The sequence below is a fragment of the Vicugna pacos genome, chromosome 22, assembly GCF_048564905.1.
Source record: "Vicugna pacos chromosome 22, VicPac4, whole genome shotgun sequence".
Classification (NCBI taxonomy): domain Eukaryota; kingdom Metazoa; phylum Chordata; class Mammalia; order Artiodactyla; family Camelidae; genus Vicugna; species Vicugna pacos.
The window spans coordinates 26,932,716-27,003,293 of NC_133008.1; the positions used below are offsets into that span (position 1 = coordinate 26,932,716).

A 70,578-nucleotide genomic window follows, 5' to 3' on the forward strand; every position below is an offset into this window, starting at 1 on the left:
TAGCATAACCTCAGGAGTGATCAGAGGGGCTCTTTATGAATGACAAAAGATACTCCAGGTTGCTCAGGAAATTCCAAGGTTTTAGGAGCTTTGTGCCAGGAACTCAGGGAGAGGGTGTGTGTGTGGGGGGGTGCACAAAGACCAATATTACACCACGAGCGTGCCTCAGGCCCCACTTCCAGCCTTCCAAGACTCCTCACCACCCTAGGAAAAAGGCCCCTTTCACTACCCCAGACTCCTCCAGTCCTCCCCACAGCCCCCAGGAAGCCAAGAGCTGTTCCCTCAGCCTGGACCCTGCACTCATGAGGAAGTGAGACCCCCAGGCTATGAAGCCAGGCCTCCTGGGTTCAAGAACAGTCTAGGGTAGAAGGTGGCCCTTGAGCCTTACCCCCTTCAGGCTGACCACCCCACCCCCACACCATTAGACCCGTTTCCCTGGTTTCACCCCCAATGCCTGCAGAGCGGACCAAACATTGGACAGTTGGAAGGACTGACCAAACTCCACTTCTACCAGCCTGCTAGGCCACCTTGGAATGCCTGAGCCTCCCCCTTTTCCTCATTGAGCCCCTGGGGCTGACCCAGAGCCTAGGAAATCAGAAAGCCAAGAGTTTTGCATTGGCTGCTTTATTTAAGGGCTTGTGACTGACAGCTGTCTCCAACCCAGCCCCCCCTCCACTACAACAGCAACCAAACATGAAATCGGGCCACCCTGCCAGGGGGCCCCTGGGACTGTGGCTGGAACCGCAGGCCCAAGGCCTTGGAGGGCAAGGAAGGAGGGTGGGCAGTCCAGTTCACATGGACAAGTGCTGGTGACATGGGTGAGGAGGCTGGAGAGTCCTGAGGCAGCCTCAGCCGAGCCTGCCCTCGCCTGGGATGTCCTGACCAGGGCCCCAGAGGAGCCAGGCGCCAGAAGAGGGAGCCAGTCAAAGGCTTTGAGAGCTGAGAGAGGCAGTTCAGGCCCTTGGGGCCCAGCAACCCTTCAACTCCACCCCGTGCCCGCGAGGACACCCCCACAGCCACACCTGCAGCCATACACACTCACATTCACACCCATTCCACACACACAAAGGGCTGCAAAGGCCCTGGACCCACACCCCAACCCTGGAATGTCTCTGGATTGGTACCCAGCAGGCGGGGCTGCCAAGGGGGGTGGGTCTTCTGCGTTGCTACTGATTGGCTGCCTCACAGGCATCTATCCAATCGCTGTATACATCCACTGGTTCTGATAGATCTGAGCCGCTTAGGTCAAGGGCAACTGGTAGCGCTGGACCCCTTTCTTATACATACTCTGTTGTTCACACAAGTGTTTGTCAGCCCCTTGCCCTGCACCCTGTCACCCCACGTAAGTCAGCAGGTGGCTCTGATTCCTCTCTGTGGCCACAGCCCTGCACCAGGGCACCTAGGAGGGCTGGGTGTCCTTGAGCAGCCCACTCTGGGCAGGGCAGCCCTGACCGCCCCACCCTCACCCCCTGGAAAAAGCCTGGTTTCCCAAGGATACAAGTGATGGGCGTCTGGAATTCCTCTAGGCACACGGTACAGGAGATGACACCAGTGTTGCGGGCCCGATCCCTGGAGTGGGAGGAGACAGAAGGACTAGTGAATGAGAAGGCCTGTGTTGGTGGGTGATGACCCCACCCCCCAATCAGGAAGGCTGGAGGAGATGGAGGATGGTGGGAATGGGGAAGCTGCCTCCTGACTGAGGAAGAAGAGGGGAGGCCCCTGTCCCCACTCACATTTTCACATCACAAGACTTCTCGTGGTTGCAGAAGGGGCAGGTGAACTGGGTCTCTAGGGTGCCTGTCATCTTCTTCTTGGGGGGTGGCTTCCGTTTTGACTTTCTACGCCCCATGTCTGCAGGAGGGCAAACCTGTGGAAGGAAGGTGGCAGAATTCAGTGACTCATGGGACCCACGCAGCCCTCTAGATCGACTCTCTAGGAATCAGGCTGGCAAGCACGCCTGGCTGGCCTGTGGTGAAGGGAGGACTGGCACAGGGCCCTGAGGATCCCAGGGGCTTTCCCTCCCATTTCCCATTCTCTCCACACAGATCCCCCCGCCATGCTGTCCACCCCAAGGGGCAGTCCCCACTCCTAGGGGCACTGGACACCCTAGTTCCTCCTCCCACCCTTCTCACAAGGCTCTCAGGGCCCTGCACTCTCCCACCCCCTCCTCAATGGCAGCTCCTCAGTCTTTGCTGCTGTGATCCCACCCCCACCCCCACATCACGAGAGGCCACAAACTCAATCTTTGGGTCCCTCGCTGCTCCATCTCCATTCATCTCCACAGAGAGCTCACCCAGTGTCAGGGCTTCACAAGCCTCCTCTACACTTTTGTCACCTCTGAACCGCAGACTCCCCTGACTACCTGCCTCAGCCACACTTCTTCCGATGCTAACAAGCGTTTAAAGGTAACCTGTCCAGAACCAAGCTCCAAACACCCCAACCTGCTCTCCCGCAGTCTTCCTCAGCTCAGCAGAGAGAAAGTTCCAAAAACCTTGGACTCATCCTCGATTCCTCTGGCCCTCTCCCACGCCCCTTACCCCACCCCAATCCTACTGTTCGATCTCTAAAATACATCCAGCATCTGACCACTTCTCCACTAGAATGTCAGTGCTGCGGGCTGGGGTGCGAGCATGATTTGCCCACTGCTGAATCCCCAGCACGCACAGTGCCTGGTATGCACTAAGTGCTCAGTAACTATCTGTTGAATACACAAAGAAGTCTCCGGGATCAGAAGCTACAGATGAGCCCCAGAACCTCTCGTTTTTTCCAGTGACCACAGCACCCACAACTACATTCCAGAAAACGGGTCTGGCCTGCACATAAAGCTCCGGGGACTTCGGGATGCACTTTTGTGGAGATCTAAGTCCAAGTGCGCCAAGGGGGGCTGGAAGAGGGCTCAGCCACCGACCCTGCCGTGACTCAAGAGGCGGCGGGTGAGCTGGTCGCTCCAGACTCACTGAGGCTTCGGCGTCGCCTCTCGCTGGCCGCCCGTAGGAGCCAGGCCTCCGAGCAGCCGCGCTTAGCGGGCTGGGACCTCCCGGAGGCAAGCTCCCCGACGGGCCGCCCCCCAAGCCCTGGTCCCTCGGCGCCTCCCCCAGGACCCCGTGAGCACCCGTCCTGGAGTCGTAGAGCGATCGACCCCTCTCAGCCCCAACGCTTGCCCGCGCGAACCCTCACCTGCACTTGCCGATCCTCGTAGCGACTGCCTCGTTCACCCGGGAGACAGTGACTTCCGATTCTTGGCGGAGGCGGAAATCCCTCCCCTCTCCTTCCGTCTCGCCAACCGGCAGCCGGGACCGCCCAGGGAGTAGGGACCGCCCCCTCCAGCATCTTCTCTGCGCACATGCGTACTCGCTTCCCAGGCGCTTCCGGCGAGCTCCGGTGGTGGCTTTCCCGCCTTTCGGGGGTGGTGGACCGGGGCTTAGCAGCACTGGAAAGGCAGCCCCTCCCTTGGCTGCAGCATATTCGCTTCTCTTCTGTCTCTGTTCAAATCCCAGCCCCTGGCAGCTCACCTGGGTCACCCCGACGGGGAACACACATATCTCAGTGCGGAGGAATTGCAAATACAGGTGTGGCGGAATCCGAGTGAGGGGGAAGCTTCTAAGACGCTCTTCTCAAATTTTAACAAGAACCTGCAGATATTATTACAATTTAGGTTCTGGTTTATTAGGACAGGAGTGGGGCCTGGAAGTCTGCCTTTCTGATTGGCTCCCCAGTGACGTCCATGCTTTGGTCCCTGGACCACACTTTGAGGGCTCGAAGTTACCATACACGTAGATTGAAAAAAAAAGCACAACCTCAAAGTTGAGAATTATATTTTATTAGGCAGACTTTCTGAGGACTTAAAGGCTGGGTGGCAGCCTCTCAGAATAGCTCTGAGTGCTCCGAAGAGGTAAGAGAGGAGCCAGGATATACAGATTTTGCAACAGAGACCAGATAGTCAGAATATCAAAAGATTACTGTTAGTTAAAGAACCCCTCCCCCAAAAGAAAACCAGACATCTCAAGTTAAGGAATTTTGCATATTTCTATGGAGGGGAGGTGCAAGGGTCTAGGGTCACTGAAATCATTCCTTTGATAAGCACCTTAGCTCTCTAGGGTCAGTATCCTGTTCTTTGTCCCATCCTGAGTCCCTTCTGGGTGAACCGTTGGGGGTGGCTGCTGTGGCTGAGGGCTGAGGGCAGCTCGTTTGTCTCCACCCTGAGTTGTCTCAGTGCTCACCGCCAGGCGCCGGCTGTAGTGGCTTGATGGCTGCAACATACTTTGTTTAGATGGCGGGCAACATTTTTCATTCACACGAGGTTGGATAGGCAGGTAGGGGCTAGGTGAGGGCTCCAACAAGGCTCGGCAATTCCCACGAAGTAGTGAAGAGGCCTTAAACATAAAGGATCAGTTGCTACATTGTTCAGTGCAACAGAGGAATGCATTTGGATCTCAGAGCAGATTATGGTGGAGGGGGTTGCCAAACCAGTCTGAGAAGTTAGGGAAGGCTCCTCTGGGAGCCTGATGCTCAGGACGAAGCCCAAAGCCTGAGTAGGAATTACACAGACAGAAGTAGCACCTATAGAATTTATGAGGGAGTGAAGGAGAGAGGAGAGGCAGGGGTGACTCTTAAAAGTCTGGAGACCCTGGGTGCTGCTTCTTACTTAGATGAGGAAATCTTAAGGGAGGTGATTTGGAGGAGCGGTCAAGGGTTGTGTTTGGCTGTGATAGGTTTGAGACAAGCATATGGAACAATTGGAACTAGAGTCAGGATCTCAGAAGGATCTGGAGTGATTTTGAGCGTCATTTTATACGGGGGGTATCCAGAGGAGTTCACATGGTTTTGGGGGTGAGGGGCAAAACAGCAAAAGAAGGGGGCTAAGAAGGAGACCAAGGGCTCCCCAACCTTAGAGGTGAGGAGGAAGAGGAGCCAGCAGGAGAGTGGGCCCACCCAGTGAGGTAGGACAAGAAAGAAGTGAGTTGTCCTCTCCTAGAAGCCTCCAGAAGATGTTTCAAGATGGCCAGAGTGATCAGCTGTGTCACCTGTTGCTGAGTTTGAGTCAGATGAGAAAAGAGAATTGACTTGTTGACTTTGGCAAGTGTTTGGTCCCTGGAGATCTTGATAAGAGCTGTTTCATTAGAGTGTTTAGGAAAACGACTTGTAATGAGATTATTTGCAATAAATCTGTCTCCAACAAGTCCTCTAGAGGGCAGTGTTAGTCTTGAAACGGCCAAGTGTAACCTTTGGAAGTGCCTCTCTGGAGGACCCTCTCTCCCCTGCTTGTGCAAACCTGGATACACTCAGGTTGGGAGCATGCTACACATGTTACTTTGTAACTTGCTGTTTCCACTTAGCAGTCAACACACATACAGGGAACTGTTGTGTGACTCTGCCACAGTGTATATGGACAATTCTATATTCACTCATGATTGCCAGTTTTGCTGTTTTTTTCTTTCTTTTCTTTCCCTTTTCCTTTCTTCTCTCTCTCTCTCCCTCCTTCCCTTTCTTCCTCCTTTCCCTGACATCTTTATTGTGATATCATTGTTAGACAGTAAACTGCATGTTTTGCTATTTACATACACCCGTGAAATCATCACCACAATCAAGATAGTGAATGTTTCCATCCCCTCCCCAAGAAGTTTCTTATATCTCTTTGTAGTCAGTTCCTACCCAACCCCCAGCCCTTGACAGCAGCTGATCTGTTTTCAGTTCCTAACGCTTTGCAGTTTTTGAGGAAGTCACAAAAACAATCACGGTATGGAGGCTTTTGAGTTTGTCTTCTTTTACTCAGTTTAGTACGTCTGAGGCACACCCATGTCGTACTTATCAGCAGTTGTTCCTTTTCATCACTGAGTTGTACTCGGTTGTATAGCTAGATCACAATTTATCTTTTCGCCCATTGATGGACATTTGGGTTGTTTCCAGTTTGGGCCAATTATGAATAAAGCTCCTATGAACTATCTCATTCAGATCTTTGTGTTCGTTTTCATCTTTTGTATTTTATTTTTATGCTGAAATATGTGATTCCCCTGGAATTCATTGTTTTGGAAGGGGTAATTAGGTTTATTTATATAATTCTTTTTATAACAGAGGTACTGGGGATTGAACCCAGGACCTCATGCACACTAAGCATGCGCTTTACCACTTGAGCTATGCCCTCCCCCCCGGAATTCGTTTTTGTATACAGTCTGAAGTAAGGTTCAGACTGTCTTGTTCTAGGTAAATCCACGAGGCAGATAGCATCTGTCCATGACGCTGCGGTGCCACCTTAACCTACATCATGTGCTCATGTGTTCTTGAGTTTGTTTCTGGACTACTTCTGGATGTTTTCCCAGAGCCAGTGTCATGCTGTTTTGATGACAGTGCATTTTGCTCTTTGGTAAAGCAGGTTTCTGACCTCGCTATTCATGATTCCTGGCCTCCCAGGCTGTTGAGGGGTGGGTGTGGCCTGACACTCCAGCGACAACCTGCTGGCGGGATGAGGGTGCCCTGGTCAGCCCAGCACCTGGGCTGAGTGGAGGGGGGAGATGATTTTATCCATGATGATTGAGTCAGATGCAGTTGCCCGGGAAAAGTGAGAACAGACGAGACTCTGCGACTAGTCTTAAGGAATTCTGCCATCTTACTCCCTGTACTTTACAAGGCATTTCTAACAACGGCCGTGTGCGGGTGGACGTCCCTGAGCTGGATGGAAGCCCTCTCTGGGGGCCTGTGTGTCCACCCTGCCTTATTCCTTTTGGTGCTCCTGGGTTGGCACAGGACTTGGTCCTTGGTGCTTGGTAAAAGTCCTTGGTCATTGCAGAGGAGGGGCCCAGTCCCCTCCCTGCCACTTGCTCCTGTGTTAGCTTGGATGTGTCACTTCTCCTTTCCACTCTCTGGGCCCTGTGAACAGGAATGTTGGGCTAATTCCACGCTTGGCAAACAGGGACACTGGGCTGAACTCTGATTCAGCCCCCTGCCTACCTGGAGCCTCTGAGTCAGTGGGAAGTGGCAGGGCGACTGTGAGCTGCCTTGACTATTGTGGTTATGGGTGACTGAGGGTCTGCCACCTCCTGGGCATGCCTTTGGGCACCTGACTTGATCTGTGGAGCTTCTGTGATGTCCTCTGAGAAGCCAGGATGATGCTGGCCTTTTCTTGATAGGCCAGGTTTAGAAGTGACGGTTTTTTTCTTTGTTTTTGTTTTTTTTTTTGGCACAGAGCTTGGCTGGTAGTGATGTCAGCTGGAAGGAACTCAAGGTAAATTTTGGTAAGTTAACTTTGTTTAATTTTAACAGTAACACATGTACCTTGTAAAGAGTTTAGCTGTATTGATGGCTACAAAGTAGCAAAGGAAAGGGGCCACTTCCACCAAGTTCCTCTCCCTAGAGAGGTGAGGCAAGGGACGCTATGACACACCTTCAGCCTTTGCAACTATTCTCTTATGAACTATTTGGCAATGACGGATGCTTGATTCAGGAGAGAGCTCTCCAGCCCCGCCTCCCTGCTCCCCTACCCTCCCACCCCACCATTGCCCAGAACTCAGTAACCTCACGTATTTTGTCCAGGTTGCTGTTTCATGTCATTCAGCTGGGTTGGCAGGGGGAGCCAAATAGTTGGGGCCCTGGCTGGTAGCAGTCACAGTGGCTGTTGAGGGTGGGGCCAAGGGTGCGGTCCCTGCCGCCTGGCTGGCTCAGGCTGTTTGTGGTGGTGTTAGTCAACTCAGAAGCCCAGGGGGGAACTGGGTTTCTCTGCAGCTTTCAGCTCAGGGTGAGCAGTCTGTTTGTAGCATTCCTCAGCAGAAGCAGGCCCTGAAATAATCCTGCTTCTGGAAGTTTTCCCACGTACAAACTTGCACAGATGTACAAAAGCATGGGTCCAGGGGTGTCCGCTGCAGCTCTGTTGGTAAGAGGAAAAGAGGGGAAAAGATTTTGGCAGGTCCCAGAGGGGAGCTGGTGACATAAGACAGAAACTCCGGGGCTGTCAAACAGCAGTCCAGCTCTGGGGACCGTATCTTGTTTATCTTCCAAACGTATCTGCTCAGGCAGGAAGCAAGTGTGCGGGGTCGCATGTAGCAGCATTGTCTGAGGATAGCAAAGGTATTGGAAGCAATCCAGGTGACCCTCGGGAGGTGGCTGTTTAGGTAGACAGGGGGGACAGGCACACAGTGGGGCCTCTGTAGCTGCAGGAAGAAGCACCCCCGAGGGCAGATGGGCAGATGTCCAGGTACCACAGGCAGAAACAGCAAATTGCAAAAGAGAACATTTGGGCGGGTGAGGAACGTGCTTGTATCTTGACTGTGGTGGTGGGTCACAACTTACTGAGCTGCACACTTAAAATATATCAACTGTACCTTGATAAAGATGGTATGGAAAAGAAAAACAAAAAGAAAGAAAAGCAAAAGGCAGATCAGTAGGAAAGCGGAGGAAAAAAGTTCACGTTTGCTTTCATCTGCACAGAGAAATCCTGGAGGGAAACATGAAGCATTTATAAAAAGCTGTTTCCTCTCCGGAGAGGAGAGGTGGACCGGGTGGGGCTGAGAGATCATACTTTTCTACAAAGTTTAGATTTTTGAACCATATAAATATCCCCGATTCCATATCGAAATGAACAAAAATGAATGTTCTGATGTCAACCATCAAGGGGTGGTTAAGTAGAACGCGTGCAGAACTGTTTATATTTCAGGATGCCTTGTTGAAAAAAGGCAGGTGTTTTTATTATAAAAGGAAAGAACTTGATGATTGTTGCCCTCAGGGAGGCAGGCAGGTGTGGCGGAGGAAGGCTGGCTTCCTGTTGCACCCTTCTTTCTTTCTTTCTTTCTTTTAATGGAAATACTGGGGATTGAACCCAGGACTTTGGGCATGCTGAGCATGCACTCTACCACTGACCTACTCCCCACCCCTCTGTTTGGTCTTTACTTAAAATCACATCCATGTATGAGGCCAGTCGGTTATGGATGGGGCTGAGAGACGGCGGTGCAGACCAGCAAGCTGGGGCCCCTTAACCCTTTCAAACCCAGGTGATGCATCTCACCAGTGAGGTGGGGAAAGGGACACTCATGACACACATTCAGCCTTTGCAACTATTTTTTTTTATTGACTATTCGGCAGTGACAGAAGGATGCCTGATCTGGGAGAGAGCTTTCCCTCCCTGCCCCCCATTGCCTGGAACTCAGGCTGGGCGAACAGGGCCATGGGGCCTGGCGCTCTGGCGGGTACAAGCGTCCACACTTCTTTCACATATGCAGGCATCCTTGTCACAAGGGCCATGTGGCACCACCGTGCCTCACCTGTCCTTCTCCTTCTTGCTCTGCCATAGCACCACATGCCCCTGAGAAAGCCTGCCCACTGGTGGGGATCCCAGCAGGGAGGCACTTCGAACTCAGGCCACAGCGTGGCGCCCCCGTTGGTTCTGGTGCTGAGATCTGGCTCGCCTTGGCAGCTTGGTCTTGAAGAGAGACTTGCCCGAGGCTTCGATGTACGTGATACTCATCTCCTTGGGGCTGATCTCCACGTAGGCGAAGCCACCCAGCGAGTTCTCAGCCCCGTAGTGGAAGCGCAGGTAGCCATTGGGGACCTTGCGCAGGTGTTTTTTTGAGGGGTCCATGAAGTTCCCAGCCCCGCTCAGCACGAAGCCCATGCCATTCTCATCCTGAAGGTACTGTGGGCAGAGAACTCAGGGTCAGCGGAGCCCCCAGACCCTCGGTGAGGTTGCCCGTGGGTTTGGTACACAGCCGTCTGGAGCCCAGGGTCAGGGCTGTCCCTGCCCGCAGAGTCACCGTAAACAAGAAACATAAATAATCCCCCGGGGCCGGTTTCCCCTCCTGTGGGAGTGTAGCCTGCTGCGCAGGTAGAGAACTGAGGAGGCAACTGGCAACCGGGAGCAAGAGAATTTGGGGCTGTTTCCTGGGTAGAGCATAGAGTTTGAGGGAGGAGGACCCCTTTGTCCCATGTGGCACATTGGCCAGGCTGGGGGCCCCTTACCAGGCCCCCACCCCACCCTCTGGCCTCTCACCTGCAGGTTGTGATCGTGGCCACACAGGTAGGCGGTGACCTTGTGTGTGGTCAGAAGTGGCAGCAATTGCTTGACCAGGCAGTGGGTGGGCCCATGCTCAGCGATGGACCACACTGGGTAGTGGCCAGCCACCAGCACGTAGTCCTCCTTGGCCGCTGCCAGCTGCTTCTTGAGCCAGGCCAGCTGTGTGCGGGCCATGGCCAGGTTGCGGGGCCTCTCAGGCTGCTGGCTGGCAAAGTCATCCGAGTTGCCACACAGTGTCACCGTGTCCAGCATGAAGATGGCCACGGACACATTGGACCGTGGGATCTTGAAGCGCAGGCGGTAGTAAGGGCTGGGGAAGTTCCTGTGGATGGGACAGAGGCAGTGGGTGCCCATCTTGGGCAGAGAAGCCCCAGGATCAGCTCTGGCTGATGGGTCTCATGGTCCACTTGGGCGAGGCTGCAGGGGACGGGGTGGCATGGGAGGGGCAGGCTCACCAGCGCTTGGAGATCCTGGAGTAGGCTATCTGTGCTGAGACGTTCCCCAGGTGGTCGTGGTTGCCAGCCAGCACGTGCCAGGGCACGTTACGGAGGGAGGAGGCAGAGAACACGTCCTCAAAGGTCTCCTGCAGCAGACAGGGGAGGGCAGCCCCCACCCCAAGTTCAAGCAGCCCCTAGATGCTCCCACCAAGTCAGGGGCCGGGGACCAGAGAGACACTGAGTGCCTACAAATGTCAGCATCCCTCTGCCTTCTCCGATGTCCAAAGGTGGATCACATCTTCCCCCTTCCCGCCCCACGCCCCGCCCCACCACCCACTACTCCAGTGTCGCACACCTGGAACCTCTTGTCATTGGCATTCTGCACTCCGGAGAAGTAGAAGTTGTCCCCCAGGGACAGGATGAAGTCTGCACCCAGGATCTGAACGGTCCTGGCAATTTCCTTGGCATTGGCCATTTCCCGGGCTGTGTAGAACGGGGCATTGGGGACCCCTCCCCAGTCACCCACAGCCACGAAGCGCAGGACGGGGGCAGGGGCGGTGCCAGTGTTGGTTCTGGTGCCGGAAGCCCCTGGGAGCACCAGTGGGAGCATCAGCGAGGCTTGCAGGATAAACAGCACCGTCTGCACGTCCATCTGGGAGGGGAGAGACAGGCATCTGGGGGACTGTGGCTGAGGCATGGGCAGCAGGCCCCCGAGAGCCCACTCACCCTGCTCTGAGAAGGGGAGACAGCTCCCCGCAGGGCTGGCCTGATGCCCTGAGGATTTCAGGGCAAGAGCTGGCCGGGAGGGTCAGCGGACAGGCAGGGTCCAGCCTGCGGGGCAGGGGGAGGGTGGCCACAGGGGCCCAGCACTCACCCTGGGGGAGGCACGAGCCAGTCAGCTGGGGGCTCAGAGAGGCAGGTGAGCTCCGGAGAACTGGCAGGTCACCCAGCCTTTATTCCCTGGGGGCGGAAATGGGTCATTAGAGAGGATGATGCAGTTTCTCCGCCAACCGTTCCAGAAGCCCTCCCCTCGGGTCATGTGAGCCTCGGAGTTCCCCAGCGCTGGACACGGGACTCGAGGTGGGGGGCCTGGCCCAGGGGCACAGCCGCGCCTCCCCCGCGGCCTCTGGGTCTGCCGACGTGAGCGCGTCTGTGTCGTGGGCCCCGGGGAGGCTGTGTGTGCAGATATATATGAGTGCCCCAGCCGGGCGCCTCCTGTGTGGCTGTGTTCTCAGAGGACGTGTCTGCCCGTGTCTGAGTGTGTCTGAGCTGTTTTCTGCGTGTAGCCAAGCGTGTCTGCCTCGGTCACATGTCTGCTGTGTGCCTGGGGGCCCTGTGTCCCTGTGGCTGTGTACACGAAGCCACCAAGGCCCGTGTGGCATATCTGTGATGTTCCCCTGCATCCTTGGGTGGAACTGTTTAGAGGGGGAACGATGACTTGTGGGCCCCTGTTTTGCGCCTGAGTCGAGTTGCGGGTCTGTGCTGTGTGGTATGTCTGGTGTGCGGTGGGTGAGGTGTGTTTGACAACATCTGACTGTGTGTACCAGGGTCACCACCCCCCAGACAGCAGGGTCTCCCTTTTCCAGGAAGTCCTGCCCACATCCTCCCCTCCGCCCCACCCCCACTCCTGCAGGAGGAACCCGGGCTGGAGGCAGCTGGTGACAGGCCCTGTAACCACAGACTTTTGACCCTCACACCCTCATCCCCAGAGGGCAGAGGGGTGAGAGCTCAGGCAGTGGGGCCCCTGCACTTGGGGCCTGTGTGACCTGCCCCTCCCCTCCCTGCCTCCCTCCTCCTGGCCCTGGTTGTCCCTTGCACACTCACGATGGCTCCCTACTGTCACTTTCGAGAGCGGATGGCAGCCCCTCATCCACAGCTGAGGACACAGGCTGGCTGTTTGTACCTCCTGCCCCGGAGCCTTGACAAACAGGAAGTGGGTCACGAGGGCAGGCGGAGACCCCTCCTCCGGGTGGCAGCCTCCCGCGTCCATAGCCACCCAGTGGCCTCACCTGCCCTCGGCGGGGCCCAGGGTCAAGGCCAGGCGCGGTCACCGGAGCGGAGCTGCAGGAGTGAGGGGCGCTCGCCGTCTGGGCTGCCGGGTTTTAAGGAGGCAGCAGCGCACCCGCCCTGCCCCGCGGGCCCGGGGGTGGCCCAGGTGTTCCCTTGGCCTCCTGGCCCAACAGGCCGGCTGTGCCGCGCCCCAGGATCCTGCTGGGCCACCGCGCGCTGCCACCACGCCTTCCGGGGCGCAGGCAGCACTCTAACGCCGGTAACGCACCCAGAGCGGCCCAGGCCCGCCGATTGGGCCCCAGCTCCGCCGGGGAGGGTGGCTGGGGGCCGGATTTCCTCCCCGTTCCCCTACGCAGGCCGAGTCCCCACCTGCCTGCGCACCTGGGGGCACTCACAGCCCCCGTCCTCCCACCAGATCGCCGCGCTGGGTGGGGCCTCAGGCCCTCCCTCTAGTGAGGAAGTCCATCATCTTCAGCCTCAGTTTTCCAGTCTTTAAAATGGGTGTGAGGGCAGAAGAGTCCGATCTTCCTTAGAATTATAAATAATTTAAGTTGATTTTTTTTTCTTTTTCAAATGAAGTTGCAACGTCCTTCCAGGAGCTGGGGCGTAACCCTTCCTGCCTCCTTCTGAAGGCGGGTGGGACTCGAAAGAATAAGGAAGAGTAAGTGACTCTCATCCAAAGAATAAAGTGTGGGAAAGAAGAAGACAAAAACTGCCCCTTGGAGATGCCTGGGGGACCCCACCTTAACCAAATGGTCCAGGTCAACATCCTAGTGGTGCCTCACTGGTAACACGGGGCCCTGAGGTGGTGTCGTGCGGAGGGACCCTCACCTGCTGGGTTTCTTCCCAGCCACCGGTAACCACAGGCTAATGATGAAGAAAGCGCCAGAGCCACCCCAATCGAGGGATAGTCTACATAACACCTGACCAGAACTCTGCAAAAAATGAGCCATGAAAAAGCCAGTTAGGGGCACGGTCTCAGACTGGAGGAGACCCGGGAAAGGTGAGGACAAAATGAACGTGGGCTCCTGGGCACTTGCGGAAAAACTGGTGACATCCACATAAAGCCTGCAGTTTTGTGAGTAGTAACATAATTTCAGGGGTGGGGTGGGTACAGCTCAGAGATAGAGCACACGCTTAGCATGCACAGGGTCATGGGTTCAATCCCCAGTACCTCCATTATAATGAAAAAAAACCCAGACATAATTTCACAGTGCTTACCAGTGTGTCATGGTTCTAAAGGACGCTGGCCGTAAGAGAAACCAGTATATTGAAACTCTCAGCACCATTTTTTGTGATTTTTCTGCAGATCCAAACTTATTCCAAAATGAAACAAGTTTACTTTGAAAATTTTATTCAGCATGTACTGAGCACCTACTGTATGCCCAGTTCTGGCTGACGCAGTAGGGAACAGGGCCGACAGGAAACCCTGGCTCTGCTGAGGCCACGGTGCTGGTGAGATTTATATTCGAGCTATTAATTACTTTCCCTTCTTTAGGGATGGGCTGGGGCATTCTCCCTCCGTTTTTATACCTTAATATACTATTTGGATTTTTGCTTGAGAAGTGCTGTTTGTTATTTTGCCAGAAGAATAACTGCAAACTTCCTCCTAACGTATCTGTGATCTGAATATAAACATAGGAAAGAAAGACCTCACTCCAGACCCAGGGCAGTGATTGTTTCCTGCGGAGACAGGGAGGGGAATGGGATTGGGGATCTGGGACAAGGAGGGGGGTCAAGATGGAGGCTTCAACTTTATTCCCTACTGTTTCTTTTCACAAAAAAAGGGGCAGAAATCTATCTGAAGCAATTAGGACCCAATGGGAACATATGCTGGGTCCAGGGGCGTTTTAGAGATTATCTTCTGCACTTCCTGTATTTTAAAACAAAATTTAATGTTTTATTTACTTATTTATTGGGAGGCGGTAATTAGGTTTATTTATTTATTGTTATTTTTTTAATGGAGGTTCTGGAGATTGAACCCAGAACTTGCTAAGCACGCACTACCTCCGAGCTATACCCTCCCCTCCTCTGCATTTTTTTTTTTGAGATCACACCAAATTATACTATTTATTACCCTATTGCATTACAAGTTCTTAATAGAAAAGTTAGAAAATACTGAAAAGCGCAAGGAAAACGATTACCCTCGGCTGCCAGAAGAGTCTCTGTTCAGTAATACATATTTTTCCCCACATTTTGTCCTCTGAAAAAGAGGCTACCGATACCATTTTCTAACTTTTTCAAGTGTTCACACTTCCCATATCTTTTACAGCAAAAAGTACTAAAGCACACCCCTAGGATTAAAATAGATCAGCCTCTGTGCGGAGTGGGGGCTGACACTGGAGAATCCTTGGCTGGCTCTCTCGGGGGAGGGGGGGTTCTGAGGAAACTCTTCCACCCACTCAGGGGAGCCCTGTTCTGCTGATTTTCTGTGGAGGTGGATCAGGATTTGGCTCGGAGCCTCCCTCCCCCTCCACTCCTGCTTTGCTTCCCAACACCAACGTCAATCCCACGGCTGAGTTCCTCCCTGCCCTCCCCTCCTCCCTCTGCCCCAGCTCTCACCACTCCCCTGGCCTTCTCAACCTTCCCGGAATAGGGGCTGCTCTGACCTCAGGGCCTTGGCACATGCTCCTCCACCTTCCTAGAAGGCTCTTCCTTCTCCAGATATCCCCGTGGCTCCCTCCCTGCCAAATTCAAGTTCCTTTAACTTACCCCAAAAGCACCCTTCCTACCCTCACCCTGACTCCCTCTCATCCTGCTGTAACCCTTATCACTGCCTGATGAACCAAACGTTGTTTACCTTGTTCTCAGTCTATCTCCCCACCTGGACGTGGTCTGAAGAGACAAGAACTGTTGCAGTCAGTCGTGTCAGGGAAGGACGGAATGAGGGATGCCCTTTGACGTGCTCTTCCCTCCAGTGTGAAAGTGCAGCTTCCCTGCACCCTCCCAGCTTCATCCATTGAGTTGATTTCCCCAGCGTTTTTACTGCTTGCTTCAGTTCCAAAGGTGATGATAGTTTTTGATCACCTGCCCAGGACGCAACTTTGGAGCTATGTCAATGTCTGTACCTATCTTATGTCAGGGCCACAGTGTGCCAGTCACATGAAGGACAACGCATTCCCACCCCAGGACCTTTGCGCTTGCAGTTCCTTCCACGGGCCCCCTCTCCCCTCCCCCACCACCTTCTTGTCATTGAGTACTTGGCTTCAGTGTCACTTGCTCAGACCATCCTGACACCCTGACTCAATTAGCACATACTCCCCATCACCCAGTCCCCAGTCTCTACTGCCGTTAAGTATCTCCCCCCGCCCCCACCCTGCATCAGGAGTTCCCATGAGAGCAGGTCTGGGTGGACAAGCAATGTGCACTCGATGGGTCAAAAGGGGGTATGGGCTGAGCTTTACTTCTGACAAGCACGGGTCAGTGAAGGGAGGTGTGCACCAGGTTGGGCCCTGGGGTGAGGGGAACCTGAGGTGGGAGGCTGGCAGACGGTAGCAGGAGGTGGGAAATCAGGAGCTAAAGGGGCCACAGGGACAGGTGCCTGGAGCTACGGAGTGTGGGCTTGATCGGCTGGGTGACAGGTTTGGAGGGTGGGGTCCAAGCTGTGTTTTCACAAGGTCAGCCTGGAAAGAGCAAGTCACAAACAGATCTCTTCAGCATCTGTCTCTATTTGTATCTACTTTTCTGCGTATCTCTCCATTTACCTACATCTGCCATCTGTTTATCTGTATCTATAGCTACCTATCACATTGTATCTTTCATTGAGGCTTAGTTGATTTACAGTGCTGTGTTAATTTCTGGTGTACAGCATAATGGTTCAGTCATACATATATATACATATTCCTTTTCATATTCTTTTTCATTATAGGTTATTACAAGATATTGAATATAGTTCCCTGTGCTGAGCAGTAGGACCTTATTGTTTATCTATTTTTATTTTTAATTAATTTATTATTTTTTGCTAACGGACGTACTGGGGATTGAACCCAGGACCTTGTGCATGCTAAGCATGTGCTCCACCACTTGAGCTATACCTTCCCCTCCTCATCCTACTTGCTTGATTTCTTTATCAAATTCTGATGGAAGCACGGCTGATTGTTGATGGAGGGGGAGCCTACAGTGAGGGGGACCCCTCGGCGGCTGGTATGGTCGAATCAGCCCTGCAGGAGGGCTCTTCAAAGATGTTTGAGCGATGGGGCTCCGCGACCATCTGCCTGAGTTCTGATTCAGCTCCTCCATTGTTATTTAGCTGTGTGACTATGGGCGAGGGCCTTTACTTCTCTGTGCCTTATTGCTTCATCTTTAACACAGGTGATGTGACAGTTGTTCAGCACAGAGGGTCGTGTGCATCCGAAGTCCTGCCACAGCTGGAACACGCAGGAGAGGACCTTGCACTTGGCCAGCACGTGCTGTAAGTTAGCTGCCACTGTTTGTAATCATATCACCATTATGTGTATTATTATTATAGACTAGAGCTGTGGCAGTTTGGATAAACTGAACAAGTTTAAGAGGCAGACGTGAGAGGTTGGGGGCCAACTCACCCCAGTTTGCCTGAGACATCCCTGATTTCAGCATACAAAGCCCCACGTCCCAGGACACCTCTCAGTCTGGGGTAAACTGGGAGGACACTTGGTCACCCTGAGGTAAATCTTGGGACTCAGCGGTGAGGGGGAGGCATCTCTGGCAACTCCTAGCTTTCAGGCCCGGTGAATGAGAACCCAGCCCCGAGGAAGAGACTCAGGGAGCGGAACCATTTATGGGGAAGTGGACAAACTCAAGGGTGGGTGCACTGTGTTTGAGGGGCCTCTTGCCTGTCTGAATGGGAGAAGATAGGTTTTCCTGTGGGGAGTTCAGGACAGAGGTCCCAGCATTTTATTCTGAAATACTTCAAACCCACAGCAAAGTTGAAAGAATTGTACAGTGAACACCCACATACTTGCTCCTAGAATGCTGCCATTAACATTGACTATATTTGCTTTAATATCTATCCATCCATCCACTCACCCATCTTACTTTTTGCCCACTGCAGTATGTCGCAGACCTCTGCACACTTCCCTGCCAGGACTTCAGTGCTCATACCATTAACGAGAGTTCATCATTTGTTTACAGTTCTTTTCTTTTATGTGAAATTTACATACAATGATGTGTACAAATCTTAAGCACACACTGGGTGAGTTCTGATAAACCCCAGCCACAGCCACGAAAGAAATAACTTACTCATCCCCTGTAAGATTCAAAACAAAAAATAAAAGTAACCGGAGGCAGCTCAGGTTCTGCTGCTTGCAAAGCTCTGTGACCTAGAGCACGTATCTTAACCTTTCTGGGCCTCGGCTGCTCATCTCTAAAATGGAAACAGTAAGGGTACATGTGAGATCTGATTGTGGTGATTGTGGGTACGGAACAAGTTAATCCATGTAGAAGTACCAAGGAGTGCCTAGCACCTAAGAAGTGCCATAAAAACACTCACTTTTAACATTACCCAGTTGGAACAGTGAAAGGCGGAAGAAGAAATAAAGGGGGTGTGTCTATTGCTGAGAAATGTCAAAGACGGCCAACAGAGGAACATCAGCACGGGATCTACACCTGGTGGGAGGCAGGTGGAAGGAGGGGCAGGCTGTGAGCTCTAGCCTGATCCATCAGCAGATGAGTGCTTCCATTCACCTGTGGGTGATTAGAGGGCGAGGCGTGCGCATATTCAGAACCCAGCAGGTGCCCGGAGGAAGAAAGCTAAGCCTCCACGCCCTGCAAAGGCACTTATTTTAATCACATGCACATGCTTTAGTATTTTAACTGAACATAATTTGAAAAACATTGACACGATTCTGACACCTGCTACAACATGGCTGAACCTTGAGGACATTATGCTCAGTGAAATAAGCCAGTCACCAAAGGCCCGTATGATTCTGCATAGATTGGTCCCTAGTGTGCTCAAATTCATAGTGACAGAACATAGGATGGCGGGTGCCCGGGCTGGGGGAGGGGGAAAGTGGTGTTAGTGTATAATGGGGATGGAGTTTCAGTTCGGGAAGATGAGACAGTTCTGGAGATGGAGGATGGGATGGTTGCACAACAATGTAAATACTTAACGCCACTCAATTGTACACTTAAACATGATAGATGACAAATTTTATTCTGTACATATTTTACCAAAATTAAAAATTAAAAACAGAAAAACACAGAAGATAACCCTAACACACCCCGATGCCACATCATGAAGAAGCAAATGTTAATATTTAGGTGTAATTGCTTCAGATATATGTTTTCCTTTTTCACAAAAGAAAGAAAACAGCAGGGATAAAGTTGAAGCCCTCCCCACCTTGTCATTTCAATTAAAAAAAAAAAACCCAAATCATTTACACTGAGGAGCATCCCTCCCACTCTGGTCCTCAGGCTACCTCCCTTTCTTGGAGGGAACAGAAATCACCAGATATTTGTATTTCCTTCCAGAGATAATTGATTTCAGGCTGTTAAGTTGAAAAGTATACGATAATTTGGTCGAGTTTAGAAGCAGTATCAGAATGTTTAAAAGAACGTATTTCAAACCCATTTTTATATGTTTAATATAAAATTTATAATCTAAGATTTGTAATAACTGCAAATGATTTGCTTGATGGAGACATTTAAGAGTAAAGAATCAGAAATAAAACTAACCCAAGCAAAGCAAAATATGCCAAAAAAAAAAAAAGTAAAGAATCAAATATACCAATTCTATAAATGCTGGCTGCAATACTTAAGAGATCCCGTCCACTGCATTTCCAAATATGTATCCAGTGGCTTCTTTGAAAATGATGGTCCTCTTTGCAAGGTGTATAAGTAATATAATAGCTGTAATTGGAACCAAAGGCTTAAGGGATGCTGTTTCTAAAGGTGTAAATTTAAATTGACTCCGTATGTACAAAATAACCACCAAGACGGATTTCCCCAAATCCGGTGTTGTGAGTTTGATTTGGGGAACCGAACGGCCAGCGTGGCTGAGCAGAGGGCGCGGGGGAAAAGCGGGAGGAGATGGAGGCAGGGAGGTGAGGAGAGGGAGTGTGGGGCTCTGGGGCTGCGGGGAAGACGGCCTTCATCCCCAGTGAGGCGGGCGCCATCATTCTGAGCAGAGGCGGGACCGATCTAACAGGTTTTGCATAATTTCCACCAGCTGCTGGGCTGCGGGGCGGTTACTTGATGGGTACGGCAGGTGGGAAAAACCGGATCGTGGTGGTTTCCCCCAAACCCAGTTCAAAAAATTCTGAAGCCTTGACCTCAGAAGCTCCAGGACCCCCAGTAGGGAGGAGACCGCCGGGGCTCCTTTCTTAGACCCTTGATCTATCCACGGCTGCCCCCGCGTGGCCACAGCCTGAACTGCAGCAACGTCCTGCAGAACGCGTTTCCTTTTAGGTACTCGAAGACCCCCTTACGTGGGGCGTGGTGGGGTCGTGTAATGGATCCAGGCAAGAGAAACTCCCCAGGGACGGGGATTCAGATGTTTGCCGGATAACCTGATGAGCAGCGGCTTCTCACAAAATTAAAAACGGGAGAGATTCTCAGGGGAAGGATCTTTGGGCAGCAGCGTCTCCAAGGACCAGTAAGAGTTTTCCCCACCCCCTCTAAATGCTCCTCCCTGGGTCATGGAAACCATTTGAGCCCCACCCCTAGTACTTCTCCTAAATGCCTCTCTTCCTCTCCCTTCTGCTATCCTCAGGCCACTACCCAGGGCCAGACACCCATCACCTGGGCGATAGGTGCCTGTCCCAGCCTTCAATTCCTAGTCACCCACCCTAGTCCCAAAAGAATCTTTCCCCGCCTCTTCTCTGCTCACACACCTCCCGTAGCTCCCCAGTGCTCTGGAGAGCAAGTCCGAGCCCTTCTGCCTGGCACCCGAAGTTGCCCTACCTGCCCCATCATATCATCAGCATGAACGATACAAGAAATAACAACAGCAATAATAAAAGCAACCACATTTACATGCTGCCAGGCTGTGGGTCGTGTGGTTTACAGGTGGCTTCCCAACAGCCTTCTCATCTTCATTTTATAGAAGGGCATTCTGAGGGTTCGGAGAACTCAGGGGACTTGTCCAAGGTCACCGGCATGCACGTGAAGCCAATTCTCTCCAGCTTTCTGTCCCTTCCATGACACATCTCTGGTGTGATGGGTTTAACTTTGCGATTCCTCTGTCTCCGCTCAGGCTGCTATAATGGAATACCACAGACAGGGCGGCTTGAACAATAGACATTTATCTCTTACAGTTCTGGAGGCTGGGAAGTCCAAGACCAAGGTACCAGCCAATCCACTTCGTGGTGAGGGCTTTCTTCTTGACCTGCACATGGCCACCTTGTTGCTGTGTCCTCCTCACATGACACAGAGGGACCTGGTGGAGGGCAGGGGAGGGTCTCCAGTGTCTCTTCTGATAAGGGCACTATCCTATCTTGAGGGCCCCACCCCTATGACCTCATCTAACCCCAATTACCTCACAAAGTCCTCATCTCTAAATATCATCATATTGAGGGTTAGGGCTTCTGCATGTGAATTTCTGGGGATGCAAATATCCATCCATAACATCTTCCCTAGACATAGTGGAGCCTAATTCCCCTCCCCCTGAGTGTGGGTCAGACTTTAGTGACTCAGTTAGAAAAAAACTTTTAATTTCAATACTCTTGTAGATTCACATGCAATCGTAGGAAGTAATACAGAAAGATCCAGTACACCTGTCACCCATTTCCTCCCGATGGTAACGTCTTGCATAACTCCAGTATCCCAACCAGGAAGCTCCTACAATCACAGACCTTATTCAGATTTCACCAGATTTACATGCACTCATGTGTGTGCACCTGTGTGTTTAGTCCTTTGCAGTTTTGTCACTTGATTGGATTTATCTGGCTACTGCCACAGCCAGGAAACATAACAGTTCCATCACAAAGATCCCTTGTGTTACCCTTTTATAGCCACAGTCACCTCCCTCCCCCCACACCTGGAAAGCACTCATTTATTCTCCATGTCTACAATTTTGACATTCCAAGGATGTTACAAAGTATATCCATTTGATGAAATATTATTCAGCAATAAAAAGAAATGAAGCAGAGATACATGCTACAACACAGATGAGACTTGAAACCATGATGCTAAATGAAAGAAGGTGTCGGAGCCAGCCGACAACGAGCAGGCCCAGAAACCTGTGCTGCAGGACTGAGAAAAGAAAGATGACACTAAAAGGTGGAGTTGAGAGGGTCGCACTCTAAGTCTGCAAGACGCAAGACCAAGAATGGACGACGAGTTTATTTTCAGCAGTTAATTTATACAATTTCAACCAGCTAGAGTGTGCATTCCTTCACGTAGGCAAAGGCATTGTCTTCTAAACTTAAGACCACCTGATAGCGTGTAGTAAAATCATTAACATATGTATTGTTCCCATAAACCGCCATAGCCTTAGATCAGTAACTTGCATGCTGACTGTATCTTCTTGCCCAAAGGCCATTAGTGTCTCATTAGCATAGGATGTTCCTGAGGTTTTAAGATTCCTTGGCGCAAACATCTCAAAGGGGTGGCGGGACAGAGATTGTCTTTGATAGATCAACCTCAAAGCCTGATGCTAGCACTCAAGATTTATTATCCTGTTTTGTGCCGGCCGTCCTCAGGTCATGAGTGGCTCCCCACAAGAAGGCAGCCACAATCCACATATTGTAGGATTCCATTTATAAGGAATATCTGGATTAGGCAAAATTTTTCAGACAGAAAGTATATTAGTGGTGCTCAGGGCTGTTGGGTTGAGGGCAGGAGCTGGGGGTAAATGGAGCTGACAGGTAAGGGTGCATTTTTTTTGTAGCAGTAATGAAAATGTCCTAAAGTTGATTGTGGTGATGGGCACACAATTCTGTGAATATACTAAGAGCTGTTGAATTGTACACTCTAAACGGGTAAATTGTATGGTATATGAATTATTCTCAATAAGGCAGTTAAAAAAGAGAATGTGATATCCATCGACAGATGACTGGATAGAGAAGTTGTGGCATATATAGACAACAGAATACTACTCAGCCATTAAAAAGAATAAAATAATGTCATTTGCAGCAGCATGGATGGACCTGAGATTGTCATTCTAAGTGAAGTAAGACCAAAAGAGAAAGATAAAGATCATATGATATCATTAATATGTGGAATCTAAAAAAAAAAAGACACAAATGAACTTACTTACAAAACAGAAACAGACTCACAAACTCATGGTTACCAGCGTGTGATTGATGGGGGAAGGGTCCCTGTGCCTAGGCTAGGGATAGGAGGTTCCAACTTCTCACCAGAAGGTACAGGACTCTTTAAAGCCTCAAATACGCAGGGGCGGGGAAGGAATGAGTGTAGTAGACTCAGTGCAGTCAATAGTCAAAGATCAAAATGGAGCCTGACTTGTACAATTGGTGGTGAGGGGACTTTTAAGTGTTTGTGCCTGTAAACAGGGTCACAGTTCCATGAATGGTATCGCAGCCTTAGGTCAAGCTCCTGGCTTCTGGAGGAAAACAGACCCTCCCGTTCCAGTCTGGTCTGGCCCGGGCGACTCACTTGCTCTGCACTTGCTCCTCAAGGGGTGGGTCCATCTAGAAACCCAGCCTTGAATTCCCTGCGCACGTCTGTGTCCCATTCAGGTCCCAAGCAGGACCTGGTTAAATATAAAGATTTTCCGGGGGGCCAGGGCAGAAGCGGGCTCTGCTTGGCCACGTGCTACCTGCTGCCGCTCGGCGGCGGTGGGGAGAGCGGGTCCTTAGGCACATTCCTTTAGCGGGCGCGTCACGGGCGGGTGGATGGGGCGACGCTCTGCAGGGCCTGCACTTCGCTGCTCCTCGCTGCACCTTGCGGTGGCGCTGGGATCGCACCTCCCGGGCGCTTAGCGGCCCCAAGCGTTTCTGCTGCGGAGTCTACCGCGCCGTGACCTGCACCGGCCGGGGTGGGGTGGAGGGGAGAACCCCGGGGGGGACCCCAGAAGCCGGGAAATGGTGAGTGTGCGGGGCCGAGTGTCCCAGGACAGGAAGGAGGGGTTGGTAGGAACCGGTGGTGGCGGGACGCTGGACCCCCTGCGGTCAACACCGGAGTCTGAGTCTGCGGACCCCAGGCCACCCGGGGCACCTCGGTGCCCTGCGGCTCGCAGCGTGCGGGCGGGGCCGGCAGCCGGGACCCGGGCTCCTGTCCTGTCGCTGAGCGGGGCGACTTCGGCTCCGGAACCTCTCTGGGCAGCTCTGTGCCCGCAGCCTCACGTCTCCCCGAGATTTTGCGGTGACCACGGGGAGGTCAGTCGTGACCCGGTTTCCGGGGGTTCGTGCGTGGGGGGATCTGTGGCCATCTCCCCAGGCGGCGCCCGTTGTCTCTTGAGGTTTTCAAATATTTGGGAAGTGGGATCTTGAGTCAATGACCCTGTCCCCGCACCCTAGCTCTTCCGAGGACTGGCAAAAAACTCCCAACATTCCAGGTCTCTCCGCCTTCCCAAAGCCAACTTCCCCTCCCCAGTTCGCAGCATCATTATTGACTACTCCGTTCTCCGCGGTGCATTCAAACAGACCCAGTGTTTTAATTGTTTAGTCTTTTTTCCAGTCAATGGATGGCTTTTTTTTTTTTAGGATTTACTTTTTGTTTATGGATATTTTACCTGAAAGGAAATCAGAGATAACCACCTGGAACTACTTTGTGTGAAACCCTTGTGCCTCTCTCCCTGGGTCCTCCCTGGACACATACATCCAATGGGAAGTCTTTTGGGCGGAGGTACCTCTTTGGAAACGTCCCTGGGTGTTCTCAGCTGTCAGCACTGACTATAAATTATCAGTTTGGTAACATTCCCTCCTGGACGCCTTAAACAGCCCCTGCTCAAGCCTGAGCTTTCAAACTCCCACCAGAAATGTTTCAGACCCCCACCCACCCCAACACACCCATTAAGCACAGCCCAAGGCAGTGGAAAGGAACACAGCCATCCCAGGGGCTACGCCTCCATGGACCTCAGCACAACAGGAAGTCACCATGGGCAGCAAAGAAGAGTGTAGGGTCATTTACGGTTTGTTATCCTAGCAAATCAGAGCTGATACAATGCATACAAATATATACACACGTATACACACATACAATGGTAGACTATTCAGCCGTAGAAAAATAAGGAAATTCTGCATTTGCAACAACAGGGATGGCCCTTGAAGCCATTATGCTAAGTGAAAGAAGGCAGAGAAAGATAAATATTATATGTTTATACGTGGAATAAAACGCCCCCCCAATAAAAAAAATTATTTGTAGTTACCAGAGGCAGAGAATTAGTGGAAAGAGAAAGAGGATGAAGGATGTCAGAAGGCACAAACATCCAGTTATAAGATAAATAAAAGCAAAAGATGTAATGTACAAGAAAACCATAATTCACACTGCTGTATTTCTATGTGAAAGCTGTTAGAGGAGTAAATTCTAAGGGAGGAGGGTATAGCTCCGGGGTAGAGCTCATGCTTAGGGTGCACGAGGTCCTGGGTTCAATCCCCAGTACCTCCATTAAAAAAAATTAAAGCTACGTACCCCACCACTACCCTTCCCTCAAAAAGGAGTAAATCCTAGGAATTCTGTAAGAAAAAAATATTTTGTAACTAAGAGATGAATATTAAAGTTATTGTGGTAATCATTTTATGAATTGTAAGTCATGTCATTATGTTGCAAATTTCAACTTATATAGTGCTATATGTTAACAGTATTTAATAAAACTAGAAAAATATTTCAAAAATAGTGCAAAAATTATCAATGAAAGAGGACAATCTACAAATGTTTTTTCTTTTGAAAAGACTTTTATTAGATCATTTAAATGTACAACAGCTTCTTCAGTCTGCATAGGCACTTCAGTTTTTCACAGGAATAATGTTACATCTCATTCCCCCATGATCCTGGCTAATAGCTTTTCAAAACTTTGAGAGAAAGATCTTGCAAAAGACTTCAGACATCACACGATACTTGCGAATTTTCAACATTATCAGGAGTGCTTCTACACTCTTAGAAACCACTCCAAAGAAACAACAATTAAAAAGTTAAAGAAACGTTCTCAAAAGCATTTTTTTTCCCCACAGTCTTTCCTCCGCAGGAAGGTATTGTTCCTATAATCCAGTCCATTCACGAAATGGCTCTCTGCACCTGCTCTGGTGTCCGCTGCCATTTCGCTGCCTATTTATGCATGACTAAGAGTTTCCTAAAGATTGTGATTTCCATAACCTGAAGCTGTTCTGAGACCTCTGGGCTCTCATCCTCTCCTAATAAAACAGTGAATCCCATGACGGATAGAAAGGAGCTTGAGTTGTCTTGTCTCTCCATGAACCCCACTTCCTCCACTGCCTCCTGGACAACGGTTTTCTCCACCGGATGATCCTCCGACGAGTATCCAGGCCCTCCACCACCACATCCTCCTCCTCCTCCACCAGGGCTACCACCAAAACTGCCACTCCTGGTTCTCCTCCACGTGTATCACAGCCACGCCCAAGTCCACCGACCACTTCTTAATCCATCTGCTTGTCCCTCAAAGGTACTTCCTCGTCCTTGTCTTGCTCTAACAGTTCCACCACCAGCAGAAGAAGGTCCAAAACCAGCGTGGCCCCCTCTTCCACTGCTAGGACTTGGGACCTCAGGCAGTTTACGTTGAGACAAGGACTTTCCGACTTGTGCGTGATGACCATTGATGATATGGTGTTTCTGCAACACAATCTTATCCACGGGGTCATGATCATCAAAAGTGACAAATCCAAAGCCTCTTTTCTTGCCAGACTGCCTATTGGTAACTATCTCAATGGTTTCAATTTTCCCATATTTCTCAAAGTAATCTCTAAGATGGTGTTCCTTGGTGTCTTCTTGAATTCCACCAACAAACAGCTTCCTCACAGTTGCTAGAGCCCTCCGGTCTTCAGTACCCTCTCTTGGCACAGCACGTTTGGGCGCAACCGTTTTCCCATCAATTGAATGGGGTCTGGCAGCCATGGCGGCTTCGGCCTCGGCCGTGGAGGAGAAGGTTACGAAACCAAATCCTCTGGATTGTTGGGTTGCATGGTCCCTTATGATCACGCAGTCTGCAAGGTTCCCCCACTGCTCGTAGTAGTTCCTCAGATTTTCTTCTGTGGTTTCAGAGCTCAAGTTGCCAATAAACAGTTTACAAAATTCTTCCTGTTCTTTCTTTCTCCTCCAGAAAGTAACAGTTTTGAAACAAGTTTCCTCCTCCTCGTGCTCAGTCACTTCAGCCATTTTCCGGGGCTGAGGGAGATCTCAGGGGACTAATACAAACCTGACCGGTCCCCGCCCTGCAGGGAGACCCTCGGCTGGTCCAGGAACAGCATGTGCGGGAAGCACCTGCAGGGGACCCGGCGCTGCTGTTTCTGCCTCTGTCGCCGCCACTACCCTTGAATCAATCTCGAGCTCCTTTCAGTTTTCCTGCAAAACACCGTTCCACAGAGTGACCTTTCCTGATCCAATAATCAAAATTCATACTATGTTTTCTGTTAATTTTTTCCAGCTTTACTTTTTAATTTTATTTATTTATTGTTCAAAAAAATTTAAGTACAGTCAGTTACAATGTAATTTTTTCCTATTTTAAAATTGGATGTGTATTACAATCTATTTTCTATTGTTTTTTTTTTTTTTCTCTCACTAAATTGGAGAATCAGTCAACAGAAGGCTGGTGTGGACTTTGAAGTTTTACATTGACATACTATTCACTTAATGCGTTTCTCTTAGGCAATGCTCAGGAATCGTTCAAACTCAAACTTTTTTCTTTTCTATTATTTTTTAGAGTGAAGGTAGGTATATTCAGAGGATACACGCTCCATAGACAGAGCGTAGGCAGTCTCAGAAGGCCAGAGAGGCCACGAGGTGTAGGGGTGGGGTTTAAAGTAAAAGTAGATACACGGTCCAATGACAAGGGTGTTGGGCATCTCAAAAAGCAAGAGAGAGGCAAGAGAAAAAGCCACGAGGTGTACGGTTGTTGGTATTTATGGGCTTGGTAACTTCCAAAAAACCTCTTTTTTCCCTGAATTTTTCAAATAAGTTCACTCAACTATAATTGTAATGGCATAATCTCTTCTGTGGTAGAATGCAATCAATTGCCCTTAAGATTTCAAATCCTTTTTCTCTGTAATCCAGTCTAAGACTCTAGTTGCAATAATCTGTTTAAAGTGTAAAGCTCATCAGTGCGTCTTTCTTTTGAAATCTCTCATTTCTGTCCTTAGATATATTTTTAAAGGGGGAAAGCATGAATCTCATTTCATTCCTGTTGTCCTGCCATAATTATCAACACTACCCTTTTCAAGGCTCAAGGTGTCCCGTCCGCAGGGAAAATTGCTTGATCCTCACATTTATACAGCACTTAATATATGCCACTTGTGTACTCAAACCCATGATTCCGGTTTTCACTTAGCAAAGTCATTGCCCCAGTTTTTAAAAAAATCTTGATGAGAAGGGTTAATAGACATGAGACAGAGGAGATAAGGTGGAAGAGAAGTAAGAAGGGAGAGAGGGGGAAAGAATTAACTACAATTTCAGTTGAGGACATTAGGGAGAGCCTGACTGATGACATATTTGAGCAGAGCACTTAATTACAGAAAGAAAAATAAAACCAAGCCCATGTGGGTAAAGAATTTTCCAGACAAGAACAATTTGAACAGCACAGGGTTAAATACGACTTCCAGTGCCCAGTGATGCTGGTTTAAAAACAAAAACCTGGACCATTTTCCCAAGAAAGCTTCAGATCCAAAAATATACAAACTCTTGAATATGCCTTAATACTGACACCAAGGAGATAACTTTCAATAAGACAACTTCTTGTTTTAAGAGCTGAATTCTGCTAACTTAAAGAGATTTTACAGAAGAAAAAGTGATACAAAAGGACACTTTTGCTATCCACATGGATTCCACACTCACCAGAATCAGCTGACGGGGAAAATGGCCGCACGCAGGTCCCCCCATCGTCCCCGGGCTGTGCTGTGACCCGCTCCTGAGATGCAGACCGTCGGAGGCTGGCTGGAAACTGCAGTGACTTCTGCCTCGGACTGCACGTTTACGGAAGGAGTGGACAATCCAATCAGCAGGTAATCCTGAGACACACCCTATCTCGGATCAAGGGGATTACAGAGATTCTTAAATCATTATACACGAGACAATAGTATGGGGCTGCTGACTCTGTTGTATACGGTCTTAGATGAAAACAATACAACACATTTGTGTTACGTGTATGGGGCGGTATTTGTAGTTTCTCTCAGCTTTGTAGTATTTCTTTTCTCCCACTATGGATAACTTCTACAAAAATAGGGATGGAAGTTTCTATATACAAAAATTTATCAAAAATTTATGGAAATAATAATGGGAAGAAAATAGATTCGGTTTAAATGTTTATCAAGAAAAGAATGTCCAGGCTCACACAGGCACCCCTCATCTATGACAGTGTACCCTAATAAACTCCTTTCTATTCCCATACCTTGTCTCTGGTAAATTCTTTTACCAACCTGCCCATCACCATGTCGCTGTGTGGGCCACCCCGTTGTGCACGGGACATTTGGTGGCCCGTACGTGGCTAGGACTCTGTGGGAGCCCTTTGGACATCTCTCTCTTCCTGCCTCTCCCTGCAGGAGTGTCCCCCTGGCTTGATCAGACACTCTGCTCTGAAGGCCAGGTCATCAGGGCAGGCTTCCGTCTTCTATTTTCCTTTCCTCTTTTATACCTTCCTGCTGCCCCCTAGTGTTCAGAAATGCCCTGACGTCCTGCCGCGGACTGAGGAACCCAGGCTGGGCTACTCCCAGCGGGCTCTGAAACTCGATCTGTGACAGAAATAACCCCCGGCCCGTAGTGGTGAATGCACAAGGGAAAGGCATCTTTTCTTTTCTAAATACCCTTCCTCCATCCCCCTCTTCCTCTATCTCTCCCTTCCTCTGACTCTGGCCCTCAAGACTCTCCTTGGTTCTTGGGCCCAACCACGGGGTGCCCCTCTGCACCTTCTCTTCGTTTTTTGTGGATCATGTCTCCAGATTCGCCCAGCCTCCTGCCTCTGATCACTGCGCCAGGTAGAAGTTGCCGATGGGAGGCCCCCCCCCCCATTTTTTCTTTGTTTTTTGGCCCCTTGTGTTGGCTTTTCAGCCCTTGCACTGGTTTTGGCCCTTGAGCTGTTTGGGGGCCTCTCAAAGTAAGAGGATGCTGGAATGTTAGACTTTCTCTTTCTGGCAGTCACTCCAGAATGGAGGTTGCGCTGTTAGCCTTTCTCTTCCTGGGGCAGAACACCCTGGGTTAGAGTTTGTGCTGTTAGCCTTTCTCTTTTTTGGGAGAACGTCCCAGAAGAGAGTCTGCACTGGTTTCTTTCTGTCTTTGCTTCTGTTACCTGGGATGCACCCTTGGGTTGCATTTGAAAGCACTGGAATAAGTTCGATCTCCAGACCTTAAAGAGACAGTGCCTTTTCTTTTTCTGTAACACCACCTGGCCCCAATGCCAACTTCCAGATCAGGAGACTTGGCCCTTTGATGGGACTCGGAGCTATAATACTGAGACAGGAAGGGGGCAGAGCACAACCTTTTAAGGAATGACAGCAATCAACACCAAGATGGTGGAAGATTCAACTCCCAGTTGGCCTTGAGGATTAAGAGGTTTGACTTCTGGTAGACCTTGAGCTTCATTATATGCTCATTGTAACAGCGTGATAAATAACATGTCCGCAAGAGCCATGACAGTCCCAAGGCTAAAGAATGGGCGGTGGCCCAGTTCCTGGGAATTGCAGCGCCTTCCCCAGGGTAGCTGGAATGGTCACACCTGTAGGCATGTGAAGCTACCGAGCCCATAAATACTGGCAACACCACGCCTCATGGCCCTTTTTCGCTCCCTCCTCTTTGGAGATGGCCCGCACTCTGTCTGTGGAGTGTGTACCTACTTTTACTCTAACCTGAGCACCCAATTCCCACACCTCTTTGCTTGCCTTTCTCTTGCCTTAAACTCTATGCAGTGTGTATCTCTCTAAATGAATCTACCTTTACTCAACTGTGGCTTGCACGTGAATTCTTCCCTGCAGAAGCCTAGGACCCCCACCTGGCCACGCACATCCTAGGGGCTCAACCGAGACCTGGGACATGGCCCTCCTCACGCCCCACATCCGTTTTCCTGCATCACAAGTGTTCATGTAAAAATCTTTGAGGTTTTCTTTCTGTTTGAAAATTCTCAACATAAAACTGAATCTTGAGAAAACTGAGATAACTGAGTGGAAAAAATAGGGGAATCGAAAATAATAGCTGAGAACTTCAGTACCCTCCTCAGCAACTGACAACAGTAACTGACAAAAAGGCAGCAAGAATATAGAAGAACCGGTCAACCATCAACCACCAGTCTCAAGCAGACATTTGTGGAACACTCGGTTGAAACTGGGTGGCTGCTTCGTTCAACAATAGCAGAATACACATTATTATCAAGACCCCATGAAATATCCCCGAAAATATAACATATTCAGGGTCATTAAAAAAAAAAGCACAAAATAAAAAGAACTGAAATCATACAGAGTATGTTCTCTGACCACGAGGGAACCAATTTTAAAGCAATAACATATAGATGATGAGAAAATCTCCAAATAATTGGAAATTGTTCAACACACTTGTAAGTAACCTATTGTAAAAATAGAAACTCTCAAAGGAAATTTTAAAAATAGGTAAAAGCAATGAACATGAAAATACAGCATGTCACAATTTGTGGGATGCAAATAAAATGGAGCTAAGAGGGAAAATGATTGCATTATATGCTTACAGTAAAAGAGAAGAAATGTCTGACTTGAATCATGTGAGCCCCTTTCTCAAGAAATTGAAAAAGGAAGAGGAAAATAAACTCAGAGCAATTGGTAGGAAGGTAATTATAAAAATATTGACACATCAATGACTTCTAAAGCCAATATTACAAGGAGGGGTATAGCTCAAGCAGCAGAGCACATGCTTAGCATGCATGAGGTCCTGAGTTCAATCCCCAGTACCTGCTCTAAAAATAAATAAACCTAATTACTCATTACTGCTCCCACCCTCCTCCAAAATAAAAAAAAATATTAAATAATACAAAATAAATAAAATATTAAAAATTAAACTCAATACAACAAAATGAAACAAAATATGATGAAATATTATGATAGGAAATAAAATTGCTGATTAAATAGAGGTACATTTTTATCAATAGTTACAATATTGCAAGGAGCTCATTTTCACCCAAAGTATTTGATTTAAAGTAATAAGGTTAGAACCATAATATCACTTAAGCAGAGATGTTGATTCTCAAATTCACAAGATGGGAAATTTTTTCAAGGAGTAATGATAAATTTCTGGGGTGGAGGGGAAACATGAGAGAGGTTATGGATAAAGGCAATATTATGAAAACATCCTTTAAAGTTCATTGTTGGAGAAAAAACTCCAACAAATTGAGTTAAAATACAGAGGCTCATGGAAGCTTAGTAGTTGATAAAGTTGCCAACTCAAGTAAATTAAAAAAATTATGATTTAAAAGGATGAGGAAAACATTATAACTGGTAAAAATAGGCTAAATTCTGCATTCAGAAATAAAATGTTAATTTTAAATTTAATTTAAAATTGTATTTTAAATTAAAAATTTCAAACTCTGAGTTTCAATAACACATGGGAAAAGCATGTGCAACTTAAATATGCAGATGTGAAATTTTATACGTCAGTTGACCAAACAAAACAGGTAAGTTACAATAAGGGTATTCTGAAAAGATCTTAGTTATAAAATGAGATTTCTGGGATACAGTAGTCATAGGGATGTGCTTACTGTATACTCAGTGATGGAAGACATGGCTAGATTCAGTAGCAGAAGCTTTGAGGCTGGTCATTGATCTGAGGGAGAACAGCTATCTGTGAGTCTTGGTGACTGAGAGTAGTTGTTCACCGAGACATTTAAAAGAAGGGGGGAAATCCCCTGATGAATAGAGCTAAAGCTGTTTTGATTGTTTTCTAATATCTGAATGAAAAAAATTATAGACAATAATGAATAGTTATACATAATATGGATAATATTATCTGAGTGGTTTATTTATCAAAAGTCTGTTATGCAGAGAAAGATAAACCTATTCAGTATAAAAACTTAAGCCTCTGCTGCCCTTCAGAGTTGTCTAACCCAGAGACACCCACCAGGTTGTTGAGTGACATCATCTGGACATGTAGGCTTCCTCTCTAACCACCTCCCCTCTCTCCAGTAGGATTTCCCTTGCCCTTCTTCCCTTCTGAGTAGTGATTCCCATGTTACAACCTCTTGAAGGTGTCATGATCCCAGGTACCTCTCCTGCATGCAAGAGACATTTGCCCAATAAAGCTTGTGTGTCTACTGCCATCTAGTGGTCATATCTTTTTCCTTGCTCAACCTTGAAACCTTTCAAAACCCTTATAGGACTGGCATGGGAACACGTGAGAAACAGCTAGGAGCCAGTAGTTTGTCTTGGCTTGGCTTCCCCCTCCTACCAGGGCACCTTTGAAGACCCTTCTTGATAGCTTTATCCTTCATGTCTTGTTTGAGAATTTGTCTCGGGAGCAATCTGACAATGATTTGACAATGAATAATTTTTTTCCAATTTACTCATTTAATAAGACTTACTTTATGAATAATTCCACTCAAGTATAGCCCTATTCAAGAGCACATCTAAAGCAAGCAGACAAAGGCAGATTCTGTTCTGGTGTCTGTAAAGGTCAATATCATGGTAAAAACTGGTTGAAGGGAAGAGTTCCAAATATGACTATTCCAAATAGACGGATACGAAAAAGACAATCTAATTCATATACGGAGCTTGATTGAATTCTAGTTTCAAAAGGGCCACCTATAAAGTTGAGATTTTGGGGAAAATTTGGAAAATGCACTGCATATTAGATGACACCAAGGTTTTCTTAATTTCTGAAGCATGGTGTTTGTATCATGGTTACACAGGACAATCATCCGAGTTTGGTGATTCTTACTGAAATACTAAATGGTGAAGTGTCATGATATTTTCAACTTTCAAGTGGTTTAGAAAAAAATTATGTCTACATACAGTCAGTTCTGGGATAATGCTTGTTTTGAGAACATGATTTTATTTTCTGTGTCACCCAATATATTAGGGGAAAACTTGAACATAATGTAAAATTTTGTATTGCTTCTGTGCAATTTCATCTGCAAGGCGCACAAACGAAACGCGAGTTAAGTGCAGGAAACCGCGCCCAGCTGAACCTAGTCGCACCGGCAGACACAAAACGCATGTGCACAGCTCGGAAATTTACCAGCTCAGTCCGTAGGTGTTAGGAGGGATCCCCATATCCATCTTGGGTTCTGACTCACTGTGGTTTCAGGTAAGCCTCCTTCCACCTCTTGAGGATAACTCACAAGGTCCAAGCTTTCTGATGACCCCTCCTACAGGCAAAGGACAGAACCCTTTCAGGGTAAAAGTGTTCTATATCCTGTAGTGGTTTTATAATTCTTAACTATTCAACATATGTAAAACTGCTGTTTTATTAGATTACTATTTTTTTTTTATGTCCGGGCAGTTTTTGAGTATTGAACCCCAATTCCAGTTTCCCCATAAATCCTGTAATTTTCATCCTATGATTTTGCAAAGCATTGGTTAAGAATACCTATGAACAAGTGTTGTGTAAAAGCAAGCATCCTAGGAAAGGACAAGTTCCCGTCCACTGGTGGAAGCACTTTCATTGGATCACGTGTCCCTGCCCTGTTGTCACTCAGGGAGAGGGGGCGGGTTTATGTGAACTGTCCAATTAGGGGTGCACAAGGGGAGGTGGGTGGGGCGACGCTCAGCCAACCACGTGGAGGCTCCTTTCACCTGCGCCTGATGCCCCAGGCGTTTCTGCCGCCGCGTCTGCAGCGCTGTGACCTGCACTGGCAGCGGGACTGGAAGGGAGGGCGCCGGGGGACCCCAGAAGCCCGGAAATGGTGAGTGTGTGGGGCCTGTGTCCCAGGACACGGGGAGGGTTTAAGCCTGAACTGGGGGCGGTGGGATCCTGACTCCCCCATGGTCGACTCCGGAGTCTGCGCACCCGACTCTGCCCAGGAGGCCGCTCTGACCTCAGTGTCCCGTGACTCGCAGCATAAGGGCTGGACCCGCAGCCTGGACCCCGATTTCCTGTCGTGTCACTGCGCGCGCTGACTTTGGCCTTGACCCTGGAGCCTCTCTGCGTAACTCTACGCCGCAGCCCCTCGTCTCCCCTAGATTGTGCGGTGACCACGGGGAGGGTCCTCAGCCTGGGTGTCTGGGCTTTATGCATGGAAGAAGCTGTGGTCTGTGGGGTCCGCACTACCTCCTTTCTCCCAAGGGGACTCGCTGTCTCCTGAGTTTTCCAAATGTTTGGGAAGCACAGTCTCAAATTCACAACACACTCCCTCCATCCTAGCTCTCCCAGTGGCTGACAATAAATCTCTAAATTTCTAGATCCCTCCCCGCCTTCCCAAAGGCAACTTGTCTCTAATTCATGGCATCATTATCAACTAATTGTCCTCCGTGGTGCATTTGAAGAGGTGCCGTATTTTGTTATCATTTTCCCACAGCCAATGAATTGCTGATTTTTAAAGGGTTATTTATTTTTGGTTTGTTTGTTTGTGGATATTTTACTATGAGAAGAAAGCAGAGAATAACCACCTGGAACTGTGTTGTATGAAATCTTATGCCTCTCCTGCCAAAATCTTTTCTGGGCACAGACATCCTACGGGAAGTCCTCTGGGTGTGGGTATATCTTGGGAAACTTCCTGGGTCATCTGTCCTGTCAGCATTGCTCCTTCCTGCGTTTGTCACACAAAAAAGATTTATTCACTTTTTTTTTTGAAGTCTCCATTTTACAAAAGTGTAAACTGAAGAAAGAGGTGAATTTCAGAAAAGCAAAATATAACAATTTTACATTGCTGGTGTTAACATTTGTTTCCTTTTTTCATGCTCTTAGCAGGTGTTTCTGAATGTGGTTTGCCTTCTGTTCCATGGGAAGCAGGCTGCTTGTCTGTCCTGCTTCCCATATTTCTTTCTTCCCTTTAGATTTCTTTATCCATGAATATTGCAGCCCTTTGGCCCTAGATTCTCTTAGCACTTGAACTCTGCAACTGTAAGTTAATTGAGAAATTCAACGTGAGGAAAGGCAGAAAATTATGGAACCAAAGAGAGAACCTCAAGGTGTAATATGAAAGGTTTTAAGTTTTCGGGTATGTTTCTGATTTTTACATCAGTGTTTGTATGTGCTTGTCCAGAGAGAACATTGAAATTTAAAAGCCTAGAGCAATAGAATTCCTGTTTAATTATATATAACATGGATAAACAGAAGGATTTACTGTATAGCACAGGGACTTATATTCAGTCTCTTGTAATAACCTATAATGGAAGAGAATCTGAACAAGAAATATAAATATAAAACTGAATCATTTTGCTGTATGCCTGAAACTAGCACAATATTGTAAGTCAACTATAGGTCAATAAAAAGTCATTTGTATTTGTCTTAATTGTATTTCCAAACAACTGAAAAAGAAACTTAAAAACCCCAGCGCCAACAACATCAATATAATATAAAGCGTAGGAATAAATATAACCAAGGGGGTGAAAGATATCTACACTGGGAACTATAAGACATTAAGAAAAGAAATTGAAGGCATAAAGAGACAGGCAGCCCATGTCCATGAATCAAAAGAATTAATATTGTTAAACTGTCCATAACACCCAAAGCCATCTATAGAGTCAATGAAAACCTTATCAAGATTCGATGGTGTTTTCTACAGAAATAGAAAAGCCAGTCCTAATATTTGTAGAAAACCACAAAAGTCCCTAAACAGACAAAGCAATTCTGAGAAGAAAATCAAAGCAGGAAGCATCACATTTCTGGTTTCAAATTATATTCCAAAGCTACAGTAATCAATATATATTGGTAGTGACATAAAAAGAGACACAGAGACCAACAGAACAGGCTAGACAGCCCACGAATATGCACATAGAGTCAACTAGTATATGAGAAGAGAGCCAAGAATATACAATGGAGAAAAGACAGTCTCTTCAATAAATACGCCGGGGGGAAAAAGACCTACCGAAATCTAAAAAACAATCGGAATATGTAACTGAAAGGAAAAATAGAGGAATGCAAAATTATACTTGGAAAATTCAATACGCCCCTCAGCAATGGACAGGACTCCCCAAAAAAAGTCAGCAAGAATACAGAAGAACTGAACGACCGTCAAGCACCGGTATCAAGCTGACGTTTATAGAACAGTCAGATGGCTTTTTTAAGACAGTGCATGCAACAACAGCAGAATGCACATTGCTATCAAGTCCCCGTGGGGCATCCAGCAAAGTGGAACATATTCTGGGTCATTTAAAAAAACTCAAGAAATGGAAAGAATTGAAATCATACACAATGTGTTCTCTGACTGTAGTGGAAACGGTTTTCAGTCAATGGCGTAAAGAAAACAAGAAAATCTCCAAACAACTGGAAATCATTCAACACACTTATAAATACCACATGGTAAAAATTGAAACTCTCAAAGGAAAGTTTTTTAAAAATAAATAAGAAATAAGGAACATGAAAATACAGCATGTCAAAATTTGTGGAATGCAAAGAAAATAGTGCCGGGAAGGAAGTTTATTGCACCATGTGCTTATGTTAGAAGTGAAGGATGTCTGAAATCAATCGTCTGAGCTCCCGCCTCAAAAAATTTAAAAACAAAGAAGAGAATAAACTCAGAGCAACTGGAAGGAAGATAATAATAAAAATAATGGCAACTCAATGAATTCTAGAGCAAAGACAAGAGAGCAAATGAAACAAAATATGATAAGGTTTTGAGAGGAAATAAAATTCCTGCTTAAATAGAGGTACACCATCCTTATCAGTGATTACAGTACTGTTGCACTCATTTTCATCCAAAGCATTCGATTCAGCACCATAAAGTCAGAACTGTAATATAATCTTTAGAGAGTAAAGATGTTGATTCTCAAATACACAAGGAAAGGAAGTCTTTCAAAGAGAAATAAGAACTTGTCTCAGGGCAAGAAAAACATAAGAGAGGATACAGAAAAAAGTCATATGCCAAACATTCTCTAAAGTTCTTTATTGGAAGAAAAAAAATGAACAAGTTGAATAAGAATACAGAGGCCCCAGAAAGAATCCCATATTTATATGGAAGCTTAGATTTGACAAAGTTGCCAAAAAAGTAAGTTAGAAAGTTATGATGAAAAAGATGAGGAAAGTACACTACTGCTGTTCAAAATTAGCCAGATTCCATTTCAGAAATAAAATTGTTTTAAAATTTATTGTTAAATTAAAATGTTATTTTAAATTAAAGTCTCTAAAAGAGTTGCACTAACAATGGGACAAGCGTGTATAGCTGAGAATTTTACCCTAATATGAACGTTTACACCAAGTGTCACTTCATGAAACAAAACAGAGACAGTACAGTAAAGGGTGGTCTGAAAAGTTTTTAGTTATCAAATGAGCTTTCTGGGGTAGAGGAGTATCTGAAACAATAAGGATGTGCTTACTGGTTACTCAGTGTTGGAAGAAATGGCTAGATTCAAGAGCAAAAACTTTGAGAATGGCCATTAAAATGAGATACAATACCTGTCTTTGAGCCTTGATGACTGAGGGCAGACTCTTCGAGAGACTCTTAACAACAAAGGGGAGAATCCCTTGATAAAAAGAGGTAAAGCACTTTTGGTTGTTTTCTAATATCTGAATGAAAGAACAAAATTGTATCTGCCTGAGTGATTTACTGTTCAAAAGCCAAATACGTGATAGAGACTTATGATGTAAAACCTCAATGCCTATTTCTCTGAGAAACCATTTGCTTCCTTAAACCTTTCGTAGAGTTCTTATCAGGTCTTATCAGAATAACGTAGCACTTTGGGGCAAAGATGCAGCCTAGTAAGCCCGCACTGGAAGCCACGATGGAGGAGGGCCCCACGGCCACCATGACCGTGCCCTGGGTGCTGTGGGAAGGCGACCCAGACACTGCAGAACACCAGCATGCTGAAGGGCAGGAGCTTGGCTTCACTGAAGGTGTCAGGCAGGTTCCGGGCCAGGAAAGCCAAGGAGAAGCTCCCCAGGGCTGAGGAGCCCGGGTATCCCAGGACACAGTAGAAGGCGGTGACCGAGCCCTTGTTGCATATGGTGACGAGGTTCTCGGGCTCAGAATGTGTGTCCATCTCAATGGAAGACGGAGCGGTTCCCAGCCAGACCCCACAGATCATCACTTGGATCAGGGAGCAGATGGGAATGACATAGACGCGCCTGTCACCAGCAGTCGCCTCCTGGTTCTGCCTGGTTTCATGGCCTTGAATGCCAGAATCACAGTGAGGGTTTTGGCCAACACAGTGGCAACAGCCGCAGTGAACACAGCTCCAAATGTGACTTGTTGGAGGATGCAGGTGGCTGTGTTGGGACGGCCAGTGAAGAGTAAGGAGCAGAGGAAGCACAGGAGGGAGATGAGCAGGTCGTAGCCAAGAGCCCGACTATTGGCCTTGACTATGGGGTGTCTCGGTGCTTCACAAAGACCCGCAAAACCACAGCTGTGACAACACAGAAGCACAAATCTGCGCCGGCAAGTGACATCCCCAAGGCATCCTCGAAGGCCAGGAAGGTCACAATTTTGGGGAGACAGTGATTTCTGTCACTGTTTGGATACTCATGGTCTGGGCACTGGACACACTGCTCTGCATCTGGGGAGAAAGCAGACTCAACATTAATTTTCAGAACTTCTTCATTTTTACCACATTTAAAAATTGTCACCTTTCCTGTCACTGCACATGTTGCTCTCCCCTGATAAAACAGCGAGACACACCAACTGTGGACTCCATTCCTGATTGAGGAACAATGCTTTCAGGTGCAGATAAGCCCCAATGCATTGACGCTGAATCTCCAGCATGTGGTGAAGCTGGGCTGGACCATCTGTGGCTCAGTGTCACCAAGGACACGGTTTCTTCCTAACTCTTTCTCTATAGTCTTCAGTGCACAAGCAACAAAATTTAAAAGTAGACATATTTGGCTTCACCCAAATGAGAGCCATTGAGCTTCAGAAGCTTCAGAGCTTCAGAGCCATTGAGCTATCAATGGAATGAAGGGGCAACAAAGCAAAAGGGGCAAAATACTTGTAAATCTTAACTTGTTAATGAATTAATATCCAGGGTAAATGAAGAACTCCTACAACCTCACAGCAGCAACAAAAACCACAACCCAATTACAAAGTGAACACAGAACTTGAGTAGACATTTCACCAAAGGAGATATACAAATGGTCAACAAATCCATGAAAAGTTGCTCAGCAGCAGTTCTTGTTTCCAAATGCAAATCAAACCCACAAGATACCACTTGGCATCCATTAGGATGGCTATTATCTTAAAAAATAACTATCAAAATAACAAGGAGTGATGAGGATGCTGAGAATTAGAACATTTGTACCTTGCTGGTGGTGATGTAACTGGTGCAGCTGCTCTGGAAAACAGCCTGGTAGTAACTCAAAAACTTAAGCACAGGTGGAAGAGGTCAAGTTGGGGGAGCAGGAGAAGTGGAGCTCACCTCCCCCCTTGGGCACATCAAGAATCCATCTACACGTGGGGCAGTTCTCATTGAAAACTAACGGCACAGCCAGAAAAACTCTTATACAACCGAGGCTGTAAGAACGATCCACACAGAGTCAGGTAGGAAAGAAGAGAAGGAATCAGGTCAGGACCGACACCCCTAGAAGGAGACCCAGAAGGATTCCACAGGCTCAGAGATCCTCCCTGGAGAGGGAGTGGATCCAGCCGCATCCTGGGCGACCTAGCCCAGGAGTCTGACATCGGGAGGATGAGTCGCCTTAGCTGGATTGAAAACCAGTGGGACTGACATGAGACTGCTCGTGAAAAGTGTGCACATGCTTCAGTACTCCTGAAAAAAGGTGGAGGAAGCAGATTGAAATTGCCTGGGACTCTGGACATTTCCTGTGACTGTCCTGCATACCCCAATGCATGTCACGTGCCAGCCGTGGCCCCTCTTACTCCACAGTGCAGCTCTCCACTAGGACAAAGGGTGCTATGGTTGAGGAAAGTGCAGCGTTCAGGGGGATGGACCCAGCACAGCATCTGAACAGGGGAAAGGCAGCAATTACCACCATTCACTAGGGGCAGCAGATCGAGAGCATGAGGAATTCTCACTGGTCTGCCTGGACCACCTAGGCACACACCCTGGTTCACAGTGGGTGCCTGCTCTGCTCGTCTTGCTCCAGCACTGCCCCTCTCTGGGGCAAAGGGGCCAATGCTGAGAGAGAGGAGAGCAAACTTAGAGGGCACAGAACCAGCTCAGAATTGAACCTTAGAGCTTCTGCTCCAGCAACATTGACCTGACCCAATCTTCAATTGGGTGGTGTTGGTCACTGAGCAGAAGAGAAGCCTCAGCTCAAACCCAGCTCTGGCTTTAGCTTCTCCATCTCCTGGCTGCCTCCTATCAAGGTGATAGATGCCAGCACACCCCGGGGGGAAAGATGTGACTTGTGCTCACTTCAGATCCAGCTCCCCCACCAATGCCACTGAGCACATACGGTCTGTATACAGATGCTCTGACACAAGGGCACCACTTCAAGACCAGGATCGACAACTGTTTCACCTAATTTCATATAGACAGAGAAAGTTAAGCAAAATAAGAAGACAGAGGAAATTGTTTCAAATAAAATAACAAAGAAAAAAACCGTGAAAGAACAACTAATGAAGCAGAGACAACTTACCACATAAAGTTTTCAGAGCATTAGTGGTAAGAATGCCAACTGAACTTGGAAAAGAGGAGATTAACACACCGAGAATTTTAGCAAAGAACTAGAAAACATAAAAAAGAACCAGTCAGAAGTGAAGAATTGAATAACTGAAATGAAAAACACAAGAAGGAATTAACAGCAAACTAGGTGATACTAAAGAGCATGTAAGATGTCTGGAAGGTAGACTAATGGAAGTCGCCCAATCAGAACAGCAAAAGGAAAATCAAATGAAAAATGAGAAAAGTATAAGGGACCTATGAGATAACAGGAACTGTACCAATGTTCCAATTATAGGGGTCCCGGAGGAGAATAATAAAGGGTTGAAAATGTATTTGATGAAATTATGACTAAAAACTTCTGGACCTGAAGAAGGAAAAGATATCCAGGTGTTGAAGCAAGAGCGTTCCAAACAAGATGAACCTAAAGACACCAAGACACATTACAAGTAAAATGACAAAAGTTTAAGAGGAAGAGAGAATTCTAAAGATAGCAAGAGAAAAACAGAGTCACGTACAAGAGATATCCCCTTCAGGCTATCAGCTGATTTTTGTTCAAGAACTTTGTAGGCCAGAAGGGAGTGGCATGATATATTCAAAGTAGTGAAATGGAAACACCTAACACCTAGGGTCTTCTACCCAGCAAGGTTATTGTTCAGAATTGAAAAAGAAGTAAAGGACTTCTCAGACAAGCAAAAACTGAAAGAGTTCATCAACACCAAACCCAGCCTAAAAGAAATGTTAAAGTGTCTTCTACACATGGAAAGGAAAAATCTACAATAAGAAGTTTGATAATCAAATGATATGAAAATAACCAAGGGAACACATAAATGGAATCTGCAAAGGGATCGTTGATGTCCATAATCTACTTGAGCTTGTCTAAACATCACCATCTCTCAGACTTCAGTGACATGAACTTTTCTTCTCATCCTGAAAACAAAGAGAGTAGGAATTGAATACAATAATGACACTGTTGAAAGCATGGCTTAATTATGGGTTTTGGTTCTACCCTGACCCATAAAGTTTGCTTGGGGCTTCTGGAAGGAAACACTTAGAGTGTAAAGTAATACAATTTCTCTTACATTTTGGGCCAAGAATATGATTGGTGACAATGGAGGGAACACTCTCCCTATGAGAGAAAACTGAAATCTACAACTTGTGGAGTATTAATTAGACTGTTGATACAGCATTTAATCCTTGAGCCTCAGGAGATCTTGAGACTCTGTTGTGGGAGATAATCAATCAATCAATCAGTCAATCAATCAATCAGTCTATCTATCTATCTATCTATCTATCATCATCATCTATCTAACTATTTAGATTAAGATAAACTCTACATAACATCCAATTCATTTGAAATAGTACAGTTCAGTGGGTTTTAGTACATTCAGAGTGTTGTGCAATTACCACCACTATCTGATGCCAGAACCTTTTTATTATCCCAAGGAAACCCCATACCAATTAAGGACTCACTCCCCAGGCTCTGGAAATGACTAATTTACTTTCTGTCTATAGACAGATCTCTTCTGGACACTTCATATAAATAGAATCATACAATATATCTCCTTGTGTGTCTGGCTTTTTTCACTAACATTTTGTTTTCAAAGTTTATACAAGTGTCCATAATTAATTTCTGTTAAAGGCTGAATCTTATTCCATTGCATGCATACACCACAGTTTATTTATCCATTCATCAGTTGATGGATATTGGGGTTGCTCACACTTTTTAGGTATAGTGCTGCTATGAATATTCATATAAAAATTTTGGGTTGAACACCTGTGTCCAGTTTTGGGGGGTATATATCTAGGAGTGAAATGCTGGGTCATAAGATAATTCTATGCTTATTAAAAAAAAACCTCATGCTTTATTAAAGTTGAAATAATCCACACAAATTTTATTTTCTTCCCCAAATATACCAGCAAATGTTCTTTATTACTCCTAGATAGACCAAAAAGCACTTATTTTTATAGGTTTTCAGGGTTTTGTTTGTAAATTAAGATGAGGTAGTAAATGTGGGCATGGAAAAAGAGAAGAAAATAGATGGTTAAGTTGTCAGTAACCATGGCTTCTGATTCTGCCCTAACAATGCCCTAATGTTTTCAACATATGACTACTAAAAAGCTTATGAAGATGTACACTCAAGAAAGGAGGGAAAACAACAACCACCAGATAGAATGTTTGTTTAGTAACCCCTGAGGACTTCTACAGGAACAATTTCTATTAATTAATTTTCCTAAATGTGAGCCATTTTTCTTGTGTCTTTGTAAAAACATATTTTTTGATAAAAACTTGACATGTGAAATATTAGTTCATATTCTCGTGTTACAACTGTGGAAATCAGGTTCTCCCCTCTAACCAGCAATTGTAGTTGCTCCTTATTTTAACAGTTGTTACTTTGTTTAGGGTATTTTCTGATCCAATCTTGTGAATTCTATAGTCTTTATCATATACTGTCACTGAAGTTTTTGTTCCATTAACCTAAAGGTCAGCCAGTGACTAAACAATTTTCTTAAATGCTAAAAGACAAAACAAAACAAAAAATCAGAATTGTATTTTCCTGTCTCTGCAGGTCAGCTCTCTTGTGTGTTGGAGCAAGCCTTTAACATCCAGCCGGGCAATTTGCAGCTCTGCCTTAGCCTTCACTTCTTGCTTAGGTTTGCAGGTCAGTCAGAAGTGAGAGCTTAGGACCTTCTCAGGGCTTTTTTCCTGATTATGAGCCAAGAGCTTTGCATGACTTGCTAAATTCCATGGAATATGTGGGAGCTTTTTAAAAAGGCTTTATTATGCAAAGCATCTCTTTCCCCAGCCTTTCCTCCAATGCTTTAGACTTTTTCTAGAGTCTTTCCCAATGTTATCTCTCACTCCTGGTAGCAGCTAATACATTTACCTTTCAACAAACATGCCTCGCGTTGCCACCTCAGCCCTAGGAAAGTTCCATGACAGGTGAACTAAAGGTAAGTCTTACAACAGTCCTCAGAAAGCCACAGGGTAGGTCAAAACAAAGAGACATGATCTTTCAGAATAGTGTTCGTATAACTCCTTGTGGTACTAGTAACCTGTACTAAGATTGGGGGGTGTTGTTTAAAAGATCTCTTTTGAGCTGGGGAGTCAAGAATGGTACCAAAGTAAATTAAAACATAAAGTGCTATAACGAAATTCAAGCATTTTTTCTTCCTGAGGCATTCCCCTTGTTGGAAGCTTTAGTTTGGATGCCAGAATTCTGAAAAACTTAATTCTGATTTTTTTTTTTGGTCAGTTTATTGAACAGTCTTGGAAGTGCAGGCTTTTGGATTTCTCTACTTCATCATTTTTGCTGGCATCCTATCCTTATTGTTGAAGCATCTGGTGTTTAAGTCTTCAGGCACTTGTGATAGAAGCATCCTAAATCATCCAGAATCCCTTCTTTGGAAATCATCTTGGAAAGGCCACCTGTTTTTCTAAGAGCCAACACCAAATGAGCTCTAAGTTGGGCATCAAATATTGTGGTTAATAAGCAAGTCAGATAGGAAATTAACTTTATGACCTTAATTTTTACACATGTATATTTCCTCTAAATTTATATTAAAAGCTATTTGAAAGATCTTAATTTTATTTGATATAATTAGCTTATTTTCTTGACTCAGCTACTTGATTAAATGGATTTGTTCCTTGTGTACGAGGACAGAAGTTCCTAAATGTCCTCTGAAGTGGAGTTGTAGATTCACAAAAGCCTGGGTTAAAATCCAGATAAATTCATTTATAACCCAGGAAGGTATGTTGAGTTTGTTACCATCATCAGTTTTCTCTCTTTTTTTAGTATTTAATTAATTTATTTATTTTTGTATTATCTAATTATTTTATTTTGGTTGGGGGTGGAGAGGAAATTAGGTTTGTCTTTATTTTTAGAGGAGGTACTGGGGACTGAACACAGGACCTCCTGCATGCTAAGCATGTGCTCTCCCACTGAGCTATACCCTCCCCCTATGACTTTCTAGATAATATGCAATTCCACTTTGGGTAAACCATTTATCCAAATATTGTGAGCTATTGGATGAACCCCTTGCTAAGCATTGTTACTCTAATTTGACCAGAGACATGCATGTCACACAATTAGATAAAGTCCAGATTTTCAGGCAGTGTCCTCATTTTTCCTGGAGGATTAATGAAATGGATAAAAATGAAGGACTCTGACATCCTCTGAAATACAACCTGCTGATCTTTTGGCTTCTGGGATTTTGGGCTGAATACCTCAATCCTGATGGGATTAAAATAATGATCTTTAGTGGGACTTATTTTTTTTAGATGGTGAATCTAAGGCACTTAGGGTCCCTGCAGAGGCACACATTTCAGCGCTGTCTTGGTCAGCAGTGGGCATCCAGACTGAGCCACGTTCTCCTAAGAGTGGCCTCAGGTCGGGGGGATCAGTGTCTCAAAGGGACTGCATGCCTCAGTCTAAAGTCCTGGCAGCAGGGGCTGGGGTTCAGCGGTCTCACTGGTTCTCAGGCCTCCATGAACTGATCTGGGATGTTCCGCTGATGGAGTGGACATGATTCTCTCCTCTGTCTTGAAAGGTGTGAGGAGAAAGCGTTTTAGGTCGTAGAGGGACGAAGAAGGGATAGAACATTCAGGATCCCACTGGTCTACCTTCCTGCCGTTTCTGTGCACATCTTAGGTCATTTTCAGGAAGGTGAAACACACACACAGACGCACAGGGACATGCACACAAGAAACTACAAACCCGGTGTCGGCTCCCTCGGTCTGTGCACAGAAGACAGCCGGAATATATCTGCTTCCTGATTAATGGAATAAAGGGGAATAAACCCAGCCACCTGCAGGTCCCCATCTCTGTAGACGCTCGGCTTCTGGTCTAGCAAACAGTCGCTGTAATCCGTCTTGCACGCAGTGTGCAAAGGCTGCAGGAGCCGGAAGAGACAAAAGGGAGAGAATGGCTCTGCGGGGTCTGCCCGATGGAGAGACGGAAGCCTGGGTCTAAGCCGAGCCGAGGAGAAGACGCATCGGGAGCAAGTCCACAGGCTCTGGCTCAGGAAAGAAAGCATCCCCTCACGTGCAGCACAGCGCCCGCCCCCAGCCCTGCCTCCCAGCCTGCGAAGACACTGCAGGGCGTGTGCCAGGCTGCGGTGCTGCACAAGGGCTCAGTCAGAATCATAAAGGAGGGACTTCCAAGGGAGTCACAGTGCTGAGACCTCACCCTCAGTGTCACTGTCATGAGAGCAGCCTGACTTCCCCTTCTTTTTACTGCTTCATGTCAGTCCCAGTGAGGACCTCTGGGGAGGCTCCTGTCCTGAGGCTCTGCACCTGTCTCCCTCCAACCTAGTGAAAAACAAGGAGGAAAAACTTGTTTTTCCCCTTGCCTGTATGATTTCATCATGGTCTGTGAATAGCAAACTTTGGAGGCGGGGGCGGGGAGGTGTAGAGGGCATGTGGAGGGGACAAACTCATCCTGACATGGAGAGCTCTGTCATCTGTGTCCATGATCGATGTCCCTGCAAGGACCCCATGGTTGTTGTCAGACTGTGGCTCTGGGGGACTTGGCAGGGCTAGGACAGTCTGGTGTGGGACCTGCATAGGACTCTAGCATGATTTCAGATGATGCTTCAGCAAGAAGAGAAAAGGGGAACACCAATTATCAGTAAGGCATGTGTAATCAAGAGGACACTTTATCTTAGATAAAAATTGATTTATTTGAAATCTATCTCATCAATGACTTAACTTTACGCCTGAAATAACTAGGGAAAGTGGGGAAAACTAAATTCAGATCTATCAAATAGAATGAACTCGTACAGACAGAATGGAGATAAACAAAATAGTGCAGAGAAAACCAATAGAGAAAAATCAACAAAAGTTCGTTCTTGGAAAAGGATAGAATTTATACAACTTTAGATGCATTGACTAAGAAAACAGAGAGAAGATTCAAAGGATTCTAATGAGAAATAATGTGTAGGTGTTACTACTGAATTTACAGAAATAAAAAGGATGCTAAGAGAATACTATGTGCAATTGCACACCAACAGATTAGACAACCCAGACGAAATGGACAAAGTCCTGGAGGTGCTCCCACTAAAACGGAATCTTGAAGAAACAGAAAATCTGAATAGACCAAAAACTAGTAAGAAGATTGAATCAGAGTCCAAAAAGTCCAACATGAGCAGCCCTGGATCAAATGGGCTCACTGTTGAATTCCACCAAATATAAAAAATTAGTTAACAATAATTGCTCTCAAATGCATCCAAAAAATTGAAGAGGAGGGAACACGCCAACTCATTCCATGAGGTCGGTATTACCCTAATAGAAAGCCTGACAAAGAGAATACAAAAAAGGAAAGCTGCAGATGAATATCCTCCTGAATACCACTAGAAATATCTTCAATAAAATACTAGGGAACTGCATTTAGCAACATGTTGGGTGGATTATGAACAATAACCAAATGGGATGTATTGCTGGAATCTAAGGATGGTCCAATGTATGAAAACCAATCCGTGTAATACATATAAATAAAGTGTCAACCCTCATTCTCACCAAAGACACTCAACAGAGGAGGACGAAAAGGACACTTCAATCTAATAAAGGCCATATATGAAAAACCACAGCTGTCATCATAATTAATAAAACATTTAGTTATATTTATTTCTAAATTATTGCTCCCTTTCCACTTCCTTCTTTCCTACATTCCTAGATTTCAATCTGGGAGTATTTCTTCTGGACTTAATATTCTAGTATTTTGTCTAATCCAAGGCTGCTAACCATGAAATGTGTGACTGTATAGTTGTTAAAACATCTTTACTTGGGAAGTATTGATGCTGGGTATAGAATTCTGGCTGCATATGCATTTTTTAGCACTTTAAAAATGGTGTTCTGTGTCCATCTTATTTTGTTTCTAGTTAGACTTCACCAGTTAGCCTTTTTCTTGCTGGTTTGGCCTCTGTATTCTCTAAAACTCTACTACATTAACTGTGGTTCTTAGACCAGAGTGTAGCTCATGATCATTTCCTGGGTGTGTGCTTCCCGTAGGGAAAGCTGAGAGATTGCAACTGTGGGTTGATGTCTTCCACCAATTTGAAACATGCTCGTATGTTTTCACTTGTGATAGCATTTCCTCGCCACCTTCTCCCTGCTCCTCTTTTAACAACATCCCACTTCTACATTAACTCCCTTTTGAGTAGTTTAGTATTGTTCACTGTGAACTTCTGTTGGGATATTTGCTCTTTTTTTTAAAAAAAATTATTTTGAGATATTTGCTCTCAAACTGTCTTGAAGTTTAGTCATTTGGTCTATTGCTGGTATCAATACCTTCTTAGTTGCTTAAATTCTTAATTTCAGTTCTAACATAAAAACAATACACAATTTAATCAAAGAGCCATTCACAGTGAGGCGAAAATTGATTCCTTTTAATACAATAAAACCCAAACAGATAAAGGAAAATTATAACTTGGATCATGGTAAGTTATCTTAGGATTCAGTATTCATCAAAATTCACCACAAGGACAAAGCAGGTGAAAAACCTGAGTGGGAGAAGAGAATCTCATTATATGCCTAGGTAAAGTATATCACGCTAAATTATATAAACACAATACTGGCCAATGAAACAGAATATTGAAAAACCACTTGAAAAATGGGTCAAACTCTGCAATAGTCACGCCATTAGAAAGGATAAACTAATACTTTGTGTGATTGCTCTTGTGAAATAAAATGCATATTTTATGGTGAGACAAGAGACATTTAAACAATTTAATGATTGCTGATGACACTGTTGCCCCTACTACCAGTTTAAACTGCAGTTTATGCAGCTTGTAAGGTGACGGTTTCTTGCCTTTCGCGCTGTGTGTCGTCTGCTTGTGCTGGATTGATGATTGTCCAAACGACTTGAAACTATAGATCACCTACAGAGTCTATAAGATAATGGGAACACACAACGCACACTCAAGGAAAATTGGCTTAAGTCCCTTTTGGTACAAACTAGAATTAGCCGTCAGTCCTTGCTGAACGTTGTACTAGCACAACCCCCAAAATAGAGAACTGGGCTAACAGAACCCGGCATCAAGGGACAAGATGGACACTGGGCGGGTGAGCAGCCATCCCAGCTTCGAGGGACCGAATATTTGATCACCTAATGCTTTCTATTGAAAGATGAATGATTAATAGGGAGAAATTACGGTATAAAATTCACATTTTAAGGCAAGACAAAAAAATTTAAACATAAAAAATTCTTCTCCGCCCTGTGACCTCCTCTCCCCGCCACATGCATTGTGTACCTGCATTATGCATCAACCACCCCTGCCCCATCGGCAGAAATCCCCGCTTAACCTTACAGAGCAACTTCTCCTAAGGCAACTCCTTAAAGATGACATTCCACCTTGAGCTCCTAAGGGTCTTATGGCCCTTAGACCTGGATTATGTAAACTGTCAAAATACCTTATTTGATGTACAGCCCTGGGTCTCAAAAAAAAAAAGTATATAACTGTGTCTTAACTTCTAAGAGGTGGAAATGTTCTCACAGTTTTCTGAGATGCTCTTTTGAGGTTACAGTCTTCAAATTTAACTTTCGAATGGACATGTGCTATAATCTTAACACACTGTATTTTGAGGTTCAGAAGGGACAAAAGGCTATAACCTATCTTGTTCTTTGTTCTGATGTGGGCTACACCTTGAAATGACAATATTTCAATTACTTGGTTAAATATGTATATTATAGAAACAAGTGTCCTCTGCTTGAGTTACTTTCTTTACTGTGTGTTCTACAAAATTTAAAATTACGTAGATCACGTTATTCTATTTCTATTAATGTTGGCTGGGTAAAGGCTTGCAGGGTGGCTAATTTTATTGTTAACTTGATTGGGCTAAGGGATACCCAGATAAATGGATAAGTGCTGGTTTGTGTCTTTTCTTGAGGGTGTTCCAGGAAGAGATTAGCATTTGCTGCTGTAGACTGTAAGGAAAAAGATCTAAAGTGAATGGGTGTTATGCAATCTACTGAGGACCCAAATGGAACCAAAAAGAGAAGGTAGGATGAATCTCCTCTTTCTTCCTGAGCTGGGAAATCTATCTTTTCCTGCCCTCGGACATCAGATCTCTTGGTTTTCAGGCCATCTGACTTGCACTCAATTATTCCATGAGATTTTCTGGTTTTCCAGCTCGGAGACTGCAGTTACTGGGACTTCTCCATCTATAACACATTTTCAGATATATATAAAATGTTACAATGAACTTATGAGGTTCATGTTTTGAATGGATCGTTGCGACTTAGAATCTTGTAATTTAATCATATGAAGAAAGGATTTGGTATCTTAAGCTGTAACTGCTAATTCATTACAGATCACTCAAAAGAAGACATCATTGTGTAAGTGTAGTTAGCAGATGGATTTTATTCTTTAATCTTGGTTTTTGCCTCGACCCAGCTTTTCTTTTCTAAATTGAAATGTAGTCAGTTTACAATTTGTTAATATCTGGTGTACAGCATCCTGTTTCAGTCATGCATGTACACACATGTATTCCTTTTCATACTCTTTTTCATTGTAGGTTACTACAAGGTGTTGAATCTAGTTCTCTGTGCTATTCAGTATAAATTAGTTGTTTATATATGGTGGTTACTATCTCCAAATCTTGAACTCCCAGTTTATCCCTTCCCACCCGCTTCCCTTGCTGGTAACCATTCATTTGTTTTCCATGTCTGTGATGCAGATGGATTTTAAAACTTTCAGGAAGTTTTAGTGTTTGAATAATTTATTATTTAAACTGGGAATTACATAAACAGGATGACCAGAATTAACACTGCTGTATAATATCTATGAAAGATCTTAAAGGAGTAAACCTAAGAATTCTCAGAAGAAAAAAATCTTTTTTGGTAGCTGTCTGAGATGGATGTAAAACAAAGTTATTGTGGTCAACATGTAAGTCATATCATTATTTTCCACACTTCAAACTTTGATATCTCATAACACTAAAAAAATCTTTATTTAAAAATAAAAAAATAAAAGTGCCAAAAATGATCACTGAAAGAAGACAAACAACTGTTTTTCCTTTAGAATTGTTTTATTAACTCTTAAATGTACAGCAGCTTCATTCCACACATGCACTAAACAGTTTTCAAGGAATAGTGTTAATTTGTTCAATTACACCATGGAATTTAACATTATCAAAGATGGGATGCTTCTACAATCTCAAAGACACAACTAGAGAGAAACAACCATTCAGAAGCTAAGGAATGACCTTAAGGAATGACCTCAAAAGCATCTTTGATTGAGTTATTCCTCCATGGTCAGGTAATGCGTTCACAAAATGGCTCTCTGCACCTGCTCTGGTGCCCTCTGCCATTTCACTGCATATTTATACATGCCTGAGCTAAGAGTTTCCTTAACGTTCTTATTTCCATACCTGAAGCTGTTCTGAGACCTCTGGGCTCTCATCCTTTCCTAATAAAACAGTGAAGCCCACGATGGATGGGAAGGAGCTTGATGTCTTGTCTCACCCTGAACTCCACTGCCTCCTGGACAATGGTCTTCTCCTCCGGAAGATCCTCCCACATTTCTGCTATCATCAAGTTTTCCACTCTCCTGTAAGTTGCTCGTAGGTTTCTGCTGATCATTTCCTAAATCATTGCCATTTCCACTTCCACTAGTTCCTCCCTCAGAGTTGTCACAGTCACCTCCGGAGCCCTCACCCTGGTTGTCACACTCGGATCCTTCACCTTCATATCTTCCCCTTCCTCCTGCATAACCAGTGCTACCTCTAAAACTGCCACCTCCACGCCCTCCTTTGTACCCATGAGAGCTCCCTCCAACTTTATTAACTCTTTCATGTCCATCACATCCCCCTCGAAATTTCCTTTCTGGTTCTCCACTAACATTTCTCCCACCACCACCATGAGAGTAACCACTGTCAGAGCGGCCTCCCCTTCCACTTCTAGGACTTGGGACCTCCTGCATTTCTTGTCTACACAGGGCCTTTCTGACTTCTGCACGATGGCCATTGATGCTGTGGTGTTTCTGCAACACAATCTTATCCACAGAATCATGGTCATCAAAGGTAACAAATCCAAAGGCTCTTCTGTTGCCAGCCTGCCTGTCAATGGTTATCTCAATGGCATCGATTTTTCCATATTTCTTAAAGTAATCTCTAAGATGATGTTCCTCGGTGTCTTCTTGAATTCCACCAACAAACAGCGTCTTCGCAGTGACGAGAGCCTCCGGCTTTTCGCGGCCCTCCCTTGGCACAGCACGTCTGGGCGCGACCATTTTCCCATCAATTGAATGGGGTCTGGCAGCCATGGCGGCATCGACCTCGGCCGTGGAGGAGAAGGTCACGAAACCAAATCTTCTTGATCTCCGGGTTTCAGGGTCCCTTATGACCACGCAGCCTCTAAGTTTTCCCCACTGCCGGTAGTAGTTCCTCAGACTTTCTTCTGTGGTTTCAGAGCTCAAGCCGCCAACAAAAAGTTGAGGGAATTGCTCCTCGCCTGTCTTTCTCTTCTCCAGAGGGGGCGCTTTTGAGTTTTCCTTCGTTCCAGCCTTATTCCTTTCAGCCATTTCCCACAGCTGAGGGAGATGCGGGAGATTTCAGGCGCCTGACACGACCCGGGCTGGCCCTGCGGGGAGACCCTCGGCTGGTCCGGGAGCAGCGCGCGCGGGACGCACCTGCGGGGGACCCGGCGCTGCTGCTCCTGCCTCTGCGGCCGCCACCGCCCTTGAATCGGTCTCGAGCTCCTTTCAGTATCCCTGAAAAACACCATTTTCACAGAGTGACCTTCCTGATCCAGTAATCAAAATTTACATTACTTTTTCTCCGTATTGATTTTTCTAAGTTGTAACTGTATCTGTAGTAGCTATTTTATATCCGTTTCCTCACTAAGTTAGATACTCAGTCAAGAGATGACTAATGTGGACTTTAATGTTTTCCGCTGACTTATTAACCTTTTGCTCTGCCCTTGGCAATTTGCTCGGATATTTTTTGAAAGAAAGTTTCAATCTCAAAAAAGTACGTTGCTAAACTTTTCGAATAAATTCACTCAAGCACACTTCGTAATGATATAACCTCATTTGTGGTAGATAGCAACCCATTGCCATTAAGATTTCAAATCCTTTCTCTGTGTAATCCATTCTAAGGCTCTAATCACAATAATCTGTTTAACTTTTAGATTTAATCGGTGCCCCCTTCCTCTTCAGTATCTCATTTCTGTTCTCAAAGGTGTTTTTTTTTTAAAAAGGGGAAGCTGTTTTCTCCCTGTTGCCTCGCCATAATTATTACCACCACCCCTTTCATTACTAAGATGTCCCAGTCTGCAGGGAAAATTGCTCAATCCTCCTCTTTATAGAGCACCTAGTACGTGGTAAGTTGTGTACCAAAACCTAGGATTCCGAATTTCACTGAACAAAGTCTGTCCCATTTTTCTTTGACTCTTAGTAAGAGAAAAGTGTTAATAGACTAAAGAATGTCTCCTATAGTGTCAGGTGTAAATAAGTGCTGTGAGAAGCAGTAAGGCCAACAGAGAAAGATGCACGGACACAAGGAGGAAGAGAAGTAAGAAGGGAGAGAGGGCGGAAGAATGAACTACAATGAGGTTGAAGAGCTGAGGGAGAGCCTGATGGATGACATTTTTTGAGCATAGAACTTAATTTAAAAAAAAAGACTGAAGCAAATTGTGGGTAAAGAGTTTTCCAGAGAGGAGAGCAATTTGAACAGCACGGGGCTAAATGCTACTTCCAGTTCTCAGTGATGTTGGTCTAAAAGCAAAATCTGGGCCATTATCCCACAAAAGCTTCATAAATATACACAACCTTGTATATTCACAAAAATATATAAAACCTTGAATATGTCTTAATACTAACACCAAAATAACTTTCAATAAGACAACTTCTTGTTTTAAGAGCTGAATTCTGCAAACTTAAGGAGATTCTACAAAAGTAAAAGGGATACAAAAGGACACTTTTGCCATCCACATGGATTCCACACTCACCAGAATCAGCTGACGGGGAAAATGGCCGCACGCAGGTCCCCCCATCTTCCCCGGGCTGTGCTGTGACCCGCTCCTGAGATGCAGACCGTCGGAGGCTGGCTGGAAACTGCAGTGACTTCTGCCTCGGATTGCACGTTTATGGAAGGAGTGGACAATCCAATCAGCAGGTAATCCTGAGACACACCCTATCTCGGATCAAGGGGATTACAGAGATTCTTAAATCATTATACACGAAGACAATAGTATGGGGCTGCTGACTCTGTTGTATACGGTCTTAGATGAAAACAATACAACACATTTGTGTTACGTATATGGGGCGGTATTTGTAGTTTCTCTCAACTTTGTAATATTTCTTTTCTCCCACTATGGATAACTTCTACAAAAATAGGGATGGAAGTTTCTATATACAAAAATTTCCAAACAACTTGTGGAAATAATAATAGGAAGAAATTGAGACTTTAAATGTTCGTCAATAAAGAACATCCAAAATATTTATTGGCAAGTCTGTCTGTAATGTCTATATCACAAAGCCATTCCAACAAAATCAGTGTTTTGTGCATTTACATTTCACCTGATTCCTGATAAACTTGAGATAATGTCATCCATTTAACTCTTTCCCTGCTCTTTGGCTTAAATAGTCTTTTTTTTTTTTTTTTGAGGTAGAGTCAGTTTAGAGTGTTGTGTCTTAAATAGTCCTTTTACTCTTTTTTACTTCACTGAATAGGGTTTAACTCTTTTATGATTCCATTGTTCCCTCTACCAACTTGTCAATCACAATTGTATGCAAATCTGGGAGTAATTCTATTAGCTATTAAATTGTGAATCCTTCACTTATGTAGCCAAATACGGACAATTCCTTTTAGCACCTTTTGCAGATGTTATAATGCCCTAGAAAACTCTCAGATCCCCTTTAACTGTCCTGACTCTTCTGGGACTGCTGTCACGCATTTTAATTCTACGTGTATTTTAATCTCCATGAGCTGTATCTGAAATTGCTTTGTAAAACACAGTTTATTTACATGTATGTCTAGAAAGTCCTTTGCTTTCCTCTTCATTCCTTCCTGCAGTCCTGGTTTTCCATCTGGGATTATTTCCCTCTGGAAAACTTAATAAATCACTCTAGTATTTTGTCTAATTCAAGGCTGCGAACAATGAAATGTTCCACTTTGAGTTTTTTCAGATGTCTTTACTTAGGGCACTGTTGATGCTGAATATAGAATTCTTGTTTGAGAAGAGAGTTTTTTTCAGTGCTTACTGTTGAGACCTATCTTATTTGTTTAAACATCCCCAATTAGCTTGTTTCTTCCTTAATTGGCCAGTGTATTCTCCCAAATCTTTTACCTTAATGTTGATTTTTAGACCATAGCATAGAACATTATCAATTCCTGTGTGTTTACTTTCATTCAGGAATGTTGACTTAATTGTATCTCTGGGTTGATGTCTGTTATTAATTTGAAATCTGCTTCTGTCTTTTCACTCCTGCTATGAATTCCTCCCCCATGTTCTCTTTACTCTCTTTAGTCACATCCCATTTCTCTTTTAACTCTGTTCGGCATTTTTCAAAATTGTTCACTCTGTGCTTTTGTTGGCATATTTGCCCTTAAACTGTCTTGAAATTTAGTAATCCAGTCTATTGCTGGAATCAGAGTCTTTTTAATTACCTGAATTCTTTATATGTTTCTTTAAAACAAACACCACACTCAGCTTTAATGTTGTTTAAAAGAGCAGTTTCACAATGAGGAAAATACATCTTCCTTTTGATACAATAAAATTCACAGGGGAAAATTGTAACTTGGGTCATGTTAAGATGTATCAGGAGTCAGTATTCAACAAAATTCACCAAAAGGACAAGACAGAAAACCTGATTAGAGAGAGTGATTAGCATTACATACATCTGGTAACATATAAGCTGAAAAATGTGAGTTGTTTTGAATTGAAATGTGCTGTAATTGAAAAACACTCTATTTCAAGGCTCAGAAGGAAGAAAAGGATATAATGTAACTTGTTCTTCCCTCTGATACGGACTGCATTTTGAAATGACAATGTTTTGATTTCTTTGGTTAAACACAGATGTTCTAAAAACCAGTTTCCTCTGTTTGTGTTTATGTTCTTTAATATGTGTTCTGCAAAATTCAAATTACACAGGCCACCTTGCTATATTTCTATTGGTGTTGACTGGATAAATCCATGGGTGATGGCCAATATTTTGTGTCCACTTGTCTGGGCTAAGGGATACCCAGATAGTGGTTAAGTGCCTTTTCTGGGTGTGTTCTTGACAGTTAGAAGAGATTAGTATTTAATTCCAGTAAACTGAGTACAGACCCACCCTCACAACGTGGGACGGTGTTACTTAATCTCCTAAGGGCCCAAATGGAACAAAAAGGTGAAGGAAGGGTGAATCCATTCTCCTTTCCTGAACCGGGGCATCAATCTCTTCCTGTAATAATTATATCCATCAAAATATATTATCCTCATTATTTATTATATAATCACTATGTTCTCTATGCCTTTAATCTCCTGTATTAGAAGCACGTTAATTGTGTAACACAAAAGTATACAAATGGCCACAATGACTGTTACTGACAGTACCACGGCCCTGGGAAAGGCGTGGTGGTACTGTCAGTAAATTCATCTGTTGCTGATGGGAATACAAAATAGTCCAATCACTTAAGAAATAGGTGTGGCAATTTGTTTTATAATAAGTCACACAACGTTTAATGCAGCTTTCCCATTCAAGATAGTTGCTTTTCTGGAATAAAAACTTACGCCCATGAAAAACACCAGATACTAATTCTTATTAGAAACTCAGTTCATAAGTGAGACTTGGTGACTGAATGTGGTTGTTCACAGGGACTTTAAAAAGAGAGGGGGAAATCCCTGATAAATAGAGGTAAAGCTGTTTGGTTGTTTTCTAATATCTGAATGAAAAAATAATAGATCTATCCATACACACAGTTATAGGTAATATAGGTAATATTATCTATCTGAGTGGTTTATTTTTCAAAAGCCAAAAATGTGATAGAGGCTTCTGAGATAAAAACCTCACTGCCTATTTCTCTTAGAATCTATTTTATTCCTTCAACCTTCCAAAAAATTCTTATCAGGTCTTATCAGAATAACGCAGAACTTTGGGGCAAAGATGCAGCCTAGTGGCCCTGCGCTGGAAGCCACGATGGAGCAGGTCTCCACGGCCATGACGAGGGGTGCTTCTTGGCGCTTCTCGATTGCGGGGAGCCACTCATGACCTGAGGACTGCCGAGCACAGAACGGGACGGAAAATCCCAAAGTGCTGGCATCAGGCTCTGAGACTGATCTAGCAAAGACAATCTCTGTCCCGCCACCCCTTTGAAGAAGAATGCACCAGGTGTTCTTAAGCTCTAGGAACATCCAGAGCTATTAAGTCACTGATGACCTTAGAACAGCATACAAGTTAGTTATCTCAGTTTACTTGAATAATTATCTTAGTTAGTGATCTTGATATGCGGGAACATTGACTTTAGTGTATGAGTACTATAAACAATGTTAATCTATAGAACAATATACGAGATAATGAGCCCTAAAACAATACCTATGCCTATGTGCAGGAATGCACAAGATAGCTAGTTGAAATTGTATAAATTAACTGCTGAAAATAAACTCAAGGTCCATTCTTGGCTTAGCGTCTTGTGGGCTTTGAGTGAGACCCTCTCAACCCCATCTTTTAGTCTTGTCTTTCTTTTCTCAGTCCTGCAGCACAGGTTTCTGGACCTGATCAATTGTCGGCTGGCTCCGACATCGATGACCCACAAGACCGCAGCCGTGATGACACACAAGCACAGAGCCATGCAGACCAGTGACATCCCCAAGGAGTCCTCGAGGGCCAGGAGTTTCACAGCCTTGGGGAGGCAGTGGTTCCTCTCACTGTTTGGATACTCTTGAGCTGGGCCCTGGACACACTGCTCTGCATCTGGGGGGAAAGCAGACTCAGCATTTCATTTTCACTCTTCATTTTTCCCACATGTAAATATTGTCACCTTTCTAGTCATTGGGATCGTTGGTCCCCTCTGATGTGACACTGAAACACACCAAATTAAGACTGTATTCCTGACCAAGGGACAATGCTTTCAGGTGCAGATAAGACCCAAACCATTCAATAATGAATCCTAAGCCTGTGGTGGCACTGGGAAGGCTCTGTAGCTCCGGGTCACCAAGGACACAGATTCTTCCTAACTGCTTTCTCTACTATCCCCAGTACACAGGCAAAAATATAAATTTAAAAATAGGGAAATCTGGCTTCATCAGTTAAAGTCTTTTGTGTATCAGGGTACACTATGAAGAAAGTGGAGACACAATAAAGCAAAAGGCAGAAAATATTTGGAAATCTTAGTTTGATGAGGGATTAACACCCGCGATAAACAGAGAACTCCTACAAACCCAGAACAACAACACAACATAACCCATTTAAGAAAAGGACAAAGGATTTGAGTAGATGTTTCTCCAAAGAGGTACAAATGGCAGATAAGTACGTGAAAAGATGCTCAACAGCAATACCCACTGCAAAGTGCAAGCCAAACCATGAGATCAGTCGTTCCAACCACTAAAATGATATTATTTAAAAAATAATAATTAAAATAAGAAGTGTTGTCGAAAATGTAATAATTAAAATAAGTGTTGGTGAAAAATTGGAGCTTCTGTACGTGGCTGATGAGAATATAAAATGGTGCAGCTGCGTGGAAAAACTGTGGTAGTTCCTCAAAAAATTAAATCCAGAATTGCTGTAAGAATGAGCAATACCTCTTCTAAGCATGTACCCAAAGAAAGGGAGGTGGAGACTTGAATAGACATTTCTATGATATTCTTATCAGTCTTACTTACAAATACCAAAAGATGGAAACACTTCAAATGTCTATTGAGGGATGAATGGATAAACAAATGTCAGCATGACAGAAGTTGATCCCTGGCAGGTCACTTGGGGTAGAGGGTAAAAATCACCAACAATTCCTTACCTCCCTGCATCTACAGCCTTGCAATCTGGTATTGCAGACCCTTCGAACAAGTGATGGGAGTCTATTTCTCCACGTCTCGACTCTGGCTTGGCCATGACTTGCTTTGGCCAATGGCATAAGAGAAATGTGATGTAACAGGAGGCTTAAAAAGCCCCCGAGCATGAGGCGTGCCTTCTCCTGCTGCTGGGAACTCTATGACCAACACATGGACAAGCCAGAGCTAGTATGTTGGCTGGTGAGAGGCCACATGAAGGAGAACTGAGGCACCCTGGCCATCAGTCAGCATCCTGCAGAGGACACCTGGCTAACCTGCAGGTGACTGCAGACTCGTAGGGAAGCCTAGTTCACACCAGAGGAACTGCCCAGCTGACCTGTATACTAGTGAGCAGTAGTGAATGATTGTTTTAATCCAGTAAATTGGGGGTTGTTTGTTATGAAGAAAAAGATAACTGATGCAAAATCTTAACAGAAAGCAAAAGGTGGATTGACAGGAGTCACTGTTTCAATCGGGGACTGAAAACCGAGTGACAGAGCTCTCCAATCCCTGTGAATTCTCTCTTGCCCTTCTCATTGCTAAGTATTGAGAGGCATGTAACTGGGAAGGAAGGAGACTTTGGAGGTTCTTACTGAAAGAGCTCGAAAAGGAGATTTGAGCCACTGAGATTCCCAAGGAGGTTGTGGAAGTCACAGAAATTGAGAAGAAAGCATCAAAATGCGAATAAAGCCTCATCTCCTTGGAGATGCCAGAGACAAGGGGCCGTGAAGCCCAGCCTGACTCACAGAAGGTAGAATTAGGAGTAGGTCGGTAACCAGGGCGCTAAGGCTTCCTTCTTCCATGAGGCACTCGTCTTGGTTGGGAAGGACCGATCAGTTGCCCCTGCAAGGGTCATGGGGCCACATAGGATTTGCACACTTATCCCTGGGGATGGAGGTCAATGCTGATCTGTTGCAACATGCTGAGAGCAGATAAGATCGAGGTGGGCTGTCTGAAAGGATTTAAGGAACTGAGGGAGGAGTTGGACCACTGGTGGAAGAACAGATACCATCAGAAGGTCAGGTGCCTTCTAGACCACGGGGATGCCACCTACATCCTTCCTCTGACCGTCTGCCTCTATGTGTGTGATGCAGCCCTCAGTGGATAGGGGGACCTCACATGGAAAGGAAGAGCCAGCCGAGAGAAATCTAGAGGCAGACATGGTTGTAACCTGTGGCCAGAGCTCAGTATCAATTGAAGACTCCACGTGAAGTGCAGGACAAGAAGCTCACAATTGACAAAGAGGTGGTTCCTGTCCAGGATGTAGGAACCAAGCTGAGTGACACTGTGGGTCTGATGGCTTAGTTCCTAGTAGAGCTGCTCCCTGTCCAGCGTGAGACCCAAGGTGTCAGAATGGTTGGTGCAGATGGCATCAACTCCACTGGCCGTTCCATCCTTTTCAGGCCTGGGAGAGAAACACATGGGTCTGGGACAGGACAGAGGGTATCTCTGGGAAGGTGTCTTATCATCCGCTCACTTGTATGTGGATGCCTGCTTATCTGCTCCTTTGATCCAGACATGAACTGCTCACAAAAGAAGGGGCATCTCTGAGCCACAAAGGACCGGAGTGGATGTTTTAGAGTCAATTAACCATCAGTTCAAACCTTAGCTCTGTTACTTGTTGAATCATTCTGACTCAGTACTCCCGTCTTTGGTGTGTGAATAATCACTTTTTTGGAACTTGACGGGATTCAGAAATGATTGATAAGTCACCCAGCAGCGGTGTCAGTTACATTATAAGTGCTCATTAATGAATTAATTTCCTAATTAAACAAGTGATTACAGAGCACCCACAGTCCCTCGCGAGACTGGACAGCAGCTGTGAACTCATCATCTCCGGGTATGATGATCCAACCCAAGTTTTGGAACTGAGCCACTGCACAGCAGAGACCCCGCCACACCACTGCCCACCTGCCTCATGCTTTACCAGCTCTCTGGGGCAGCAGGAAAAACTAAGGCTGAAGGCATTTCCTGGTGATTCTTCAGGTTGCACTGCTAGAGAATACTATGGGGAGAAAAGAAGTGTCCCTTGAACCTCAGCAGGGTGGAAGTGACCTTGAGGTAAGCTAATTCTATCTCTGATCTCCTAGGTACTTGATAAAGGTGCAGTGTCAGGTGTGTTGTCTGGTGATGTTGCTTACAGTTAAAATGATCCGCTGTTGACAACCTGCATCTCTTCTGGTGGGGACAGTAAATGGACATTAGTACCTGGCAGGAAGCTATAGCAGTGGGCGTCCTTGGGTGTGGTGACCGTGTTGTCTGGGCAGGACTGTTACAAGGGACATCATTGGTTAAACTTTGGGACATGGGACATCTAAGCCAGGGTGGCTCCAGACCTATCCATTGAGGTTACATTTCCTTGCATGTGGACTGTCATGTGGGAGGCTGGGTACCCACTCTACTACTGAGCTATGCCCCCCACCTCCCTCTTCCCACCCTTAACCTCCTGAAGGTGTCATGCTCTGAGGTACTTCACCTGCCTGCAAACCTGTTACCCAAAAAGCTGTGTGTCTACTGACATATTGTGGTCATATCTTCCCCTCAACCCCCGATCAAACCTGAAATCTTTCAAAATGCTTCTGCTGGATTGGACTGGCATGGCAAAAACATGTGAGAAAGAGATACCTGGGTACTCTCATCTTGTCTTTGCTAGAGTCAGTTTCTTCCTCCTGCCAGGGCACCCTTGAGGACCCTCCTGGACATGCCTTCAATGCCTCGCTTGACAATTTGTCTGAGAAGCAATTTGCCAACAATTTTTTTCCAATTTACTTATTTAATAAGACTTACTTTGTGAACAATTCCTCTCAAGTATAGTCTTATTCAGCAGTATATTTAAAGCAAGCAGACAAAGGCAGATTGCGTTCTGATGTCTTTAAAAGTCAATGGCATAAGAGACGATTTGAAGGGGGAAGATTCTAAATCAAAAGATATTAAGACAACAGCCTAATAGATATAGAAAGGGTTATTGAATCCTAGTTTGAAAAAGGCCATTTATAAAGGGAGGCATTTGGAGAAGGCTGGAATATGGACTGAGTATTAGATGATGCCAAAGTTTTCTTAACTTTTTTTTTGAAGGGTAGAGGTAATTAGGTTTATTTATTTATTTATGGAGGTACTGGGGGATTGAACCCAGTATCTCATGGATACTAAGCATGCACATTACCACTAAGCTATGCACTCTACCACTGAGCTATACCCTCTTCCCTTCTTTCTTAACTTTTGAAGTGTGGTATTGGTATTATGGTTACCTGGAACAGAGTCCTGATTTTTGTTTATTTTCACTGAAATATTTAAGGGTTTATTTTTGTTGAAATAATATTTAATGGAACCATATTATCAAGTTTCGGATGGTTCAGGAAAAAATTATGTCAACAGTCATTTCTGCTGTAATGCTTTTTTGAAAACATGATTTCTTTCAGGGTCATGCATACATTAGGGAAAAAATTTGAAAATTATGTAAATTTCCTATTTGCTTATGTGAAGCTTCATCAGCAAGGCACAGAAGAGAAACACAAGTTAAGCACAGAAAATTGCACCCAGCTGCACAGGCAGACACAAAATGCATGTACAAGCTTAAAAGTCTACGAGTGCAATCATTGCCCCTCACGAGTTATGAGGATACCCAACCCATCCTGAGTTCTGACTTTCTGATTTCCGGTAATTCTCCTTCCACTTCTTCATTATAACCCACAAGGTTCAGTTCTCCTGATGACCACATCTACAAGCCAACCGCAGGTCTCTTTCACGGTAAAGAGTTCTATTTCTTGTAGTGTTTTTGTATTTCTTAACCAGTCAACATATGAAAAAAAATGCTGTTTTATTAGATTCTTGTTTTTTTATGTCACTGACACGTTTTGAGTGTTGAGCCCCAATCCCATTTTTCCCATAAGCCCTGTGGTTCTCATTGTGTGATTTTGCCTAGCATTGGTTAGGAACACCTGTGAACTTGCTTTAAGGCGAACACCCCTGGAGCGGACAGGTTCCCGCCCACTGATGGAAACGGGCTGTTTGGTCACGTGACCTCATGCGCCTGTTGTCACTCAGGGAAATTGGGGGCGGGTATTAGCGAACTGCCCAATCAGGAGCGCAGGAGAGGAAAGTGGGTGGAGCGACGCTCAGCTGGTGCTCGGATCACAGCTCACTCCTGCTTGATCGCCCCAGGTGCCTCTCCTGCTGAGTCCTTTGAACTTTGACCTGCACTGGCCCGAGGAGCTTAAGGGACGACGCCGGGGGACACCAGAAGCGAGGAAACAGTGAGTGTGGGGTACCTGGTGTCCCAGGACGGGAGCAGGGGTTGAGCTGAACTGGCCAAGTCTATACCTGTGCCCTCTGCTGTCCACTCCAGAGTCTGTGGACCCAAGTCTGCTGGGGGCGCCCCTCTGACCTCAGTCCTCTCGGGCTCTCAGTGTGGGGGCTGGGCTGGCAGCCGAAACCCCGGGCATCCTGTCCCTTCACTGCGGGCTGTGACTTCGGCCCAGACCCCGAGCCTCTCTGGACACCTCTGCGCCGGCAGCCCCGCGTCTCCCTAGATTGTGCGATCACTACCGGGAGGGTCATCAGACTCGGTGTCTGGGTTTTGTGCGTGATCTGTGGGGTCCCAGTCCCATTTTTCTTCGCAAGGGGAAATTTTGCCTCCTGAGTTTTCCAAATGCTTGCGAAGCAGAGTGTCAAATTCACGACCCGATTCCCCTCACAGGCTAGCTCTTCCTAAGGGACTGGCAAGAAATCCCTAAATATCCAGATCCCAGCCCGCCTTCCCAAAGCCAAATTCCTCTCTGATTCACAGCATCATTATCAAGTATTTGTCGTCCATGGAGCATTTCAATCAGAAACAGTATTTTGTTATAATTTTCCCACACCCAGTGAACGGCTCAGTTTTAAAGGTTAATTTTTTCGTTTGTAGATATTTTACATGCGAAGAAAGCAGAGAATAACCACGTGGAACTGCGCTGTATGAAATCCTTGTGCCTCTCCTCCCAGAATCTTTCCTGGGCACAGGCATCCCATTCCCTATGGGAAGTCCTTTGGGTGTAGGCTCCTCTTGGGAAACTTTGGGTGATCTGTCCCGTCAGAATCGTCCCTCCCTGGAGTTGTCACCCTAAAAAGCTTTATTCGTCTTTTAAATGTCTCCATTTTACAATAAATGTAAACTGAAGAAAGAGGTGAATTTCAGAAAAGTAATATACCACGGTATTGCATTGCTTGTGTTAAAACTTGTTTCCCTTTTTTCCCCCTGCCCTTAGAGGGTGTTTGTGAATCTGTTACTCATTTTGAGTGCTTTCAAATGTAATTCTAGGGCTTAGACTTGCAGAACAGAAGGGCTCAAATATGATTGTTTACAGAACAGTTTCTTGCCATGGAAATAATAACTAACATCATTGTTTCCTGAAAGTTGTAGATAGCTGTGAGTTTTATTGTGCAATCTTCCCTCCGTCCTTTACACGAAATCCTGGATTTGAGTGATTTTGCTGGATTGTTCAAACACTGCGTTTGTGTTATTTCTAATATCAGTGCTAGTCTGGAGCTCCTCCATGGGGAGTAGAAGCCTGAGGTCAGTGTCTCCATGCTAAGGCCCCTTTGAGTCTGCAAAGGGATAGACTTGAAGGCCCAGTTGGTTCTTTCTTAGAAATTTATTTCCTAGTTTTGTAGAAATAATTGTATTAGATGTTCTCTGTCATTTAATAATATACTTGTGGATTAAAAGATGTAAGTGCTGTATAAAATCAGCCAATTATGTTAAACTAGCATATCTGCTTTTATTGTTTGTCATTAGCCTGAATAGAAGGGCCTTTAAAATTGATTTTTTAAAGAAAGCATTTGAATACATTTTGTTTGGTATTGTATTTATTCAATAAAGTAATTAGTTTAAAAAAAAAAAGAAAAACTTTCCTCCTGCTTGCATAGTTTCTGAAAAAAAAGTCCAATTTGTTCCTTATCCTTGTTTCTCTATAACTAAGATTTTTTTCCCTTAGCTTCTTTCAAGATTTTCTCTGTCTTTCATTTTTCTTGAGTGTGAATATATATTTCTAGGTGTGCATTTTTAAGGTTTTATCGTGTTTGGTGACCTCTGAGCTGCCTAGATCTGTGTTTCGGTGTCTTTTGCTAATTTTGTGGAAAACCTCACTCATTATTGATTCACCTGTTTGCTCTGTTCCTATCTGCACCTTCATGTATTCCCACTATGTGTATGTTACACCTTTGGCAATTGTCCCAAAGCTCTTGGATTTCTGTTCTGTCTTTTTATTCGTTTCTTTTCTTTGCATTTAGTTTGGAAGGTTCTAGTGACATCTTCTCAAGCTTGTTGATTCTTTTTCCTCACATATTTCCACTGCAGTGATAAGTGGCCCCCCACCCCCACCCCCACTGCCAAGGAATTCTTTATTTCTGTTCAGTTCTTTTGTTTTTTATTTCTTTAATTTCCCTTTTGGCTCTTTCTTAGAGTTTCCATCTCTGCATATATGACCTATCTCTTCTTGCATATCATTTATTATTTCCACCAGAGCACTTAGCATATTAATCATGGTTGCTTTAAGTTTCTGGTCTGATCATTCCAACATATCTGCTACCTCTGAGTCAGGTTCTTTTGCTCATCCTATCTCCTGGAGATGTGTTTTTTAAGTCTTTCATGGTACCTTTAAATTTTTTGTTGAACACCAGACGTAAAGTACTGTGAAAAGGAACTGAGTTATACAGGCCTGTAGTGTGAGGTTTTGGGTTAATCTGACTTAGGGTTTGATCTGTGCTGATTATTTGCTGTGGCTGCCGTATCTCCAAGTGTCCTTGCTTTTGTCTCCCATGTCATCTTTGGGGGGTAGTCCAGAGACTTGTAAATAAGTTCAGAAGCATACCGTTCTTGCAGTGTTTCACTCCGTTATTAGACAGGAGGCTTCGTGATGTTGTGGTATGTTGAGGTTCCATAGTCCCATGATTGGGTCTCTGTCTGTGATGGTGGGCTGTGGCCTTCTGTGATAGAATGAGAAAGATATTTGATCTTCGTCCATGGTTCCTAGCAAAGACCTCCTAAAGCCCCTGGAATTTCCTGTGTGGTAAGAGTGATCAGAGCATCTTATGTTCTAATGAGGCCGATGGTTTGCTTGCCCATAGATGGCTTCAGGATGGGGTTGGTCACCAGGAAGTCTAAGCTATGATTAGAGCCTTAGAACATTCAGCCCAGCTCCCAACCTAAAACCCCCAAGGTAGGAAACTCCATCAAAACCTCTAAACCTTGGGATTCGGAGGGATCTGAATTGGTGTGCTGGTAGGCTGTCATGCCTGGAGGGGGCTTGGAAGCTCCCTAACCCCTGTCCCCCACTTCACCCTGTTCAATCTTTCCATATGGCTGTTCCTGACTGTATCTTTTATAAAATAAACTGATGGTAATAAGTAAAGCATTTTGCTCAGTTCTGATAGTTGTTCCATCACGTAACAAACATGAGGGATTATAGGCAACCTCTGAATTTGTTGTTGACCATGCAGAAATGTGTGTGACCTGGGTCCCACATTTGCAGCTGACATCTAATGTCTGGGGCAGTCTTACAGAACTGAGCCCTGAAATTGTGAAGGCTGGTGTTAACGCTGGCTAGTGGTAGAATTGAACTGAATTGTAAGACACTCAGTTGGAACTGGAGAGTTGGAGAAGTGGTTTAGGAAAACACAGTATGTGTTTAATGTTAGGAGTTTTTTTAATTTATTTTTTCAAAAAGGCTATCAGTCTCACAAGTCTTTATAAGTTCCCCCTCACCCTCAGCTTAGGTCAGGCAGAAAGGCTCCGGGGGTCTCAAGTCGGCAATTTTCCTCCCACCATGTCAGTTAGGTGCTGGTAAAACAGATTCTTTGAGGACAGGCATTGTTAAGAACAGAATTTGCTGGGCACATTTCAAAATTGCTGTTTTTCTGTCTCACTTTCTAGTTTTGGAAACAGCCCTGTGATTAATGCTTTGCTAGATCTGAGTTGTTAATTTTAAATTTGTTCGCTTTTTCTGGTGAGGATAGGAATGTCACCTTCTAAGCTCTTTACGTGCCAGACGAGAATCCAGAACTCTGATTCCATTTTTTTTTAGTTTCATTGCTGACAGCTTTAAAAGCCTCACCCTGCCTTCTTCTCCTGGTGTCCCACATCTGTACATGGTGACAGGAAGGCCTAGGTGCTCACTCCTTTGGTGCTAGCAAGAGATTAAATCCCTGGAAGCCCCTGCCTCTGTGGGCAGAATCTCACCCTAGCCCACCACCTAATCACAATGAAAAACTCAGGCCAGGCTCCTTCCCTTGTTCTGTCAAGGCATCTCCCAGCTGCCTGAGAGGCCTGCCCTGCCCTCCCCAGACACTTTAACTATGAAAGTAATAACCTCTTTCATACATTCTTGGCAGTAATGTGCTGTCAACGAGATCTAGGGTGGGGCCCATCTAACACAGGCGGTTACCATAACAGTTATAGAAAAGATTAGGTACACTTTGCTTAATTGTTCTATTGATAAATACTCCAGATTTTTACGTATCAGTCCATGCCACCCTTTGTTTTAAAAAGGTACATATGATGATGAATTTATGTAATCCATTTTTTTTTTCTAACTAGACACATGGCTTGTTACTAATTTTTGCTGCCAAAACTGTGAATGAAAACTCAGATTGCCACCTTACAGGGCAAACAAACCTGTACAAGTTATTTTCCAAACTGAATTTCTTCTTAAAATTTTTATCATAAAATATATTCAGGAAAAAGTGTACAAAATGTTTTGTGGTAAGATTTAGTAGTAATAGAAACATCCTTGGAACCATCATGAATATTCATAAACGGCCAGTGGGCAGTAGTTAGAGCCACCTGATGTTCTAGTCCATGACTCAACTCAGTCCTGCCCCAAACATGACCATGGTTGTGATTCTTTGTTTAGCCTTCATACCTTCACCATGTATTATTTTTCACTCAGCAATGAGCTTTCAATTTTAACCTCCTTTAATCTTTCAATAAAATTAGTATTTTTTTTCTCTTTTTAATTAACTTTTTTTTTTTTTAACGGAGGTTCTGGGAATTGAACCCAGGACCTTGTGCATGCTAAGCATGCACTCCACCACTGAGCTATACCCACCCCCCTACCAGTATTTTTTTTAATTTCTCATTTTTTATTGAAGTATAGTCTGTTTACAGTATTAGTTTCATGTGCACAGCAAAGCGATTCAGATATACATATATATACATATATACATTTATTTTTCAGATTCTTTTCCATGACAGGTCATTACAAGAAATTGAATATAGTTCCCTGTGCTATACAGTAGGTCCTTGTTGTTTATCTGTTTTATATATAGTAGTGTGAATCTATTAATCCCAAATTCCTAATCTTCCCCCCTCCCTTTTCCTCCCTGGTACCACAGTGTGAACAAATCAGTATTAATGGAATTACATTAAAAATGTTTTCTGGTGGTTTCTCTGCCTCAGTGTTTCACACGTGCTAGTATCTGAAGCTTCAGCCCTGGTCTAGGACTGTGGGGTCCGTCCTCCCACCAGAGCCAAGTGTCCCGGAGGCCTGGGGACTTTTCAAAGTACCAAATGAGTGGGGATGGGGAGGGCTGGACAGATGTCTCCCCTAGGAAAAGGCCAAAGATCAAAGTGGAGCCAGACTCATTACGTATGGCGGAGTCAGTTTTAAGTGTCTGTGAAGAAGGACCACAGTTCTGTGAGGCCCTCACACCCTTATGGTTCCAGGTCATGCTGGTGGAGAGGACAGTTCCGGTCCACTTCCGGGACAAGGTCGGCTCAAAGACTCGACCTCTGACCTGCTGTCACTCAGGCACGGGGGGCGGGGCCCTGTGAACTGTCCAATCAGGGGAGTCGCCGGTTATTTTACGTGGCGGCGCCGCTCGGGTGACGGTGGACGGCGTGGACTGCGTGCTCGGTGCCGCTCGCTCGCTCTGGCCGCGGCTACATCACCTTCTGCTGACTTTAAAGGCCCCAGGTGGCTGCGCCACGTTTCATGTTGCGGTGACCTGCACTTGCCGCAGCAGTCGTAAGGTGGACGATCGGAAACCCCTGAAGCCAAAAAATGGTGAGTGTGCAGATCGGGTGCTGGGAGACAGTGGGGCTGGGGGCGCCCGGGGGGCTGATGGAACCGGGCTTCGCCGCGGCCAACTCCGGAGTCTTCCGACCCGAGTCGGCCGGTGACGCGGCACGCAGCGGGGGCGGGGCTGGGCCGACAGCGGGGATCCCTCGGCGTCCGGTCCCGTCCTGCGCATCCGAGTCTCCCCCAAATTGTGCGGTGGCCATGGGGAGGGTCACGGGGCAATCGTGACTTGGTCTCCAGGGTTCGTGTGTGGGAAGAGGGGCTGTGATCTGTGGGATGACCCCCTTTCTTTCCAGGGAAATCATTTTACTCTCACTTTTTAAAGTGTTTGAGGAGGTTCTCAAATCCACGACCCTGTCTCCCCAAGCCTAGGGCTTCCTAGGGCAGACAATCCTTAAATTGCCAGATTCCACCCCCCCCCATTCCCAAATGCCATCCTTCGCCTACCTACTCCGTTCATAGGTTCAATATTAACTGTTTTCCTCTGTGGTACATTTCAAACCTGTGCAGTCTTTTGTTTATCACTTATTCACAGAGCCATGGATGGCTCTTCTTAAAGGTTTATATTTATAGATATGACAAGAAATCAGAGAATAACCACCCGGAATACGTTGTATGTAATCCAGGTAACTCTCCTCTCAGATTCTTTCTTGGTCACAGACATTCTATGGGAAGACCTTTGGGTTGGAGGGTCCTCTAGGGAAACCTTCCTGAATGATCTGTCTTTTCATTACTGCCACTTTGCGTTTCGTACTTTGAAAAAATTTATTCACTTATTTGAGGCTTAGTTTTTCAATGAAGTTAAATTTTATTTATTCAGTAGACCTCGAGAGACGGTATAGAGTTTTTCCAAAGAGGCAATAAAGGTGAAATTTCAGAAAAAATTGCATTATTATATGCTGTTTGTTAAAAATATTGTTCCCCTTTTTCTTACCCTGAGTGGATGTAGTTATGTTCTGAGGTCTGTTCTTTTGGGTGATTTCAAGTAGCATATCAGGGCTTAGATTTGCAACATCTAGAAGTGTTCCAGTGTGATTAATTGTTTACAAATCAGTTTCTTTTTTTGGAAATAATAAGAAACTGACATCTTTATTTTCTGATAGGAATAGACATTTGTGAGTTTTCTTGTTGAACAAATAAAATTGCCTTATAATTTTCTTTCCTCCTTTACACATAAACACTGGGAAGAGTGATTTGGCTGGATTGGAAACACTGGGTTTGTCATTTAAATTATCAGTGGTGATCCAAAGTATTGTGACTGGGGAGCAGAGGCCTGAGGCCAGTGACTCCAAAAAAAAGCACCCCCTGAGTCCACGATGGGGGTTTTCTTTGGCCTGGATGTTTTTACATGTTTATGTTTGAGTTTTGCATCCATGATATAGGTGTACTCATAGTGTAATTTGTGTAATG

The 70,578-nt window shown here is 45.4% G+C and overlaps 2 protein-coding genes, 1 long non-coding RNA gene, 1 other non-coding gene and 2 pseudogenes across 9 annotated transcripts; 1 reads left to right on the plus strand and 5 right to left on the minus strand.

Moving 5' to 3' along the window:
* Nucleotides 1–608: 608 nt before the first annotated feature.
* Nucleotides 609–3,296, minus strand: ELOF1 (elongation factor 1). 5 transcript variants are annotated; one of them, XM_006206312.4, is made up of 4 exons: nt 3,178–3,296; nt 1,734–1,867; nt 1,499–1,569; nt 609–1,231 (listed from the first exon to the last, which is right to left on the minus strand). In XM_006206312.4, exons 2-4 carry the CDS (start codon nt 1,847–1,849, stop codon nt 1,167–1,169), a joined length of 252 nt encoding a protein of 83 aa, XP_006206374.1. In that variant the 5' UTR covers nt 1,850–1,867; nt 3,178–3,296; the 3' UTR covers nt 609–1,166. The 5 variants fall into 5 exon arrangements, with proteins under 5 accessions (XP_006206374.1, XP_015096454.1, XP_072803111.1 ...); XM_015240968.3 differs by having other exon boundaries at nt 609–1,236; XM_072947010.1 differs by lacking the exon at nt 3,178–3,296 and adding an exon at nt 3,113–3,166.
* Nucleotides 3,297–9,035: 5,739 nt separating this feature from the next.
* ACP5 (acid phosphatase 5, tartrate resistant) lies at nt 9,036–12,660 on the minus strand. Of its 2 annotated transcripts, XM_072947013.1 has the most exons (7): nt 12,444–12,660; nt 12,259–12,352; nt 11,309–11,394; nt 10,790–11,086; nt 10,453–10,580; nt 9,974–10,319; nt 9,036–9,619 (listed from the first exon to the last, which is right to left on the minus strand). In XM_072947013.1, exons 4-7 carry the CDS (start codon nt 11,084–11,086, stop codon nt 9,341–9,343), a joined length of 1,050 nt encoding a protein of 349 aa, XP_072803114.1. In that variant the 5' UTR covers nt 11,309–11,394; nt 12,259–12,352; nt 12,444–12,660; the 3' UTR covers nt 9,036–9,340. The 2 variants fall into 2 exon arrangements, with proteins under 2 accessions (XP_072803114.1, XP_072803115.1); XM_072947014.1 differs by lacking the exon at nt 12,259–12,352.
* A 7,715-nt stretch (nt 12,661–20,375) lies between these two features.
* On the minus strand, nt 20,376–20,818 carry LOC140688365 (uncharacterized). The gene is made up of 2 exons (XR_012063002.1): nt 20,709–20,818; nt 20,376–20,618 (listed from the first exon to the last, which is right to left on the minus strand). It is a non-coding gene; the product is annotated as an uncharacterized lncRNA (long non-coding RNA).
* Nucleotides 20,819–23,176: 2,358 nt separating this feature from the next.
* Nucleotides 23,177–26,652, minus strand: LOC102543224 (heterogeneous nuclear ribonucleoproteins A2/B1 pseudogene; annotated as a pseudogene).
* TRNAP-AGG (transfer RNA proline (anticodon AGG)) lies at nt 24,858–24,930 on the plus strand. Its single transcript has one exon. It is a non-coding gene; the product is annotated as a tRNA-Pro (tRNA).
* A 24,584-nt stretch (nt 26,653–51,236) lies between the features above and the next one.
* LOC102543479 (heterogeneous nuclear ribonucleoproteins A2/B1 pseudogene) lies at nt 51,237–63,555 on the minus strand (annotated as a pseudogene).
* Between the last annotated feature and the right edge of the window lie 7,023 nt (nt 63,556–70,578).

Bases quoted from the DNA above. Each gene is read 5' to 3' on its own strand.
- ELOF1 (XM_006206312.4), bottom strand. From the start codon at position 1,849: ATGGGGCGTAGAAAGTCAAAACGGAAGCCACCCCCCAAGAAGAAGATG. The intron at 1,570-1,733 runs GTGAGTGGGGAC...CTCCCACTCCAG, and splicing joins AAGTCTTGTGATGTGAAAAT to GGATCGGGCCCGCAACACTG. The intron at 1,232-1,498 runs GTATCCTTGGGA...TAAGCGGCTCAG, and splicing joins ATTCCAGACGCCCATCACTT to ATCTATCAGAACCAGTGGAT.
- ACP5 (XM_072947014.1), bottom strand. From the start codon at position 11,086: ATGGACGTGCAGACGGTGCTGTTTATCCTGCAAGCCTCGCTGATGCTC. The intron at 10,320-10,452 runs GTGAGCCTGCCC...TCCCATCCACAG, and splicing joins TCCAGGATCTCCAAGCGCTG to GAACTTCCCCAGCCCTTACT. The intron at 9,620-9,973 runs GTGAGAGGCCAG...CTCTGCCCACAG, and splicing joins GCCACGATCACAACCTGCAG to TACCTTCAGGATGAGAATGG.